Source organism: Bombina bombina, chromosome 2, assembly GCF_027579735.1.
Source record: "Bombina bombina isolate aBomBom1 chromosome 2, aBomBom1.pri, whole genome shotgun sequence".
NCBI lineage: Eukaryota > Metazoa > Chordata > Amphibia > Anura > Bombinatoridae > Bombina > Bombina bombina.
The window spans coordinates 310,464,134-310,536,222 of NC_069500.1; positions in this window are offsets into that span (position 1 = coordinate 310,464,134).

Here is a 72,089-nt window from a genome sequence, read left to right on the forward strand (position 1 = left end):
TGGCTGTTACTATAATATGCAAGCTCACATACATCTGTCATAATCAGGTTTATATTAACAACACCTAAAGGGAGAGGTACAACATATTTTGATTTATATAAACCCTTTATGCAATGTATAAAATGCCTTTAAATACCAATAAATACATTTAGCTCTAAAAAGATAGGTTTTAAAAAAATAATAATAATAAACAAGAAAATGTGTATGTTATTTTTAAAAAGTCAGATCAAAAATATCACTAATAATCACTAAGGGCCAGATTACGAGTGGAGCGCAAATGTTTGCGCACAAGCGATAAGAGGTTTATTGCGGGTGTTTGCACTCATCGGGTTTATCACTCGTATTACAAGTTGAAAGTAAACGAGATTGCCTGAGCACATTCACGATTTATGCTAGAATGATTACCGCAACTTCAGAGCTCTGGTTAAGAATTCATCTTATGAATTAGATTTGAATTCTGCAACTGTATAGTTATAAGTTAAAGTCACTTAGCATTTTCTACAATAGGGGCTTTTGTATTTGGACAACAATTGTGTGTTTTCAATTGGTAGGCAATTAGGAGAGAACCCCACCCTAAGTTTCCAGGATCTATTTAAAGGGTTCTCTATTAGCTCTGCTAATATAGCTCTGTGGATCTCACTAAAATAAGGATCTCATCTATATTAAGGATTGCATTAAGTGCAAGAGTTATTTCATTAGGTATATTTCATATTCCATTGACTTTGTTGATTGTTTTACAAGTTTAATTTAATAGACTTCTTTTTTTAAGCACTTTATTTCATTCTGTTAACTGTTGTTGTTTTAATCTACAGGGAGCAGAATATTCACAAGCATTCATCTTGTGAATTAGATTTGAATTCTGCAACTGTATAGTTATAAGGTAAAGTCACTTAGCATTTTCTACAATAGGGGCTTTTGTATTTGCAAAAACAATTGTGTGTTTTCAATTGGTAGGCAATTAGGAGAGAACCCAGCACATAGCCACTTCAATCACTGCACATAGATATCCCACAAAATGGAAAGCACTCTCCGGTTTTTCAATAAAGTTTTACTTATGCAAAATACATATACACATGAACGTTTTTGGGCATCCGCCCGTCCTCAGACATACATTTAAAAATACTTTACCACCTTTTATGTGCTCCCCACATTATCACCAGTGTAATCCACTCTGCCACATCAGGAAACCCTGCAGAGTACATATGGCGCAACTGCGCATGTGCCAGCTGCGCTACGGAGCGCCATCTGGGCCAACGGAGAAAAATAAGCAAAGATCAAAAACATACTAACATATGAGTTCTTATGTCACAATATGCACAAACATTATGGGAAAACTCATTTAGATAACCACTAATCCTTACATAGGGGGTCAAGGCAATTAGATTGTATGGATAGGAGCCTACATAGTTATGCTGCATCTAGAGCTATAAATGTAATGTGAAGCAAAAAACTGTACATATACATTTTTTTGTACCTCCCAAACCCAGAAGATAAACATCTCATTACTAAATAGTATGGAGGACAAGTCAACTGTCTGCCAGATGCCCACAACTGGAAAAAACATTTGGTTATTCTCATAGATAGGAGCACCCCCTGTTGTTTGCTCTCAACTGAAAAGGCTATAGTTAAAGAATTCAAGAAAGAAATTGATAAATATATATTAAAGACAATTAATTAAATTATCTATCAAGAGAGTATATAATGGTAGAATTTCCCATCACCCCTGTGATCTATACTCTCCCTAAGGTATACAAAGATCTCAATCACCCTCCAGGTCGTCCAATAGTGTCCTCTAGGGGTTCCATATTACAGCCAATCGCTACTTGCTTGGATACCTTACTCCAACCTCTGGTACGCAATATGACATCTTTTATATTGGATTCTATTGAGATCATTCAGCTAACCAAAAACATGCTTGATGTGGAGGAGAATGACATTCTAGTAACTCTAGACGTCACCAGCCTATATACCGTCATTCCTCATGAAGAGGGCTTGGCTGCAATCAAAAGGAAGCTGATGCGATATCCGTATATTGACCCACCATTAGATGTTATCCTGGAACTAACCGAATACTGCCATCTGGACCAACGGAGAAAAAGCAAAGATCAAAAACATATTAACATATGAGTTCTTATGTCACAATATGCACAAACATTATGGGAAAACTCATTTAGATAACCACTAATCCTTACATAGGGGGTCAAGGCAATTAGATCGTATGGATAGGAGCCTACATAGTTATGCTGCATCTAGAGCTATAAATGTAATGTGAAGCAAAAAACTGTACATATACATTATTTGTACCTCCCAAACCCAGAAGATAAACATCTCATTACTAAAAAGTATGGAGGACAAGTCAACTGTCTGCTAGATGCCCACAACTGGAAAAAACATTTGGTTATTCTCACACAGTAAAATGTAAAAATAGGGTAAACTAACTGTCAGGAAAACATAATCCTGAAAAATGAATGGACCTATACTCATAGGTCATAGATAGGAGCACCCCTTGTTGTTTGCTCTCAACTGAAAAGGCTATAGTTAAAGAATTCAAGAAAGAAATTGATAAATACACATTAAAGACAATGAATTAAATTATCTATCAAGAGAGTATATAATGGTAGAATTTCCCATCACCCCTGTGATCTATACTCTCCCTAAGGTACACAAAGATCTCAATCACCGTCCAGGTTGTCCAAGAGTGTCCTCTAGGGGTTCCATATTACAGCCAATCGCTACTTACTTGTATACCTTACTCCAACCTCTGGTACGCAATATGACATCTTTTATATTGGATTCTATTGAGATCATTCAGCTAACCAAAAACATGCTTGATGTGGAGGAGAATGACATTCTAGTAACTCTAGACGTCACCAGCCTATATACTGTCATTCCTCATGAAGAGGGCTTGGCTGCAATCAAAAGGAAGCTGATGCGATATCTGTATATTGACCCACCATTAGATGTTATCCTGGAACTAACTGAATACTGCCTGGAATACAATTATTTCAAATTTGAGAACAGTTACTATCTGCAGGTTTCAGGGACGGTGATGGGGTCAAATGTGGCCCCATTGTATGCCAACCTATATATGGCATGCTTTGAGGAGGAGGACACAATGTTGTTTAAAGATCCAAAAATAAAGTTATTCAAGAGATACATAGACTATCTTTTATTGGTGTGGAGGGGATCTATTGAGAAACTTGAAATTTGGTTCTCTAGATTGAATGAACAGAACCACAACTTGAAATTCAAAATGTCCTGTGATAAAATGAAGATCGATTTCTTGGATCTACGGATCCTAAAGGTGGATAATCAGCTGACTACCACATTGTTTCAGAAACAAACTGATCGCAAGAGGCTACCAGCTGCCATCACCCAAGTTTGAAAAAGGCACTGCCAAGATTACAATTCAAGAGGGTTGTGAGGAATAACATAGACCCGAGTAATAAGAAGTGCCAATTGAAAAAAATGCATCAGAAGTTCCAACAGAGGGGATATGGCTATAAACATCTACAAAATTTGTATAAAGAATCCTTATCTATGACCCAGGAACAAGCCCTGATAAAGAAGACAAGGGAATAAGCGAACAAGAGATTGATATTCTACACGGAATTTACCCCTGATAAAATGGGTTTACCAAGTATTCTAAGAAAGAACTGGAATATTGTGAAATCTGATAAAAATGTACCATTTGGTAATGTTGACAGATGGTAGCGTACAGGAAGGGTAAATCTCTCAGACACCAGTTACTATGAATAGACAACAGACCGAGCTACACCAGCAGAACCTGGTTAGGGTCTGAAAGGAACGGGTGCTATAGATGTAGTGGGTGTGTAACCTGCAGTGGTCTATCACAGAGTAAATACTTTGTACATCCATGCAGTAACAAACGATACACCATCAACTACAGAGTTACATGCACCACTACACATATAGTGTACATGCTTTACTGTCCCTGTGGGAAATTTTACATAGGGAAGACTCAAGACACATAATGTGTCTGATCTCAGGTATATAATCATTGACCATATCCTGGTACCCATCAGAGACGGGAATTACATGACCCATAATTTGTGAGTTTTTATTACAACAATTTAAGTGTTCATGTTTTCCTGACAGTTAGTGTGCCCATCTATTGCATTTTAGTGTATGACATTAACTATAGCCTTTTCAGTTGAGGGCAACTAACAGAGGGTGCTCCTATCTATGACCTATGAGTATAGGTCCATTCATTTTTCAGGATGTATGTTTTCCTGACACTTAGTGTACCCTATTTTTACATTTTACTGTGTGAGAATAGCTAAATGTTTTTTCCATTTGTGGGCATCTGGCAGACAGTTGACTTGTCCTCCATACTATTTAGTAATGAGATGTTCATCTTCTGGGTTTGGGAGGTACAAAAAATGTACGAGAGAGCAAAAGAGAGGGTGGAGAGCATGAAGAGAGGGGGAGAGAGCTAAATATATATATATATATATATATATATATATATATATATATATATATATATATATATATATATATATGTGTGTGTGTGTGTGTGTGTGTGCATTGGAGCCCTTTGCAGTTAAGTAGATGAAAACATGAAAAAACAATATTCATTTTTTAAAAAGGTTTTAATTATGTATTTACTGTAAATATTTCACATTCCAATGTTCCACACATAGCAGAGTATGTTCTAAGTATTTATAAATAGATTTTCCTATATATATATCTTTATATACAATATCTATAATTTTATATAATCATCTATATATATATATAGGTATAAATATATATTATACCAAAAAAAACAGCAGATATGTAGAAATATGTATTTATGAGTAAATACATATTATTGTATGTGAAGAACATTGTAATGTGAAATATTCATATTTTCATGGCGGGTTAGCAGACATGATAATAATCGGGTTTGTGTGAGAGTGGGGCAATTTTTTTTTCTCCATTGATTTTCTCTTGTCGAGGTAGTGCACAAATGAAAACAGTTTAGTCGCAACCTGACAGGCACAAAAAGCTTACTTCTAGCGCAATTAACTCTCGAGTGGGGGCCTTAATTAATGCTCCACTTGTAATCTGGCCCTTAATTTGAAAGTGCAATTTAAGTAGGTTTATGTATTTAGATTAAGCCATAGAAAACATTCATAAATGAATACTTATGACTGGATATACTAGCCAACCTGAAAGCTTCCATGCTCAAACAAATTAATAAATGCTCTGTCTAGCCATCTTATTAATCTGGTCTGTCATCTAGATGAAGTTCAAATAACTAGAAACAGTCCAGCACAACAGACCACAACAGGGTTTCCACACTTGTAATACTCAATACATTATATACCTTGTCAAATGCCCTTGTGGGCGTGGCTATGTGGGGGAGACCACTAGATCTATCAGAGATAGAATTATTGAACACAGGAGTTCAGTTAGGAATAATAATTTAATTGCCCCTGTCTCCTGTCATTTTTCAAAAATGGGACATGCTGTCAATCAGTTACGTTTTCAGATTATTGAATTTGTTCCTAGACCAAGGAGGGGAGGGAATAGAAATTTATTATTAAAACAAAGGGAATGCTTTTGGATTTTTGAACTAGGCACTATGGAACAAGATGGTTTGAACAGGAATTGGGATCTTTCTGTATTCCTATAAATATAAAGACATAAAATAATTTCATCTTTTTGAGTTAAGAGTGTAGGTGCTGACTTGAGAGTACTTCTGGTAAAGTTTTTTGTATTCCCTTTAATTTTAAGGATATAACAAATTAAGCAATATTTGTTTTTGCTATTAGTTTAATATTGAATGCTTGAAATAGTTAATTCTGTAAATATTCTTTACTGCCCTCTTGTGGCAGTAGGGAATATAAGGATACTCTGTATCAGTGTTTTTTATTGCATGATTAAGGGAGGTGTGGTCCCGAAACGTTGCTGTTCTTTATGTGCTAAATAAATATTTGTAAACTACATTTGCTGCCATCCCTCTTTGGACATATCTAGATGAAGTTGTCAGGCTTCTTGCAACAAGAGGTGATCTCCCTAATTCCTGGCCACTAGTCAGTGACACTCAGGTAAAGGAATAACACTGACAATGTAGTAAAATAGTAGTCCAGAATAGGATCCAGGAACAGGGAAAATGGGTATCCAAAGGAGTATCCATATTGATACAAGTATAGAGAATGGAACAGTGCCAACCTTTTAAAGTCCTATGGAGTGTGCAAAGCATTCTCAAGGCTTTATGACCGTAAAGCAGATACATACTCAATGAAGAATCCAGCACCACTCCTTTGCAAGTACTCCCCAGGATCACTTTTTTGAGAGATAAAGAACACACAGATCTTATCCAGATTAAAGCGGTCTGTTTCTTTAAAATGGCAGAAAGACAAACCCTTACTAAGGAATGTGTTCTCTGCTTCAGATAGCTGATGTTTACAAATATTGATTACCAAAGTCTTTGAGTCCTTTTTAACAGACCCTTTAGTGTTATCAGTTCTTATGTCACCTGCTACATTAATTGAATATACTCTGTAAACATTTGCAATAATTATTTCCAGCTCATTGGTATCAGTGGCAAACAGTCCATTTTAAATTTGCATTAAGTGTAGAATTACTCACACACTTCTTCAGCGTTTCCTCAATTGCTTTTGCAAAGTCAACATGCGCAAATTCAGTGTGCACCTCCAAGTCCAATGCGTGCTACCGATGTGCACAGATTTGGCAAGCAACATAATAATAACCATCGGTTATTAATACAGAATGAAGCGCACTAATGTGGTGGACACTACATTCACAGGTGTGTGCAATAGAAGAGTGCTAACTGTAAAAAATATAAAACAAACAATAATACAAATCTCCAATATATATATTAGACTATTGTGTCAATAAAATAGTCTAAGAAAATTGTGGTAAATGTCTGATAATATTACTTGTCCCCTGGCTATGAAGTACTTACTGTTAATCAGTGTACCTACTACTAGCTTGTGGGCTATGTGAGTGCATAAAAAATGGCTACACTTACCTCAGATACACTTACTCTACAAAACATAATGACTGCAGAAGAACTGCTTTCAGTAGAAAGCCCATCCAGTTTTGTGTACGTCACAGCAGAGGGTAAGTGTAAGGAGTATATCGACGACCCAACAGAAGGAGGCTAAGGGACTAGTCCTCACAACACCTGTGGTAGGCTTGTGACTAACTCCTTCATCTGGCGTAATTGTGTCACTTCCCTATAGTCCAATATTCCCTCTGTCTTTTTGTAGCAGCTATCTGAGGGAAATATGGGCCTCAAATAGGTATGAGGACACCTCTCAACAAAAAATCAGAAGCACCTAAATTATTCACCCACCTCCTGAGAAGCAAAGATTATAATGGAATACCAGAGAGGTGGGAGGGATAAAGTACTCTTAGAGCGTTCGGAATCTTTGCCTCCTCCTAGTAGTCAGGAGTTGAATCCCAGGAGTAATGGCTCATGGACTCTCAGCACCTTATGAAAGAAGTTAAAAACTTTAATAAAAGTTAAATAAATAATGATTTAATCAATTCAAGTTTTTAATTATTGTTCATGTTGTCCAGATAATAAAGGTTCTTCCCACCAAGGAAACTACCCTTCTGGGGAACGATCTGATATAGATCATAGTTTGTGGCGCAAGCGAGGGAACCCCCGCCGCCTGTAGTTTCAGCTTGTAACTCGAGCTATCCCATATATGGCGCCGTCAGATGCTAAAGTGCCGTAAGTCGGATAAACCAGCAATGTCCAGAAATCTGCATAAGTACAAATTTCTGGAGTCGCCAGTGACTTACGGCACTTTAGAAACTGCCGACGCCTACAAAACCTGACTAAGTTATGAAATCACCCGTACTGTCTAACACGCCTCCCTCAAATAGCCCGACACGAATACCCCTCTATCCGCTATCCCCCCTCACTCTCCTAATAATAAAAAATGTATTAACCCCTAAACCGCAGCTCCCGGACCCCGCCACCTAATAAAGTTATTAACCCCTAAACCGCCGCTCCCGGACCCCGCCGCCACCTAATAAAGTTATTAATCCCTAAACCGCCGCTCCCGGACCCCGCCGCCACCTAATAAAGTTATTAACCCCTACACCGCCGCTCCCGGACCCCGCCGCCACCTACATTAACTACGCCCTAATGTGAGTTCCTACCCCGCCGCCACCTACATTAACTACCCCCTAATGTGAGCCCCTATACCGCCGCCAGCTATATTACCTACCCCCTAATGTGAGCTCCTACCCCGCCGCCAGCTATATTACCTACCCCCTAATGTGAGTTCCTACCCTGCCGCCACCTACATTAACTACCCCCTAATGTGAGCCTCTTACACCGCCGCCAGCTATATTACCTACAACCTAATGTGAGCTCCTACCACGCTGCCAGCTATATTAAAATTATTAACCCCTAATCTAATCCCCCTACACCGCCGCCAGCTATATTAAATTAATTAACCCCTAATCTTATCCCCCTACACCGCCGCCACCTATATTAAATTAATTAACCCCTAAAATACTAAACTATCCCTACCACTAAACCTAAGTCTAACCCTACAAATAGCCCTGAAAAGGGCTTTTTGCATGGCATTACCCCAAAGTAAACAGCTCTATTGCCAGCCCTTAAAAGGGCTTTTTGCGGGGCATGCCCCAAAGAAATCAGCTCTTTTACCAGCCCTTAAAAGGGCTTTTGGCGGGGGCATTGTCACAAAGAAATCAGCTCTTTTGCCTATAATCTAAATCCCCCTATACCGCCACCACCTATAATAAATGTATTACCCCCTAATCTAATCCCCCTACACCGCCGCCACCTATATTAAATAGATTAACCCCTAATCTGAACCCCCAACACCGCCGCCAGCTATATTAACTATATTAACCCTAATTTTATTAGGGTTAATATAGTTAATATAGTTATTATATTATATATATATTAACTATATTAACCCTAATTATATTAGGGTTAATATAGTTAATATCGTTATTATATTATATATATATATATTAAGTATAATAACCCTATCTAACTAACACCCCTAACTAAATTCTTATTAAATTAAATCTAATTAATATTAATATTATTAATTAAAATATTCCTATTTAAATCTAAATACTTACCTATAAAATAAACCCTAAGATAGCTACAATGTAATTAATAATTACATTGTAGCTATTTTAGGGTTTATATTTATTTTACAGGTAACTTGGTATTTATTTTAACTAGGTACAATAGCTATTAAATAGTTAATAACTATTTAATAGCTACCTAGTTAAAATAATTACCAATTTACCTGTAAAATAAATCCTAACCTAAGTTAAAAATACACCTACACTATCAATAAATTAAATAAACTACAAATATCTAAACTAAAATACAATTAAATAAACTAAACTAAATTACAAAAAAAAACCCACTAAATTACAAAAAATAAAAAAATATTATGAGAATTTTAAGCTAATTACACCTATTCTAAGCCCCCTAATAAAATAACAAAGCCCCCCAAAATAAAAATATTTCCCTACCCTAATCTAAATTAAAAAAAAGTTAACAGCTCTATTACCTTACCAGCCCTTAAAAGGGCTTTTTGCGGGGCATGCCCCAAAGAAATCAGCTCTTTTGCCTGTAAAAAAAACACAATACCACCCCCAACATTACAAGCCACCACCCACATACCCCTACTCTAACCCAAACCCCCCTTAAATAAACCTAACACTACCCCCCTGAAGATCTCCCTACCTTGTCTTCACCCAGCTGGGCCGAACTCTTCATCCGATCCGGGCGATGTCTTCAATCAAGCGGCAGAGAAGAAGTCTTTCATCCGGGCGATGTCTTCATCCAAGCGGCAAAGAAGAAGTCTTCCATCCGGGCGATGTCTTCAATCAAGTGGCAGAGCAGAAGTGTATTGTAATCCTGTAGTGTGGACTTTGAGGGTCTTTGAACTTCATTTATCTATTGTGGAGTATGAATGATCACACTGCTATAGGGCATTAGGTAGCCAGTTTGAATTTTTATTTCAATTTTATTTTTCTGGTTCATCTGTATTTTTTGCAGTGAGCGCCCCCAATTTTTGTTAATTTTTTAGTTGTAACTATTAAACAGAGCTTGAGTATATAAACAAGACAAAACCTAAAAACTATCATTTGTATAAATATCAGTATGTTTGTTTCATTATTAGTACAATAACAAATCTATAAACCATTATCTATTTTCTACTTACTTTCAATTCCTGCTGTGGCCACAGTTAGTCATAACAGTTGTCACCGATGTTATGCTTTGAAGCTATTTATTTATGTGAAGTATGGAGCTGCTTGGATGAAAAGCTAGATTAATGAAGAATGTTGAATATTTTGCACCAGGCACAGTCAAGGGAGGAATTAGGGAGGAAGACTCTGGTAATATTCATAATCAATTGTCAAAGGGACATAAAACACAAAAAGAATATATATTAGAATATGTTCTAATTATCTACAGAGGGGTTAAACACATAGCTCTGGTTTACAAGTGTCTTCATTAAAGTATATTGAGATGTTGATGTTGCCATCAGTTTACATAATTTAGAACACAAAGGAGAGTAGAGCATAATCAGCACAAAATCAGCTACAGAGCAAGTTGAACACATCTGGTGAGCCAATGACAAGAGGCATATGTGTGTAACCATCAATCACCAGTTCCCAGAAGTGCATTGCAGCTCCTGAGCCAATCTAACAGAAGCAAAGTAAAACATCTCTTAAAATTGCATGCTCTTTGATAAACATTGAAGTTTAATTTTGACTTTCGTGCCCCTTTAAGCCTACTTTTCATCCCTCTAAAAAAGCTTAGACAAATAAGTGAAAACTATATGAAACGTTGCAGTCCAGTGAGTGCAAGTTCTAAATTTTGACACTGCTATAAAGAAGATAATAATATTAGAAATGTTAAAGGGGGCATTTGAGTGCAAAAATAAAATGTTCTTTCTTTTTAGATTATTTCCTTAAATTTTTTTTTAATGTTCTCTTCTCCCAAAGGCTCTGATATTCAAAACATCGCCATTTTCAAAGAAAAGAAGGGTGGCCGAGCAGTGCCAGTGAGCGGCAATGTCTCTTCCACAGAATATAGGGATATATCCAAATCAAAGTGCAGCCTACTCCCCCTAGCATGCCCCGCTTACTCCCCCTTAACGCATATAGCTACATCACATCTAAGCTACACTAGCCCTGCTCCACCTCACTACCTCCCACTGACCGCCTACACCTACGTCAGAGCTAACCTACACTCCCCCTGCACCGCCATGTTAATTCCACCTGACCACATACACCTATGTCACGCCTAACCTGCACACTCCTGGAAAGTGGAAAGTCCCTAATACCACCTACACCCCCTACACTTACGTAATGTCTAACCTACACGCCCCTGAAATGCCCCAGCTAACTCCCACACACTGCCTTTTGTCTATTTTGTATACTAAAGTATACAAAATAGTAAACCTCCCCATTATAACTATAGGAGCTATGTCGCTAAAATGATAAATAATGTTTAAATGATGTGTCATAGAGATAAGCTAAATAATGGTGGCCGACCACTGGAGGTCAGGCGATACCTCGCCAACCCCAGTCATCTTTAAAGGGATGCCGATCAAGCAGAGTGCAGGGGAACAAGTCACCCTTTTAGTATGTTGTTGTTGTCTGGAATTTGATGAGGCACCTGTTTGGTGGTGCTACCTTCTGGGAGAATGGGGGACACTTAAATTCTTGTACAGAAATAAGCCCCGGTCAGGCACATCTTAAAGTTTCCCCCATTACTCCTAGAAGAAAACACCCCCAAACAAGTGGTAGTGTCAGGTGCCTCATCAAATTGCACTATGCTGGATCGACACCCCTTTTAAGAAGCACCGAACCAGGGCTCAATTCCTGTCCGGCGCTCAGTTCCAGGAGGGGGGAAAGGTTTTGCCAGCCCTTCCGGCATATTCCACATCTCCTTGACAAAATATGCATTGTCATGTACAATGTAGATTCTTAAAATTATTGTGTATATTTTAAAGGGCATTTATTGTTGGTTGCTGTGTTTATAATTTCAAATATAAATATATATTTAAAAATATATGTTTATGTTTAAAAGAAAAGAAAGCAAGATTAAATATTAAATACCTTTTACTTTCTCTCTCTCTCTCTCTCTCTCTCTCATCTCTCTGCATATAATTTAAACATTAATTATAGTTACATATAACTGTATGCCTGTTATGTAATAATATAATTTAATGCTACTGACTACTATAACATAAATATATATTAACATATATATCTATGTTATCACTAATAAACCCAACAAGCTAACATAAATACATTTTAATTTATATGCAGTACTTAAAATAATATGCAATATACGTGACAATGCATACCATTTAAATATCAACTAGACTACATTATATATACAATGTTTAACATAATATGCATGGTAGTATTATGCATATTATTTTAAGTATTGGATATAAATTAAAATGTAGATATTCTTGCTTGTTGTGTTTATTATTTTAAATATAAATATATTTTTAAAATATATGTTTATGTTATAAAAGACAGTTGCATTATCATGATAGTATTACATAACTGCATGCCTGTTATGTAATAATACAATTTTAATACTAATAACTTTTGTAACATAAATATACATTTAAAAAATATATTTATGTTTACAATAATAAACACAATAAAAAATAAATACATTTTAATTTATACACAATACTTAAAATAATATGTATCATACATGAGAATGCATACTATTTTAAACATTGTAGGTAAATTATAAAATTAATACACTATTAAATGCTAAAATAACCCCCTAAGCTGCCCTAAACTAATCACCAAACCACCCCCCATATAGGTATGGGAGGTGGTTAGGTGATTAAGGCCTACTAAATGCTAACCAACACTAAACTAATCACCTAACCAACCCCCATATATGTATGGGGGGTTGGTTAGGTGATTAAGGCCTACTAAATGCTTACCAACACTAACCTAATCAACAAACCACCCCCCATATAGGTATGGGGGGTGGCTAGGTGATTAAGGCCTACTAAATGCTAACAAACACTAAACTAATCACTTAACCAGCCCCCATATAGGTATGGGGGTGGTTAGGTGATTAAGGCCTACTAAATGCTTACCAACACTAACCTAATCACCTAACCACCCCCATATAGGTATGGGGGTGGTTAGTTGATTATGCCCTAAACCACCACCTCCCAATGCAAAATACAACTACACTACCTAACACCTAACCCCCCCTAAACCCCCTAAGGTATAGAATGTTTTTAAAAAAACATTATACCTAACACTAAAGTTAATTTGCAATAGCCCTTTAAATGGCCTTTTAAAAGGGCATTGCCCAAAAGCAATTATTGCTCTTTTACAGTAAAATAAATTACACCCCCCCTCGACAATAAAATAATCAAGGCTAAGTACTAAAACCACCCTAAAAATGTAAATTTAAAATAAAAAAACTTATTCTTTAAAATAAAAACCCACCCCAAAAAAGTCCTAGACTTCTAGGTAGCTTCTACCGTCAACTATTCCCCACAATCTTCATCCAGGCTGGTGCCCTCTTCATCCTTCTTCATCCCCGCACCCGGGGGTACATCTTCGTAGCGACAGAGATGGACTTCCAGGCGGCCTCTTCCACCGCCTCCACTCCGCGTCTTCTATTGTTAATTATTTAGCTATCTTCCTAAAACCCTTCTCTTTATACGGTTACTGCCGAACACTGAATTTCAGGATGCGCTGAACCCCTTTATATAGAGGTACCGATTCATCCCAATTGGCTGCTTTTTAAAAAATAAGCCAAAAGAAAGAAACTATTTTAGTTTAAAGTCTCATCATCCAACAGAAAATAAATTAAGTATTCTATTGGATGATAAGAATTTAAAATGAAACAATTTCTTGCTATTGGCTGGCTGCCGTGAAGATGGGACCCGGCGCAGGGATGAAGAATGATGAAGAGGGCCTCGGCATGGATAAATATTGCGGAGCGGTGGTGGCAGAAGAGGCTGCTTAGAAGACTGCCTCTGCCACTATCAAGATGGGCCCCTGGCCCTTGGACCATGGATGAAGTGGACCCAATGTCAGATCAATAGGAGCTTGATTTTCGTATGGTGAGTTTAATCTTTGGGTTTAGTTAGAGCTTTTTAGAGGTGGTTTCTTTATTTTAAAGAATAGAATTAGTTATTTTAAATTTAACCTTTTAGGGTTCAGTTTTGTAGTTAGCCTTTATTATTTTAGAGGTGGGAGGTTACTTGTATTGTAGAGGAGGGGTGAAATTAATTTTACTGTAAAAGAGCTATAATCGCTTTAGGGCAATTGGTTTGGGGTGGATTTTATGTTCTATTTGATAAGGATAATGGTGGGTTTTTTATTTTTGATACTGTATTTTGTTATTTTCTGTAACTAGGATTTTTTTTATTTTTCAGTAACTTAGGGGGCTTAGTTTAGAAAGGGGTTAGGTGTTAGGTACAGTAGGGTTGTGGCAGTTTAGGAGTTAAAAGTGTAGGGTACAAGTAGGATAGTGGTGGTATAGGGGTTAATAGATTAGATGGGTACTTGCGGTGGGCTAGTGGCGGTTGAGGGGTTAACAGGATTGATACTTGCAGTGGGTATGTGGCAGCTGAGCGGTTAATAGGATAGATACTTGCAGTTGGTATGTGGCGGTTGAGTGGTTAATAGAGTAGACGGGTACTTGCGGTGGATATGTGGCAGTTTAGATATTTATTAGTGTAGTGTTAAATTGCAATTCTGGGGTACTTTTGTTAAGGGGTACTTATGACTAGTGGTTAGGCACGGCAGCTATATCCCAAGGGATCATTTACTACACATTGTCAATATGGGTGGCAATGGAAAATATTGTAAACGCTTCTCTGCAATGCCGCCTGTTAGCATCTATGTTGGGAGCTTTGAATATTTCGACTGGCTCACTCAAAATAGCAGTAGATTCCTTGGAATATCTCGCTGCTTAATAGCACTTTTGATCATCGGGGCCACAGGCCAATGATCAAAAGTGCTGCGAGGTGGCAATATATTTAAAAGGGATCCGATGTGATGTCAATAATATTCAAAAGTGCAGACATTACTCTTTAAAGGCAGCATTGCCGGGTGTCGATAATGGCAAAATATTCCAAGCAGCATCGGTGCCGACATTGGTGATGTAAAGTAAAGGATCCCCTTTAAATATATAGCAGCAAGCCTAATAAATATAGCTATGTACCCCTAAATAACATAACCCATCACCCCAAACTAACCCTACACTACTTAATTCCTATACTACCAATAGCCCACAGCAATAAACTTCTGAACTTATTAACCCCTATACCACCAATAGCCCACCACAAACAACCCCTACACTACTTAACCCCTATGTGTCAATAGCCCACCGTAATAAACTTCCTAACCTATTAACCCCTATACCGCCAATAGCCCACTGCAAACACCAGCTACACTACTTAACCCCTATACCACCAATAGCTCACCATAATAAATGTCCTAACTTATTAACCCCTATACCTCCAATACCCCAATGCAAAAACCCCTATATACCGCCACAACCCCCAAATGCAAACTACCCCTACACTACTTAACTACCTAACCCCCCAACTCTAAGCTAACACCCCCTAAGTTACAATAAATAACAAAGACTAAATTTACTAAAAAATAACATTACAGAAAAAAACAACACTACCAAAAATAAAAAAGGCCCTCTTTAAAAATAAAATCCCCTAATTAAAAAACCCTAAACTAACACTAAAAGTTACTTTAACAATAGCCCTTTTTGTAGGGCATTGTCCTAAAGTGACTTAGCTCTTGAAAAGGGCATTTGGTTGGGCATTGCCCTTAGAAGGGCATTTGGTAGAGGAGTGCCGTAAAAAAAATCGCTGCTCTTTTGCTGCCCAAAAAAAGAAAAACCTATTCTAAAATAATAATAATAAAAAAAAAAATTCATCTAAAAAAAGGGACTATTCTGAAAAAAATCCTATACTAAAAAAATCCTAATCTAAAAATGTTAGCCCTGTAAAGGGCATTTGGTAGGGCATTACCCTAAAGGGATTTAAGTTCATATAAAAAAAAAATCAAAGCCCTTTTCTAAACAAATCCTAAACAAAAAAACCTAAAAAGGAAAAAACCCTAGGCTTAAAAATAAAAAGCCCACCCCAAAAAAAAATCTTAACTCTAAACCCCAAAGTTTGTAATCACCAACTAGACTCCAATGTTGCTCCAATCTTTCTTCATGGTGGTGGTCCTCTGGGGCTGTCCTCTTCATCTCCATGGAGGTGGTCCTCCTCTTCCATCTTCTGACTGCCATCATCAGTATTCCATCTTCTTCCTTCTTCTTCCATCTTTAATCTTATCCTTATTTTCTTTTTATCTTGCAGAGGTCCTCTTCATGCAGTCTTAAAAGGACATTTGGCTAGGCATTACCCTTGGAAGGGCATTTGGTAGGGCAGTGCAAAGGTCCTCTTCATGCGGTCACCACTGCACACTGAAGCTTCAATGTAAAGTTCCTCTTTATATAGGGGTGCCCCTACATTTCTATTGGCTGATTTTTTAATTCTTAGTCCAATCAAGCAATAGAAAAAGATTTAATTATATTGGCTCATTGGACTAAGAATTAAAAAATCAGCCAATAGAAATGCAAGGGCACCCCTATATAAGGAGGAACCTTGCATTCAAGCTTCAGTTTGCTGCGGTGGCCATATGAAGAGGAGAGGACCTTTGCACTGCCCTACAAAATGCCCTTCTAAGGGCAATGCCTAACCAAATGCCCTTTTCAGGGCAATCTTTTTTTAGCATAGGGTTATTTTTTAGTTTGTTTTTGTTTGTTTTTTAAATTAGACTTTTTTTGCGGATGGGGGTGGGGGGTTACTTTTATTGTAGAACGGGGTTGTAGTTTTTAAGTGAAAAAGAGCTAAATCCTTTTAGGACTATAGTGTTTTATAGAATCTAAATCTTTACACTTATCCTATAATATAAAAGGCCAAGTGTGTTTGTCTGAAGCTGTCATGCGCAGTAGAGACAGCACGAGAACAGTGGGCGGGAGTGGACGTGAAGGCGGGAGAGGTCGTGGTGGGGGTGTGGCCGTGCGGGAGTGGTTGTGGTCGTGAGAGAGAGCGCAAAAGAGGGGGGGGAGAGAACAAAAGAGAGGGGGAGAAAGAGCAATAGAGAGGGGCAGAGAGAGCAAAAGAGAGGGGGAGAGAGAGCAAAAGAGAGGGGAGAGAGAGAAAGAGAGGGGGAGAGAGAGAGCAAAAGAGAGAGGGGAGAGAGAGCAAAAGAGAGGGGGAGAAAGAGAGGGAGCAAAAGAGGGGGGAGAGAGAGAGCAAAAGAGGGGGGGGAAAGCAAAAGAGAGGGGGGAGAGAGAGAGCAAAAGAGAGGGGGGAGAGAGCAAAAGAGAGGGGGGAGAGAGCAAAAGAGAGGGGGAGAGAGCAAAAGAGAGGGGGAGAGAGCAAAAGAGAGGGGAGAGAGAGAGAGAGAGAGAGAGAGAGAGAGGGAGAGAGCAAAAGAGAGGGGAGAGAGAGAGCAAAAGAGAGTGGAGATAGAAAGCAAAAGAGTTGGGGAGAGAGAGAGAGAGAGAGAGAGAGCAAAAGAAAGGGGGAGAGAGAGCAAATGAGAGAGTGGGGAGAGAGAGAAAGAGAGAGGAGGGAGTGAGAGAGAGGGAGAGAGAGAGAGAGAGAGAGAGAGAGAGAGAGAGAGAGAGAGCAAAAAAGAGGGGGGACAGAGAAAGAGCAATAGAGAGTGGAGAGAGAGAGAGCAAAAGAGAGGGGGAAGAGAGAGAGAGCAAAAGTGAGGGGGGAGAGAGAGAGCAAAAGAGAGGGGGAGATAGAGAGAGCAAAAGAGAAGGGGGAGAGAAAGCAAAAGAGGAGAGTGAGCAAAAGAGCGGGGGGAGAGAGAGAGCAAAAGAGAGGGGGAGAGAGAGCAAAAGAGAGGGGGAGAGAGAGCAAAAGAGAGGGTGGAGAAATAGAGCAAAAGAGAGGGGTGAGATAGAGAAAGCAAAAGAGAGGGGGAGAGAGAGAAAGCAAAAGAGAGAGGTAGAGAGAGAGCAAAAGAGAGGGAGAGAGACAGAGTAAAAGAGAGGGGAGAGAGAGAGAGCAGAAGAGAGGGGGGGAGAGAGATAGCAAAAGAGAGGGGGGAGAGAGAGATGGCAAAAGAGAGGGGGAGAGAGAGAGCGAAAGAGAGGGGGAGAGAGAGAGCAAAAGAGAGAGGGGAGAGAGAACAAAAGAGAGGGGGGAGAAAGAGAGGGAGCAAAAGAGGGGGAGAGAGAGAGCAAAAGAGAGGGGGGAGAGAGAAAGCAAAAGAGAGGGGGAGAGAGCAAAAGAGAGGGGGGAGAGAGCAAAAGAGAGGGGGAGAGAGCAAAAGAGAGGGGGAGAGAGCAAAAGAGAGGGGGAGAGAGAGAGGGAGAGAGCAAAAGAGAGGGGAGAGAGAGAGCAAAAGAGAGGGGAGATATAAAGCAAAAGAGTTGGGGAGAGAGAGAGAGAGAGAGAGAGAGAGAGGGGGAGAGAGAGAGCAAAAGAGAGAGGGGAGAGAGAACAAAAGAGAGGGGGGAGAAAGAGAGGGAGCAAAAGAGGGGGAGAGAGAGAGCAAAAGAGAGGGGGGAGAGAGAAAGCAAAAGAGAGGGGGAGAGAGCAAAAGAGAGGGGGGAGAGAGCAAAAGAGAGGGGGAGAGAGCAAAAGAGAGGGGGAGAGAGCAAAAGAGAGGGGGAGAGAGAGAGGGAGAGCGCAAAAGAGAGGGGGGACAGAGAAAGAGCAATAGAGAGTGGAGAGAGAGAGAGCAAAAGAGAGGGGGAAGAGAGAGAGCAAAAGAGAGGGGGGAGATAGAGAGAGCAAAAGAGAAGGGGGGGAGAGAGCAAAAGAGGAGAGTGAGCAAAAGAGCGGGGGGAGAGAGAGAGCAAAAGAGAGGGGGGGAGAGAGAGCAAAAGAGAGGGTGGAGAAATAGAGCAAAAGAGAGGGGGAGATAGAGAAAGCAAAAGAGAGGGGGAGAGAGAGCAAATGAGAGAGTGGGGAGAGAGAGAAAGAGAGAGGAGGGAGTGAGAGAGAGAGAGAGAGAGAGAGAGCAAAAGAGAGGGGGGACAGAGAAAGAGCAATAGAGAGTGGAGAGAGAGAGAGAGCAAAAGAGAGGGGGAAGACAGAGAGCAAAAGAGAGGGGGGAGATAGAGAGAGCAAAAGAGAAGGGGGAGAGAGAGCAAAAGAGGAGAGTGAGCAAAAAGAGCGGGGGGAGAGAGCAAAAGAGAGGGGGGAGAGAGAGAGAGCAAAAGAGAGGGGAGAGAGAGAGAGCAGAAGAGAGGGGGGGAGAGAGATAGCAAAAGAGAGGGGGGAGAGAGAGATGGCAAAAGAGAGGGGGAGAGAGAGAGCGAAAGAGAGGGGGAGAGAGAGAGCAAAAGAGAGAGGGGAGAGAGAACAAAAGAGAGGGGGGAGAAAGAGAGGGAGCAAAAGAGGGGGAGAGAGAGAGCAAAAGAGAGGGGGGAGAGAGAAAGCAAAAGAGAGGGGGAGAGAGCAAAAGAGAGGGGGGAGAGAGCAAAAGAGAGGGGGAGAGAGCAAAAGAGAGGGGGAGAGAGCAAAAGAGAGGGGGGAGAGGGAGAGGGAGAGAGCAAAAGAGAGGGGAGAGAGAGCAAAAGAGAGGGGAGATATAAAGCAAAAGAGTTGGGGAGAGAGAGAGAGAGAGCGCAAAAGAGAGGGGGGACAGAGAAAGAGCAATAGAGAGTGGAGAGAGAGAGAGCAAAAGAGAGGGGGAAGAGAGAGAGCAAAAGAGAGGGGGGAGATAGAGAGAGCAAAAGAGAAGGGGGGGAGAGAGCAAAAGAGGAGAGTGAGCAAAAGAGCGGGGGGAGAGAGAGAGCAAAAGAGAGGGGGGAGAGAGAGCAAAAGAGAGGGTGGAGAAATAGAGCAAAAGAGAGGGGGAGATAGAGAAAGCAAAAGAGAGGGGGAGAGAGAGCAAATGAGAGAGTGGGGAGAGAGAGAAAGAGAGAGGAGGGAGTGAGAGAGAGAGAGAGAGAGAGAGAGCAAAAGAGAGGGGGGACAGAGAAAGAGCAATAGAGAGTGGAGAGAGAGAGAGAGCAAAAGAGAGGGGGAAGAGAGAGAGCAAAAGAGAGGGGGGAGATAGAGAGAGCAAAAGAGAAGGGGGAGAGAGAGGAAAAGAGGAGAGTGAGCAAAAAGAGCGGGGGGAGAGAGCAAAAGAGAGGGGGGAGAGAGAGCAAAAGAGAGGGGGGAGAGAGAGCAAAAGAGTTGGGGAGAGAGAGAGAGAGAGAGAGAGAGGGAGAGAGCAAAAGAGAGGGGAGAGAGAGAGCAAAAGAGAGTGGAGATAGAAAGCAAAAGAGTTGGAGAGAGAGAGAGAGAGAGAGAGAGAGAGCAAAAGAGAGGGGGGACAGAGAAAGAGCAATAGAGAGTGGAGAGAGAGAGAGAGAGCAAAAGAGAGGGGGAAGAGAGAGAGCAAAAGAGAGGGGGAGATAGAGAGAGCAAAAGAGAAGGGGGAGAGAGAGCAAAAGAGGAGAGTGAGCAAAAAGAGCGGGGGGAGAGAGCAAAAGAGAGGGGGGAGAGAGAGCAAAAGAGAGGGTGGAGAAATAGAGCAAAAGAGAGGGGGAGATAGAGAAAGCAAAAGAGAGGGGGAGAGAGAGCAAATGAGAGAGTGGGGAGAGAGAGAAAGAGAGAGGAGGGAGTGAGAGAGAGAGAGAGAGAGAGAGAGAGCAAAAGAGAGGGGGGACAGAGAAAGAGCAATAGAGAGTGGAGAGAGAGAGAGAGCAAAAGAGAGGGGGAAGAGAGAGAGCAAAAGAGAGGGGGGAGATAGAGAGAGCAAAAGAGAAGGGGGGGAGAGAGAGCAAAAGAGGAGAGTGAGCAAAAAGAGCGGGGGGAGAGAGCAAAAGAGAGGGGGGAGAGAGAGAGAGCAAAAGAGAGGGGGGAGAGAGAGCAAAAGAGTTGGGGAGAGAGAGAGAGAGAGAGAGAGAGAGAGAGAGGGAGAGAGCAAAAGAGAGGGGAGAGAGAGAGCAAAAGAGAGTGGAGATAGAAAGCAAAAGAGTTGGGGAGAGAGAGAGAGAGAGAGAGAGAGAGAGAGAGAGAGAGAGAGAGAGAGAGAGAGAGAGAGAGAGAGCAAAAGAAAGGGGGAGAGAGAGCAAATGAGAGAGTGGGGAGAGAGAGAAAGAGAGAGGAGGGAGTGAGAGAGAGGGAGAGAGAGAGAGAGAGAGAGAGAGAGAGAGAGAGAGAGAGAGAGAGAGAGAGCAAAAGAGAGGGGGGACAGAGAAAGAGCAATAGAGAGTGGAGAGAGAGAGAGCAAAAGAGAGGGGGAAGAGAGAGAGAGCAAAAGTGAGGGGGGAGAGAGAGAGCAAAAGAGAGGGGGGAGAGAGCAAAAGAGAGGGGGAGAGAGCAAAAGAGAGGGGGAGAGAGCAAAAGAGAGGGGGAGAGAGCAAAAGAGAGGGGAGAGAGAGAGAGAGAGAGAGAGAGAGAGAGAGAGAGAGAGAGAGAGGGAGAGAGCAAAAGAGAGGGGAGAGAGAGAGAGCAAAAGAGAGTGGAGATAGAAAGCAAAAGAGTTGGGGAGAGAGAGAGAGAGAGAGAGAGAGAGAGAGAGAGAGAGAGCAAAAGAAAGGGGGAGAGAGAGCAAATGAGAGAGTGGGGAGAGAGAGAAAGAGAGAGGAGGGAGTGAGAGAGAGGGAGAGAGAGAGAGAGAGAGAGAGAGAGAGAGAGAGAGAGAGAGAGAGAGAGAGAGAGAGAGAGAGAGAGAGAGAGAGCAAAAAAGAGGGGGGACAGAGAAAGAGCAATAGAGAGTGGAGAGAGAGAGAGCACAAGAGAGGGGGAAGAGATAGAGAGCAAAAGTGAGGGGGGAGAGAGAGAGCAAAAGAGAGGGGGGAGATAGAGAGAGCAAAAGAGAAGGGGGAGAGAAAGCAAAAGAGGAGAGTGAGCAAAAGAGCGGGGGAGAGAGAGAGCAAAAGAGAGGGGGAGAGAGAGCAAAAGAGAGGGGGAGAGAGAGCAAAAGAGAGGGTGGAGAAATAGAGCAAAAGAGAGGGGTGAGATAGAGAAAGCAAAAGAGAGGGGGAGAGAGAGAAAGCAAAAGAGAGAGGTAGAGAGAGAGCAAAAGAGAGGGAGAGAGACAGAGTAAAAGAGAGGGGAGAGAGAGAGAGCAGAAGAGAGGGGGGGAGAGAGATAGCAAAAGAGAGGGGGGAGAGAGAGATGGCAAAAGAGAGGGGGAGAGAGAGAGCGAAAGAGAGGGGGAGAGAGAGAGCAAAAGAGAGAGGGGAGAGAGAACAAAAGAGAGGGGGGAGAAAGAGAGGGAGCAAAAGAGGGGGAGAGAGAGAGCAAAAGAGAGGGGGGAGAGAGAAAGCAAAAGAGAGGGGGAGAGAGCAAAAGAGAGGGGGGGAGAGAGCAAAAGAGAGGGGGAGAGAGCAAAAGAGAGGGGGAGAGAGCAAAAGAGAGGGGGGAGAGGGAGAGGGAGAGAGCAAAAGAGAGGGGAGAGAGAGAGCAAAAGAGAGGGGAGATATAAAGCAAAAGAGTTGGGGAGAGAGAGAGAGAGAGAGAGAGAGCGCAAAAGAGAGGGGGGGACAGAGAAAGAGCAATAGAGAGTGGAGAGAGAGAGAGCAAAAGAGAGGGGGAAGAGAGAGAGCAAAAGAGAGGGGGGAGATAGAGAGAGCAAAAGAGAAGGGGGGGGGGAGAGCAAAAGAGGAGAGTGAGCAAAAGAGCGGGGGGAGAGAGAGAGCAAAAGAGAGGGGGGAGAGAGAGCAAAAGAGAGGGTGGAGAAATAGAGCAAAAGAGAGGGGGAGATAGAGAAAGCAAAAGAGAGGGGGAGAGAGAGCAAATGAGAGAGTGGGGAGAGAGAGAAAGAGAGAGGAGGGAGTGAGAGAGAGAGAGAGAGAGAGAGAGAGAGAGAGAGAGCAAAAGAGAGGGGGGACAGAGAAAGAGCAATAGAGAGTGGAGAGAGAGAGAGAGCAAAAGAGAGGGGGAAGAGAGAGAGCAAAAGAGAGGGGGGAGATAGAGAGAGCAAAAGAGAAGGGGGAGAGAAAGCAAAAGAGGAGAGTGAGCAAAAGAGCGGGGGAGAGAGAGAGCAAAAGAGAGGGGGAGAGAGAGCAAAAGAGAGGGGGAGAGAGAGCAAAAGAGAGGGTGGAGAAATAGAGCAAAAGAGAGGGGTGAGATAGAGAAAGCAAAAGAGAGGGGGAGAGAGAGAAAGCAAAAGAGAGAGGTAGAGAGAGAGCAAAAGAGAGGGAGAGAGACAGAGTAAAAGAGAGGGGAGAGAGAGAGAGCAGAAGAGAGGGGGGGAGAGAGATAGCAAAAGAGAGGGGGGAGAGAGAGATGGCAAAAGAGAGGGGGAGAGAGAGAGCGAAAGAGAGGGGGAGAGAGAGAGCAAAAGAGAGAGGGGAGAGAGAACAAAAGAGAGGGGGGAGAAAGAGAGGGAGCAAAAGAGGGGGAGAGAGAGAGCAAAAGAGAGGGGGGAGAGAGAAGCAAAAGAGAGGGGGAGAGAGCAAAAGAGAGGGGGAGAGAGAGCAAAAGAGAGGGGGAGAGAGCAAAAGAGAGGGGGAGAGAGCAAAAGAGAGGGGGAGAGAGAGAGGGAGAGAGCAAAAGAGAGGGGAGAGAGAGAGCAAAAGAGAGGGGAGATATAAAGCAAAAGAGTTGGGGAGAGAGAGAGAGAGAGAGAGTGCAAAAGAGAGGGGGGACAGAGAAAGAGCAATAGAGAGTGGAGAGAGAGAGAGAAAAAGAGAGGGGGAAGAGAGAGAGCAAAAGAGAGGGGGGAGATAGAGAGAGCAAAAGAGAAGGGGGGGAGAGAGCAAAAGAGGAGAGTGAGCAAAAGAGCGGGGGAGAGAGAGAGCAAAAGAGAGGGGGGAGAGAGAGCAAAAGAGAGGGGGAGATAGAGAAAGCAAAAGAGAGGGGGAGAGAGAGCAAATGAGAGAGTGGGGAGAGAGAGAAAGAGAGAGGAGGGAGTGAGAGAGAGAGAGAGAGAGAGAGAGAGAGAGAGAGAGAGAGAGAGAGAGAGCAAAAGAGAGGGGGGACAGAGAAAGAGCAATAGAGAGTGGAGAGAGAGAGAGAGCAAAAGAGAGGGGGAAGAGAGAGAGCAAAAGAGAGGGGGGAGATAGAGAGAGCAAAAGAGAAGGGGGAGAGAGAGCAAAAGAGGAGAGTGAGCAAAGGAGCGGGGGGAGAGAGCAAAAGAGAGGGGGGAGAGAGAGAGAGCAAAAGAGAGGGGGGAGAGAGAGCAAAAGAGTTGGGGAGAGAGAGAGAGAGAGAGAGAGGGAGAGGGAGAGAGCAAAGGAGAGGGGAGAGAGAGAGCAAAAGAGAGTGGAGATAGAAAGCAAAAGAGTTGGGGAGAGAGAGAGAGAGAGAGAGAGAGAGAGAGAGAGAGAGAGAGAGAGAGAGCAAAAGAAAGGGGGAGAGAGAGCAAATGAGAGAGTGGGGAGAGAGAGAAAGAGAGAGGAGGGAGTGAGAGAGAGGGAGAGAGAGAGAGAGAGAGAGAGAGAGAGAGAGAGAGAGAGAGAGAGAGAGCAAAAGAGAGGGGGGACAGAGAAAGAGCAATAGAGAGTGGAGAGAGAGAGAGAGCAAAAGAGAGGGGGAAGAGAGAGAGAGCAAAAGTGAGGGGGGAGAGAGAGAGCAAAAGAGAGGGGGGAGATAGAGAGAGCAAAAGAGAAGGGGGAGAGAAAGCAAAAGAGGAGAGTGAGCAAAAGAGCGGGGGGAGAGAGAGAGCAAAAGAGAGGGGGAGAGAGAGCAAAAGAGAGGGGGAGAGAGAGCAAAAGAGAGGGTGGAGAAATAGAGCAAAAGAGAGGGGTGAGCTAGAGAAAGCAAAAGAGAGGGGGAGAGAGAGAAAGCAAAAGAGAGGGGTAGAGAGAGAGCAAAAGAGAGGGAGAGAGACAGAGTAAAAGAGAGGGGAGAGAGAGAGAGAGCAGAAGAGAGGGGGGAGAGAGATAGCAAAAGAGAGGGGGGAGAGAGAGATAGCAAAAGAGAGGGGGAGAGAGAGAGCGAAAGAGAGGGGGAGAGAGAGAGCAAAAGAGAGAGGGGAGAGAGAGCAAAAGAGAGGGGGGAGAAAGAGAGGGAGCAAAAGAGGGGGAGAGAGAGAGCAAAAGAGAGGGGGGGAGAGAGAAAAAGAGAGGGGGGAGAGAGCAAAAGAGAGGGGGAGAGAGCAAAAGAGAGGGGGGGAGAGCAAAAGAGAGGGGGGAGAGAGAGAGGGAGAGAGCAAAAGAGAGGGGAGAGAGAGAGCAAAAGAGAGGGGAGATAGAAAGCAAAAGAGTTGGGGAGAGAGAGAGAGAGAGAGAGAGAGAGAGAGCAAAAGAGAGGGGGGACAGAGAAAGAGCAATAGAGAGTGGAGAGAGAGAGAGCAAAAGAGAGGGGGAAGAGAGAGAGCAAAAGAGAGGGGGGAGATAGAGAGAGCAAAAGAGAAGGGGGGGAGAGAGCAAAAGAGGAGAGTGAGCAAAAGAGCGGGGGGAGAGAGAGAGCAAAAGAGAGGGGGGAGAGAGAGCAAAAGAGAGGGTGGAGAAATAGAGCAAAAGAGAGGGGGGAGATAGAGAAAGCAAAAGAGCAGGGGAGAGAGAGCAAATGAGAGAGTGGGGAGAGAGAGAAAGAGAGAGGAGGGAGTGAGAGAGAGAGAGAGAGAGAGAGAGAGAGAGAGAGAGAGAGAGAGAGCAAAAGAGAGGGGGGACAGAGAAAGAGCAATAGAGAGTGGAGAGAGAGAGAGAGCAAAAGAGAGGGGGAAGAGAGAGAGCAAAAGAGAGGGGGGAGATAGAGAGAGCAAAAGAGAAGGGGGAGAGAGAGCAAAAGAGGAGAGTGAGCAAAAGAGCGTGGGGAGAGAGCAAAAGAGAGGGGGGAGAGAGAGAGAGCAAAAGAGAGGGGGGAGAGAGAGCAAAAGAGAGGGGGGAGAAATAGAGCAAAAGAGAGGGGGGAGATAGAGAAAGCAAAAGAGAGGGGGAGAGAGAGAAAGCAAAAGAGAGGGGTAGAGAGAGAGCAAAAGAGAGGGAGAGAGACAGAGCAAAAGAGAGGGGAGAGAGAGAGAGCAGAAGAGAGGGGGGAGAGAGATAGCAAAAGAGAGGGGGGAGAGAGAGATAGCAAAAGAGAGGGGGGAGAGAGAGAGCAAAAGAGAGGGGGGAGAGAGAGACCAAAAGAGAGGGGAGAGAGAGCAAAAGAGAGAGGGGAGAGAGAGACCAAAAGAGAGGGGAGAGAGAGCAAAAGAGAGAGGGGAGAGCGAGCAAAAGAGAGGGGGAGAGAGAGCAAAAGAGAGAGGGGATAGAGAGTGAGAGAGAGGGGGAGAGAGAGAAAAAAGAGAGGGGGGAGAGAAAGCAAAAGAGAGGGGGGAGAGAGAGAAAAAGAGAGGGGGAGAGAGAGAGCAAAGAGAGGGGGAAAGAGAGAGCAAAAGAGAGGTGGAGATAGATAGAGCAAAAGAGAGGGGGAGAGAGAGAGCAAAAGAGAGGGGGAGAGAGAGCAAAAGAGAGGGGAGAGAGAGAGAGAGAGAAAAAGAGGGGGAGAGAGAGAGAAAAAGAGAGGGGGGAGAAAAAGCAAAAGAGAGGGGGGGAGAGAGAGCAAAGAGAGGGGGAAAGAGAGGGGGAAAGAGAGAGCAAAAGAGTGGTGGAGATAGATAGAGAGAGCAAAAGAGAGGGGGAGAGAGAGAGAGCAAAAGAGAGGGGGAGAGAGAGAGCAAAAGAGAGGGGAGAGAGAGACAGAGCAAAAGAGAGGGGGAGAAAGAGAGAGAGAAAAAGAGGGGGAGAGAGAGAGAAAAAGAGAGGGGGGAGAGAGAGCAAGGAGTGGGACCTCTGTACTGCAAAAAAAATGGCCCCTGTACACATGCTTTAGGACTAGCATTTTCAATATTTAAACAACTAATATATTTGTAAAAAAAAAAAATACTTCTACCTATTATTCTAAGGCTAATCTTTGCTATGAATACATCCTGTTTAGCATGTATTTACTGTTTAACATCCCATTAAGTGAGAGACACTTTCGGCTAGATTGCGAGTTTTGCATTAAAGGGACACTCAATCAAAATGAAACTTTCATTATTCAGATAGAGCATGCCATTTTAAACAACTTTCCAATTTACTTCTATTAACAAAATGTGCACAGTCTTTTTATAGTTCAATTTTTGAGTCACCAGCTCCTACTGAGCATGTGCAAGAATAAGTGTGTATGCATTTGTGAATGGCTGATGTCTGTCACATGGTACATGTATGCATTTGTGGTTTGCTGATGGCTGTCACATGGTACAGGGGAGTGGAAAAAGACAACTTTTAAAATTGTCAGAAAAAAAATCTACTACTCATTTGAAGATCAGACTAAGTGCTATTGCATTGTCTTGTTATCTTGCATTTTTTGATTATGTAAATCTACTGTGTTGACTGGTCCTTTAAGCTGAAAAAGCAGCGTTAACAGGTCCTAATGCTGCTTTTTTCACTACAGCTGCTATTACGAGTCTTGCAGGTATAGTTGTACCGCACACTTGTTTGGCCTTACCGCAAACCGACTTACGTAAACTTCGTAAACCCTTTTTTCTATGGGACTTCCATAGTGCTGGTATTACGAGTCTGTCCTGGGAGGCCAAAAAGTAAGCAGTACAGCCTCTACCGTCAAGATTCCTAACGCATTCTAAAGTCAGTAGTTATGAGTTTTTCACTACAACGCCGTAGCATAAAACTCATAACTAAAGTGCTAAAAAGTACACTAACACCTATAAACGACCTATTAACCCCTAAACCAATGCCCTCACGCATCGCAAACACTATCTAACCTAAGTTACACTAACACCTAACACTACACTACAATTAAATAAATTACCTACATTAAATACAATTAAATAAATTAAATTAAATTAGCTAAATCACAAAAAAACAACAACACTAAATTACAGAAAATAAAAAACAAATTACAGATCTTTAAACTAATTAGGCCTAATCTAATAGCATATCAAAATAAAAAAAGCGCCCCCAAAATAAAAAAAAACCCTAGCCTAAACTAAACTACCAATAGCCCTTAAAAGGGCCTTTTGCGGGTCATTGCCCCAAAGAAATCAGCTCCTTTTCCTTTAAAAAAAATACAAACCCCCCCAACAGTAAAATCTACCACCCACACAACCAACCCAAAACCAAAATACTAACTAAAAAACCTAAGCTCCCCATTGCCATGAAAAGGGCATTTGGATGGGCATTGCCCTTAAAATGGAATTTAGCTATATTGCAGGCCCAAAGCCCTAACCTAAAAAATAAACCCACCCAATACACCCTTAAAAAAATCCTAACACTAATCCCCGAAGATTCACTTACCGGTAGAAGTCTTCATCCAAGTGGCAAGATGTCCTCAACGAAGCCAGCAGAAGTGGTCCTCCAGACGGGCAGAAGTCTCAATCCAGGCGGCATCTTCTATCTTCATCCTTCCGGCACGGAACAGGTCCATCTTCAAGACATCCGACATGGAGCATCCTCTTCTAACGAAGTCTTCTTGCAGAATAAATATCTCTTTAAGTGACGTCATCCAAGATGGCGTCCCTTAGATTCCGATTGGCTGATAGAATTCTATCAACCAATCGGAATTAAGGTAGAAAAAATCCTATTGGCTGATTGGATCAGCCAATAGGATTGAGCTCGCATTCCATTGGCTGATTGGAACAGCCAATAGAATGCAAGCTCAATCCTATTAGCTGATCCAATCATCCAATAGGATTGAAGTTCAATCCTATTGGCTGATCCAATCAGCCAATAAGATTTTTTCTACCTTAATTCCGATTGGCTGATAGAATTCTATCAGCCAATCGGAATCTAAGGGATGCCATATTGGATGACGTCACTTAAAGAGATATTCATTCAGCAAGAAGACTTTGTTGGAAGAGGATGCTCCGCATCGGATGTCTTGAAGATGGACCCGCTCCACGCCGGAAGGATGAAGATAGAAGATGCCGTCTGGATGAAGACTTCTGCCCATCTGGAGGACCACTTCTGCTGGCTTCGTTGAGGACATCTTGCCGCTTGGATGAAGAATTCTCCCGGTAAGTGAATCTTCAGGGGTTAGTGTTAGGATTTTTTTAAGGGTGTTATTTTAGCTAGGTAGTTATTAAATAGTTAATAACTATTTAATAACTATTCTACATAGTTACAATAAATATAAACTTGCCTGTAAAATAAAAATAAACCCTAAGCTAGCTACAATGTAACTATTAGTTATATTGTAGCTAGCTTAGTGTTAATTTTATAGGTAAGTAGTTTTAAATAGGAATAATGTAGTTAATGATAGAAATTTTATTTAGATGTATTTAAATTATATTTCAATTAGGGGTGTTAGGGATAGACTTAGGTTTAGGGGTTAATACATTTAATATAGTGGCAGCGACGTTGGGGGCGGCAGATTAGGGGTTAATAAGTGTAGGTAGGATGCGGTGACATTGGTGGCGGCAGATTAGGGGTTAATAAATATAATGTAGGTGTCTGCGATGTTGGGGGCAGCAGATTAGCGGTTAATATATATAATGTAGGTGGCGGCGGTGTCCGGAGTGGCAGATTAGGGGTTAATAAGTATAATGCAGGTGTCAGCGATGTCGGGGGCGGCAGATTAGGGGTTAAGATTAGGGGTGTAGACTCGGGGTTCATGCTAGGGTGTTAGGTGTAAACATAACTTTTATTTCCCCATAGGAATAAATGGGGCTGTTTTACTGAGATTTACGCTGCTTTTGGCAGATGTTAGGCTTTTTCTCAGCCGGCTCTCCCCATTGATGTCTATGGGGAAATCATGCACGAGCACGTACGACCAGCTCACCACTGACTTAAGCAGCGCTGGTATTGGAGTGCGGTAAGGAGCACAAGTTTGCTCTACGCTCACTTCTTGCCTTTTAACGCCAGGTTTGTAAAAACCCGTAATACCAGCGCTGTATGTACGTGAGGTGAGAACAAACTGCTCGTTAGCACCGCACAGCTCATAACGCAAAACTCGTAATCTGGCCGTTTGTTTTTATTAGCTATTTTTGAACTTCATATAAACATAAATTTGAAACAAATATATTCTCTTGCCTTGTCAATAATCCTACTATTTCTAATTTCAGAATTTAAAAATGGTTTGTTTTTTTCACTATGAACTACTTTTTATGTACTAAGAATTTTGTCTGGAAATGAAATCAAAATTCAAAACTAATCTTAAGATAATTAGTCACAATACACATTTCCCTGGTTTAAAGGGGCAGTAACCACCTTGAGATTGTTATATAAATTGTTTAGTTATGTATAATGAAGCAACTTTGCAATAAATATTCATTATTTATTATGCACCTTTTCATGTAATTTAGCTCTGGAAATTGAGCAATTTCTAATTCTCAGAACTCTAAATGCACCCTGCTGCCTTCTCAAAGCTTACTTTGCTACGTATTTTCACCTTATTGGCATTAAGATAGATTACAAGTGGCACGCTATTTAAAGCTTTCACTTGATCGTCAGCTTCGCTAGCATTTTGCGCACATCGGGTAGCGTGCGCATTACAAGTTGACTGTAAAAAGTAAACAGCTAACCAAAGGACATCGCGATATCGCAACTGCTTTAATAAAAATAAAATAAAAATTATGTAAAGATCATAGGAAAGTAAAATATGTAACGCGATTTGTGTTTTGCGCTTTAGGTCTAACGTAGTGTCAAGTTAGTGCATATTAAGAATTACAAATCTCAAAGCGTGTTTTTAAAATATTAAACATAAAATATTACAAAAAAATAATAATTATTAAAACTTATTCTACATACTGTAATATATATATATATATATATATATATATATATATATATATATATATATATAGTGAAGATTGGATTAGCCGTATTAGTCCAGTAGATAAGATGCTCAAATACCAGAGTATTCAGGTATAAAGCAATACTGATCAATCTTATATAGAAACACACTACACACAACAGATGGAAGGGAGGGAGGGGGTGAGAGGGGTGTCATAAATAGCAGAGGATGTGTCTGAAGGAGAATATAGCTGAGAATAGTTAGAAAGAGTAAATAAACAAAGGAGAGTAAAATAAGCAAGATGAGAGGAAAAACAAAAGGAAAATGGGGGGGCATGGCATGCATGCACGAATAGAGCTACAATAATGAATGAAAAAAAATGGATATAATAAAGGTGAAACGAGAATGTAGAGAAAAAGAAACAAATATAAGATAATAAGATGAGAGATTATAAAAAGTTTTTGCTAGTGTGTGAGAAAGCCAGAGTCTACATTAAGTCCTTCATTTCTGGTGTTGAAATGTGTGATCATTTTCATTTCAAACATCTTTCATTCATGAGAGTTTTTGAAATTCCCTTTAAGAACTTTAATCCTGAGGTTTAGGATGGAGTGTCTCTGTGAAGTGATGACCAACAGGGGTACAATATTCATTTTCCTTGTGGTTTTTGATCGAGTGTCTGTGTAGATTCATTCTGAGATGCAGCTTTAGGCCAGTTTCTCGAATGTAGCAACCTCTGTCAAACACTGTACACTGTATCATGTACACTACCATAGCAGATGGGCACGAATAAGATCCTTTAATATTGTATGATGTGTTATTGTGTCTGGCTGTGTTGTTGTCACATATATGTTGACATAGTTTGCAGAGGGATTTGTTGCATTGTGCAGTGCCATTCTGTGTATGCTTCTGTTCTGTGGTTAATTTCCTGCGGATCAATCTCTGTCTCAGGTTAGGCGGTTGTTTGAATGCTAGTATGGGGGGTTCAGGAAATATTTTTTTTTTTTCTCCTCCAGACACATCCTCTGCTATTTATGACACCCCTCTCACCCCCCTCCCTTCCATCTGTTGTGTGTTGTGTGTTTCTATATCAGATTGACCAGTATTGCTTAAGACCTGAGGAAGGGAGGAAGACTGTCGAAAGCTTGTCTTTGAAATATTATGTTAGTCCAATAAAAAACATAATTTATGTAATAACTTACCTGATAAATTCATTTCTTTCATATTAGTCCATGAGCTAGTGACGTATGGGATATACATTCCTACCAGGAGGGGCAAAGTTTCCCAAACCTCAAAATGCCTATAAATACACCCCTCACCACACCCACAATTCAGTTTAACGAATAGCCAAGAAGTGGGGTGATAAAAAAGTGCGAAAGCATATAAAATAAGGAATTGGAATAATTGTGCTTTATACAAAATCATAACCACCACAAAAAAAGGGCGGGCCTCATGGACTCTTGCTAATATGAAAGAAATGAATTTATCAGGTAAGTTCTTACATAAATTATGTTTTCTTTCATGTAATTAGCAAGAGTCCATGAGCTAGTGACGTATGGGATAATGATTACCCAAGATGTGGATCTTTCCACACAAGAGTCACTAGAGAGGGAGGGATAAAATAAAGACAGCCAATTCCTGCTGAAAATAATCCACACCCAAAATAAAGTTTAATGAAAAACATAAGCAGAAGATTCAATCTGAAACCGCTGCCTGAAGTACTTTTCTACCAAAAACTGCTTCAGAAGAAGAAAATACATCAAAATGGTAGAATTTAGTAAAAGTATGCAAAGAGGACCAAGTTGCTGCTTTGCAAATCTGATCAACCGAAGCTTCATTCCTAAACGCCCAGGAAGTAGAAACTGACCTAGTAGAATGAGCTGTAATCCTCTGAGGCGGAGTTTTACCCGACTCAACATAGGCAAGATGAATTAAAGATTTCAACCAAGATGCCAAAGAAATGGCAGAAGCTTTCTGGCCTTTTCTAGCACCGGAAAAAATAACAAATAGACTAGAAGTCTTTCGGAAAGACTTAGTAGCTTCAACATAATATTTCAAAGCTCTAACAACATCCAAAGAATGCAACGATTTCTCCTTAGAATTCTTAGGATTAGGACATAATGAAGGAACCACAATTTCTCTACTAATGTTGTTGGAATTCACAACTTTAGGTAAAAATTCAAAAGAAGTTCGCAACACCGCCTTATCCTGATGAAAAATCAGAAAAGGAGACTCACAAGAAAGAGCAGATAATTCAGAAACTCTTCTGGCAGAAAAGATGGGCAAAAGGAACAAAACTTTCCAAGAAAGTAATTTAATGTCCAATGAATGCATAGGTTCAAACGGAGGAGCTTGAAGAGCTCCCAGAACCAAATTCAAACTCCAAGGAGGAGAAATTGACTTAATGACAGGTTTTATACGAACCAAAGCTTGTACAAAACAATGAATATCAGGAAGAATAGCAATCTTTCTGTGAAAAAGAACAGAAAGAGCAGAGATTTGACCTTTCAAGGAACTTGCGGACAAACCCTTATCTAAACCATCCTGAAGAAACTGTAAAATTCTCGGTATTCTAAAAGAATGCCAAGAAAAATGATGAGAAAGACACCAAGAAATATGTCTTCCAGACTCTATAATATATCTCTCTAGATACAGATTTACGAGCCTGTAACATAGTATTAATCACAGAGTCAGAGAAACCTCTTTGACCAAGAATCAAGCGTTCAATCTCCATACCTTTAAATTTAAGGATTTCAGATCCTGATGGAAAAAAGGACCTTGTGACAGAAGGTCTGGTCTTAACGGAAGAGTCCACGGTTGGCAAGAGGCCATCCGGACAAGATCCGCATACCAAAACCTGTGAGGCCATGTCGGAGCTACCAGCAGAACAAACGAGCATTCCTTCAGAATCTTGGAGATTACTCTTGGAAGAAGAACTAGAGGCGGAAAGATATAAGCAGGATGATACTTCCAAGGAAGTGATAATGCATCCACTGCCTCTGCCTGAGGATCCCGGGATCTGGACAGATACCTGGGAAGTTTCTTGTTTAGATGAGACGCCATCAGATCTATTTCTGGAAGTTCCCACATTTGAACAATCTGAAGAAATACCTCTGGGTGAAGAGACCATTCGCCCGGATGCAACGTTTGGCGACTGAGATAATCCGCTTCCCAATTGTCTATACCTGGGATATGAACCGCAGAGATTAGACAGGAGCTGGATTCCGCCCAAACCAAAATTCGAGATACTTCTTTCATAGCCAGAGGACTGTGAGTCCCTCCTTGATGATTGATGTATGCCACAGTTGTGACATTGTCTGTCTGAAAACAAATGAATGATTCTCTCTTCAGAAAAGGCCAAAACTGAAGAGCTCTGAAAATTGCACGGAGTTCCAAAATATTGATCGGTAATCTCACCTCCTGAGATTCCCAAACTCCTTGTGCCGTCAGAGATCCCCACACAGCTCCCCAACCTGTGAGACTTGCATCTGTTGAAATTACATTCCAGGTCGGAAGCACAAAAGAAGCCCCCTGAATTAAACGATGGTGATCTGTCCACCACGTTAGAGAGTGTCGAACAATCGGTTTTAAAGATATTAATTGAGATATCTTTGTGTAATCCTTGCACCATTGATTCAGCATACAGAGCTGAAGAGGTCTCATGTGAAAACGAGCAAAGGGGATCGCGTCCGATGCAGCAGTCATAAGACCTAGAATTTCCATGCATAAGGCTACCGAAGGGAATGATTGTGACTGAAGGTTTCGACAAGCTGAAATCAATTTTAGACGTCTCTTGTCTGTTAAAGACAGAGTCATGGACACTGAATCTATCTGGAAACCCAGAAAAGTTACCTTTGTCTGAGGAATCAATGAACTTTTTGGTAAATTGATCCTCCAACCATGATCTTGAAGAAACAACACAAGTCGATTCGTATGAGATTCTGCTAAATGTAAAGACTGAGCAAGTACCAAGATATCGTCCAAATAAGGAAATACCACAATACCCTGTTCTCTGATTACAGACAGAAGGGCACCGAGAACCTTTGTAAAAATTCTTGGAGCTGTAGCTAGGCCAAACGGCAGAGCCACAAACTGGTAATGCTTGTCCAGAAAAGAGAATCTCAGGAACTGATAATGATCTGGATGAATCGGAATATGCAGATATGCATCCTGTAAATCTATTGTGGACATATAATGCCCTTGCTGAACAAAAGGCAAGATAGTCCTTATAGTTACCATCTTGAACGTTGGTATCCTTACATAACGATTCAATATTTTTAGATCCAGAACTGGTCTGAAGGAATTCTCCTTCTTTGGTACAATGAAGAGATTTGAATAAAACCCCATCCCCTGTTCCGGAACTGGAACTGGCATAATTACTCCAGCCAACTCTAGATCTGAAACACAATTCAGAAATGCTTGAGCTTTCACTGGATTTACTGGGACACGGGAAAGAAAAAATCTCTTTGCAGGAGGTCTCATCTTGAAACCAATTCTGTACCCTTCTGAAACAATGTTTTGAATCCAAAGATTGTGAACAGAATTGATCCAAATTTCTTTGAAAAAACGTAACCTGCCCCCTACCAGCTGAGCTGGAATGAGGGCCGCACCTTCATGTGGACTTAGAAGCAGGCTTTGCCTTTCTAGCAGGCTTGGATTTATTCCAGACCGGAGATGGTTTCCAAACTGAAACTGCTCCTGAGGATGAAGGATTAGGCTTTTGTTCTTTGTTGAAGCGAAAGGAACGAAAACGATTATTAGCCCTGTTTTTACCCTTAGATTTTTTATCCTGTGGTAAAAAAGTTCCTTTCCCACCAGTAACAGTTGAGATAATAGAATCCAACTGAGAACCAAATAATTTGTTACCCTGGAAAGAAATGGAAAGTAGAGTTGATTTAGAAGCCATATCAGCATTCCAAGTCTTAAGCCATAAAGCTCTTCTAGCTAAAATAGCTAGAGACATAAACCTGACATCAACTCTGATAATATCAAAAATTGCATCACAGATAAAATTATTAGCATGCTGAAGAAGAATAATAATATCATGAGAATCATGATCTGTTACTTGTTGCGCTAAAGTTTCCAACCAAAAAGTTGAAGCTGCAGCAACATCAGCCAATGATATAGCAGGTCTAAGAAGATTACCTGAACACAGATAAGCTTTTCTTAGAAAGGATTCAATTTTCCTATCTAAAGGATCCTTGAACGAAGTACCATCTGACGTAGGAATAGTAGTACGTTTAGCAAGGGTAGAAATAGCCCCATCAACTTTAGGGATTTTGTCCCAAAATTCTAATCTGTCAGACGGCACAGGATATAATTGCTTAAAACGTTTAGAAGGAGTAAATGAATTACAAAATTTATCCCATTCTTTGGAAATTTCTTCAGAAATAGCATTAGGAACAGGAAAAACTTCTGGAATAACCACAGGAGATTTAAATACCTTATCTAAACGTTTAGAATTAGTATCAAGAGGACCAGAATCCTCTATTTCTAAAGCAATTTGTACTTCTTTAAGTAAAGAACGAATAAATTCCATTTTAAATAAATATGAAGATTTATCAGCATCAATCTCTGAGACAGAATCCTCTGAACCGGAAGAGTCATCAGAATCAGAATGATGATGTTCATTTAAAAATTCATCTGTAGGGAGAGAAGTTTTAAAAGATTTTTTACGTTTACTAGAAGGAGAAATAACAGACATAGCCTTCTTTATGGATTCAGAAACAAAATCTCTTATGTTATCAGGAACATTCTGCACCTTAGATGTTGAAGGAACTGCAACAGGCAATGGTACTTTACTAAAGGAAATATTATCTGCATTAACAAGTTTGTCATGACAATTAATACAAACAACAGCCGGAGGAATAGCTACCAAAAGTTTACAGCAGATACACTTAGCTTTGGTAGATCCAGCACTAGACAGCGATTTTCCTGTAGTATCTTCTGACTCAGATGCAACGTGAGACATCTTGCAATATGTAAGAGAAAAAACAACATATAAAGCAAAATTGATCAAATTCCTTAAATGACAGTTTCAGGAATGGGAAAAAATGCCAAAGAACAAGCTTCTAGCAACCAGAAGCAATGAAAAAAATGAGACTGAAATAATGTGGAGACAAAAGCGACGCCCATATCTTTTAGCGCCAAATCAGACGCCCACATTATTTGGCGCCTAAATGCTTTTGGCGCCAAAAATGACGCCACATCTGGAACGCCGACATTTTTGTCGCAAAATAACGTCAAAAAATGACGCAACTTCCGGTGACACGTATGACGCCGGAAACGGAAAATATTTTTTTGTGCCAAAAAAGTCCGCGCCAAGAATGACGCAATAAAATGAAGCATTTTCAGCCCCCGCGAGCCTAACAGCCCAAAGGGAAAAAAGAGTCAAATTTTTGAAGGTAAGAAAAAATTGATTAATTCAAGTGCATTATCCCAAATATGAAACTGACTGTCTGAAAAATAAGGAATGTTGAACATTCTGAGTCAAGGCAAATAAATGTTTGAATACATATATTTAGAACTTTAAAAACAAAGTGCCCAACCATAGCTTAGAGTGTCACAGAAAATAAGATTTACTTACCCCAGGACACTCATCTACATGTTTGTAGAAAGCCAAACCAGTACTGAAACGAGAATCAGCAGAGGTAATGGTATATATAAGAGTATATCGTCGATCTGAAAAGGGAGGTAAGAGATGAATCTCTACGACCGATAACAGAGAACCTATGAAATAGACCCCGTAGAAGGAGATCACTGCATTCAAATAGGCAATACTCTCCTCACATCCCTCTGACATTCACTGCACGCTGAGAGGAAAACCGGGCTCCAACTTGCTGCGGAGCGCATATCAACGTAGAATCTAGCACAAACTTACTTCACCACCTCCATCGGAGGCAAAGTTTGTAAAACTGAATTGTGGGTGTGGTGAGGGGTGTATTTATAGGCATTTTGAGGTTTGGGAAACTTTGCCCCTCCTGGTAGGAATGTATATCCCATACGTCACTAGCTCATGGACTCTTGCTAATTACATGAAAGAAAAGGTATCACTGCATACTGCAATACTCTGGTATTTGAGCATCTTATATATATATATATATACTGTATATATATATATATATATATATATATATATATATATATACTGTATCTTCTATGGATTATTTAGAATTTTTTACACTATCTATATTAATTTTATAATTGTTATTATTAATTTTTTTAATATTTTATATTTATTGTTTCAATAACACACTTTGAGATTTGTAATTCTTCATGTATGTTAACCCAATATTTCGTCAGACCTAAAGCTCAAAAAACACAAATAAGTTACACATATTTTGCATTCCAATTTTCTTCACAAATTAATTTGTATTAATAAATATATACAGTATATTCTATATATATATATATGATAATGTTAATGTAATATACTGTATATATATATATAAAAATATATATATATATATACATACCTATATATCTACAGTAAAAAATATACAATATAAGTATATACAGATATAGATAGTTATATATATTTACAATACAAACAACATATTCCTGTATGTAAAGAACATTGGAATGTGAAATATGTACAGTATATTTACAGTAAAACACAAATACTTAAATACATATATACACATATATAAATATATATATATATATATATATATATATATATATATCCATAAATACACATATTTAGACATGTATATGTATGTATATATACATTATAGCCCTTTGCAGTCAAACACCTGGTCATATACCATATAGCTTTTAACTCTTATAACTTTTTTTTATATTTATGTGACTAATTTTCTGAGATAGTGTTTATATGATAGTAATGATAATTTTGAATATATTTATGTTGTGTTTACTGTAACATTTTTAACACACTACCCTCTATGCAAAGTTTTCAATTGCGCTTACCCAACGATTGTAAAATGCGATTGCACTTTCGCGATTACATTTACTTTCAACTTGTAATATGAGCACTATTTCCATTGCACACATAAATCCAAAAAAGACTGTATCGCTTGTGCGCAACAGTTAGCGTGACGCTTGTAATCAAGTTTATTATCAGATAACAACTGCATAACACTGCATTCAATACTGACTTTATAACAGTGGCTACACTTGTTGTCTGTGGACTAAAGTTCAGATTGGCCCCTACATATAATTCAAATGTTGGGTGGAGTTTGGCTGTTAAAAAATAATTACAGTAAAAAGGACGTTAATTTATTTTAAAAACTTTAACGATATGCTCTTCTATAGCAAACAAGCAAACATGTGTTGACATTAAAAGGTATTTACTGTCTCTTTAAGGCAATTCTTTTTTAAAGGATTTGAAAACAAATACAGGTGCCAAGAGGCTATACAATAACATCGGGTGTGGTGAAGGACTCAAAGCATCAGTAAAAGAATGTTGGCCTTAGTAGAAGTTGTTGCAATGATGCCAGATAGGATAGGATTACCTTGGAGGTTGAATTTAATTAAAATGTAAAATAAAGTTTTAGCCAACAATATGATCTAGGTTTAAAACATTTAGGGATAGATTACAAATGGAGGGCTAATTTATCACGCAACTGCAAACGTTTACAAGTGCACGATAAATAACCAGCCATTACAAGTGGCGACTAGTGCTCAGAAAATTAACCAGAGCTCAGATCTCTGGTTAATTTTCTAAATATCTCCCAATTGCCACCAAAATAAAGTAGCGTGTTTTGGTTTTACAAAAAAAAAGGATATTCATATTTAAAAATAATAACTGGTAAAAGTAGGTATAAGGGGTTAAAATTGGGGGGTGTTAGAAAACAAACTGCACTGAAAAGTACATTTATATTGCGGTCTAGGGGGACTGTGTTATTTCTGTAAATATATACAGTATGTATATGCTTATATACATATATATTTATGTCTTAATATGTGTATATACACATATTAACACATAAATATATATATATTCATATACATATATATTTGCTGCCGACCGCTGCGCTAGTTCTTATGCCGTGTCTCCTGGCATGAGAACGAGGCTCCCATTGGAGCCTATGAAAGCACGCTCTCATAAGCACAATGCTTCCGTGCAATGTGAACGTGAGGTTGTGTTGTAATTGCATCTTACTTGTAATATTAGCGCACATTTGTGTGCACTGGTATTACTCAAATTGTAATCTAGCCCTTTATAAGGTTGCAACTTGATTTGTAAGAATCATAACACCAAACATTAAAGGGACACTAAACCCAAAAAAATTCTCTTATGATTAAAGTAGAGAATACAATTTTAAACAACATTCCAATTTGCTTGTATTATCTAATTTGCTTCATTACTTAGATATCCTTTGTTGAAGAAATAGCAATTCACATGTGTGAGCCAATCACACGAGGCATCTATGTGCAGCAACCAATCAGCAGCCACTGAGCCTATCTAGATATGCTTTTCAGCAAAGTATATCAAGAGAATTAAGCTAATTAGATAATAGAAGTAAACTAGAAAGTTGTTTAAAACTGTATTCTCTTTCTAAATCATGAAAGACAAAAATTGGGTTTCATGTCCCTTTAATATAACCATGTTGTGATCTCATAGACAGGTGGAACAACTTCATCAGTAGTTTATCAGTAGTTTTCTGAGAAAAGTAAATCAGCTGAGTATTCAGAAGAATTTCAGCTTTTGATTAACATGGACACATACATTGCAGATGTAAGGATTGGCTTAAATAATGACATTACATCCTTAGTTCATCAAAGCATTCCCATAGACAACAATCGTTGTTTATGAGCTAAGAATGGTACACATCACTATATGCATCTATTTGATGTTTGTCCAGCTTTAAGCTTGCTTTGTCCTGTATGACTACAAAACTGATTTCTAAATGAATTAATTTGCATAAAATTCTTGATTTTCATTTCCCCCAACCAACATACTGGGCTTTGATGCGAAGTTGCTGAAAATAACCAAACAATTTTCATAAAGTCTTTAGGAGTTACCTTTACTGTGGAAGTTCATACCATGCAAAGGTATCAGCTGATCCTGCTTGTCAAAGTAAGTCTATCTCAACTGCAGCAACATGGCACTTTCATTTCTAAGGGGGCAGGTCCTGAATGTAAAGCCTTGTTTGCATTAAAAAGGAGAGTTATTGGAACTGTATCAGCCTTTCATGAGCCTAAAGTTCCTCTTCTTAAGAAGTGTGTAGGTGGTTTGTGTCAAGGTAAAGGATAGCAACAAGCACAGATCTGGGATGTTCACCCCTCTTCCCTTATTTGTCACTAATAAAGCAATGATTTAACATCTTTGTGCGAGTCACAATTAGTGGTGGCTCTATGGGGGTGCTGGGGGGTGCTATGCAACCCTGTTGAGCTGCAAAGGGCAGTGCATGTACTGCTAAGTGGCTCCTTTATCTTACTGAGCATTCCTTGCATAGCTTCCCTGTCCTCTCTGCATCTTGGTGCAGGTGAAAGTGGTTGCATAGATGTGGGGAAAAGGTCCTGCCCAGCTCCCCGTACTAACAAGCTGCCTGAGAAAATAAGACTAAGCCTGGGGACAAGTTTTCTCTTCAGTCTTCCCTCCTTTATTAATAGAGAAAGTATTTGAGGATTCAAAGCACAGGGTTTGCCCAGATAAGCAATTTATTAACCTCACACCTCAGCCATCAGCATGGGAGGGCCTACCACATGCTCAGAAGTAATGTCCTTAAGAGAAAATTATTTAACTATAAATGTCTCAGGGAACTTTTCAATGGCAGCTGCAGACTGCTCAGCAACAGAAAGCAACACCTACTCAGCAAAGGGCCCTGTTACCCTCCACCCAGATAACTCATTAGTAATAATATACATCTGTATAATTATTTTTAGCATAGATTTACAGTGTAGATAAGATGGTTCTGCAATGTGAACTAATAAAAGGCTATTTTGCATTAGGGTTGTACACATTCTGCACACTCCTATGTATAGACTGGTTGCTATAGGCCCCCCTCGGCACTTGGGTCCTGGTGGCACTGCACCTGCTGCATCAATGGTAGTTCTGTCCCTGATTAAGTGGCAAAGCATGGTGGTCGTAAAGGAAGGCGTGCTGTGTTTTTTTTTTTTTTTTTTTTTTTTTATTATTATTATTATTTATTCGAAATGGCAGTTATCTCATTTCTTGTTTCTTTTTTTTATGGATTTGCCGTTACAATTTATTGTAAAAACTCTTAAAGTCCTAAGGGGTTTCCAAAGCGGAAGTGAACCAAAATGCTTAAGTCCACACACATCTCTAAATATGATCATCTCAACAGAACTTGCAGTGATTTGACCAAAACTTTGCTATGCTATTGCTTCAGACAATGCTGATATTTTTTTAATGCACCCTTTTAAATGTCTTATTTTTAAATTAAAAATGCAGTTGAGGTTGAAATCACACAACAACATCAAAACGCTATTAAACTTTTTGATAAACTTTGTTAGCTCCTCAAAATGTACGTTCTAGAGCGGGTTCTGGATACAATGTTGTTATTCTTAAAGGGACACAAAACACACTTTATAAACATAGTCATGGGTGCTGCCATTTTGAAACCTAGGTTACACTGCAGGAATCTAAAGAAAAGTTACTGCACATGTACAAATACATTAGCACTAGAATTCAGTGACAGCTGGAATTCAGCATGGCCCATGACCCAGATCTAGAGGGAGGCAGGGAATAACCTTAATACTATGCTTATAAAATGTATTTTGTGCTCAATGTCCCTTTAACTTTTATAGCAACAAGCATAAAGCAATTAACTTCTTTGAATCCTTGAAAATAGAGTAACAATTGCATTTTAATAGTGCTTTTCTATCCACCTGAAGAGATTAAAACTAGGCAAAGTTTAGAGCTCTGCTTTTTTTATACAGCAAACTTTATTAAATGTTATCAGATAATTACAAATACAATATACATACAAACAATTTAATAGTTAAAAGGGACAGTAAACCCCACAATGTTGTTTCATGATTTGGATAGAACATACAATTTTAAACAACTTTTCAATTAACTTCTATTATCAAATTTGCTTCTTGTTATCTTTTGCTGAAGGATCAGCATTGCACTACTGTCAGCTAGCTGAACACATCTAGTTAGCCAATCACTAGAGACAAATGTGTGCAGGCACCAATCAGAAGCTAGCTCCCACTAGTGTAGGATATGTGAGTATTCTTTTTCAACAAGGGATACAAAGAGATTGAAGCACATTTGAAAATAGAAGTTAATTTAAAGGTATCTTAAAATGACATGTTCTATCTGACTCATGCAAGATTCATTTTGATTTTCCTATCCTTTTAAGAATATCATATCAAATGCCATTTTCTGTTGTCCTTAACAAAATATATTTTTCTTTCTTTATTATTAAAGGGACAGTCAACCCAAAAATTACTTTAACTTATTTAGATTAGTTGAATAACGATCTTTACAGTAAACTGTAGCCAAATTTTCATCTAAATAAACTTTGACAGAAAATATACTTACTGATCTCATCTAGCCTTTTTAAAATGGCCGCCTTACCCCTCCTTCTCTGACGTCTCCCAAAAGCTTGCACTAACAGGATCCTTTCCTTTCTTCTCGTCCCTGTGCGCTCCTGCAATTTCAGCTCTCTAGCAGCTGTTCATACCCGGCACTCACTGCCTCTCATCTCATCCATGCTGTGCGCTGTGTGTTACAGAGAATGAGAGGCAGTGAGTGCCGGGCAGGCGGCGATGTTATGGTCTGTGCCCCTGTTTTAAGATTGCTTACTCCAATGAGATTATAGAGAAATATTTTATAAAAGCAGCTTCCGTTTGCCCCAACATTGAGATGCATGTGAATAAGTCCCGCCTTGTATGCCTAACTACTGCTTGTCTTTGCCGAGCCTCTCACCTCTCCTTTATTGCCCTGAAGTGCCCCCTCTCACCCTTTCTGTTATTCATAGACCGTAAACCTTCCTGGGCCGGATACGCTCGCTCTGTCATTCCTCCATACTTCTGGATAAGCTAGTTCTACAACACAACATTTTAACCTACTTTTTGTTTACCGCTTGCTTTAAATATGGTAGTCAGTTTTAGCAGTTTTGGAATAACAAAGTAAGTGTTATGGCTGCTGGCTTGATGAGCTGTCAATACTAATGAAATTCTGTGTGCTGTAATGGGATTAACAGCAGATCTACAAATAAAATTATAATTGCACCAAGTCACCAACCTCTGAATTCTGTTGGGCTGCTGTCATCAGATTTTTCTGTCTCGTTGTGATCACGGTTTCTCCCTAACTGAGCCTGAGCGCTATCTTGCTGCCCTGGCTGCTGTCTTTGATCTCAATGAGCAATTTCACAACCTATGTTTCTACTCTGGATTTAGTGACAAAAGCTGTAGTGACGGAAACATGGTGAGAATAATGTGCACCAAATCCAGAGTAGAAACATAGGTTGTGAAATCGCTCGCCCTCCCGCATCGCAAACACTATTTAAATATTTTTTAGAACAATTGGGATAAGATTCACTAGAAAGAAATGCTTATATAGCACTCTCTGCCCAGACTGATGGTAGAGGCAAGTAATTCTGTGTTAAAATATATCTTTTAATAATTTACCTTAAAAGATGGGTGAGCACAAACATTTAAAATCACTCTATCTCTAGTTGCTGTTGGTGACCTGTGAGACCTATTAATTTTATGTCTGGCCTTCGTTATATAGGTGAATTAATCGGTACTCACTAGTTTATGTCACCTTAGGATTAGGGTAATAGGTGCCTGGTAGCTGGTGTTTGTAAATATTACCAATCTCTATTAATGAGAATATGTGAATTACTCTCTTGAATTCTTAGGGTGAAATTGAGTGCAGATAGTTTCCAGATTTCAAGGAGTGTTAGCTTTTACAAGCACAATGTATTGCGGGTTTCACAAAGCGTGTACAGTGCTCTTATATTGCATGAGCTGCGTATATTATTTTGGATTTGACAATATTGCAATTGCTATACCTAAATTCAGTGTGAATACACTAATTTATGGATGTAAATCTCAAATGTATCTAACAGGTGTGGTTTTCTATTCAATAGTCATGCAGTTTTTAATTATCCTTGTTAAGTATTATACTTCATATGTTCCTGTAATTTTGGTAACTTTCCAATACTCTTGCTATCCTATAGTGTTAATGTACCAGTTATTTGGCCACTCCTGGATCTGAATAGAATTAAATTTAAGTATGACAATAACTCTTGTCAGGTTTTGAGTATTAGTAAATGATTTGTTTTATCACTGTTAGACGTAGTAACAATGTATGTTATATTTGTGTTACACTTTCTAGGGAATCTTATCCCAATTGTTCTAAAAAGTTCTGTATCAAATGCTAGCACCACTCCTCACAAGAAATAATATATTGATACTGAAATAAAAAGTATCTCAAGCAATCTAGAATTTTGAGGAGCTTGCCTTTATAGTGCCCTTGTTATTCTTTGTGTGTGAACTATTTAAATATTATTAACCCCTAATCTGCCATCCGCTCACATCGCCCATACTATACTAAAGTTATTAACCCCTACACTGCCATCTGTATAATAAATCTATTAACCCCTAAACTGTAAGCCCCCTACAACAAAATATACTAAAGTAAACTATTAACCTCTAAACCGAAAGCCCCCACATCACAATAAACTAAATTAAACTAGTAACCCCTAAACCTAACCATAACCCTAATTTTAGATTAAAATTACAATTTCCCTAGTTTAAATAAAATTAAAACTTACCTGTCAAATTAAAAAAACCAAGTTTCAACTAACAATTAAACTTATATAATTATTAAACTAAAATTAAACTAACTACCAATGAACAGTCGCACTTTATGGAGCTCTCTAAACTTGACTCAACAATTTGCCATATACTCAGGAAGATCAGTGCCACTCTACCCCATAATTGGGTTATTAACCTGCAGAATTATACAGATTACTCAGACTGTTTCTCCCGGACCTTCAGAGACCTGATTTAGCCCATTGGGAGTGTTAGCGGCAAACCGCACACAAATTCCTAAACCCCCCCGGCCGCCCGGGTTACAGCAGCTTCAACCCTAGTATAAACTTAAGCTCAAGCTACTTATAGCCTACTTGAAAGATGGAAGAGGACCAGTACCCTACGATACAAATGCTCCTTGTACAGTTGGATCTGCAGATGCAAAATTGCTTCTAAGATCTCTTACATGTGATCTGTGACCCATGTGGGAAGTGAGAGACAGATGCTACTGGAATGGAGTAGGAGGGGGAACCGGCTGCATGTCGTGTAGAAGAACTGAACATGCTTGATCCTCACATTTACAGCATTTTCTGCCCCACAGCATTTGAAAGGCACTCAGATATGCTTGAGATGGCTCCGGTTCCTGCTGCGAGGCGGCCGATCGTGGAGGATCCGGAGATTACTACGGCAACATGTGGTGCTACAGGGCCTCTCCCCATACCTAAGCCATACGCAGAGCATAACCCAACCGCCATACTTAGCCTACTTGTGGACACTGTCAGAACCGTAACTGCCACATACAAAGAGACCCTCTCTTTGGAAAGACGCTTTCAGAGCCTCAGTGAAGTCCTTACATTTCATTATCATAGCGCTGTACCAACGGACCTGAGCATTGCAGCAAGTGCAGAAAAGACTCTGGGACACTTGCTTCTGTTCCCCCCTAGTTTCATAGCTGATGGGGTGGGTTGAAAATCTGAATGTACTGATGTAGTCTGTCTCCCTCTTTCCCCCCTCGATGTCACCCCCTCCTTTTTATTGTTTTAGCTTGTATATACTCTTCTGGTTGCAGTCTGACATAGATTTCACCTGGGTATTTATCCTTTTGCCTATCATCTTTGTTGTCTCATTCCTCTTATGTGAAACTCTAATTCTATTGGATGATAAATCAGCCAATAGAATGAGAGCTGCTTAAATCCTATTGGCTGATTTGAACAGCCAATAGGATTTAAGCAGCTCTCATTCGATCAAGATAGAAGATGTCGTCTGCATGAAGATAGAAAAGGCCGACTGGATGAAGACTTCTCGCCGCTTGGATAAGGACTTCACCGCCTGGATGAAGATTGAAGAGGCCGTCTGTATGAAGACTTCTCGCCGCCTGGATGAGGACTTATCCGCTGGGATGAAGATCATTCAAGCAGTACTTCAAAAACTGTAAGTGAATCATCGGGGGTGAGTGTTAGGGTTTGTTGGGTGTTTTTTTTTTTTAGTTTAGGGTTTGGGCATGTAGCAATGGGTAGCTTAGGTTTTGTAAATTGTTTTTTTTTATTTTGTGGTTTGGGGGGGTAGGGGTTTATAATTTTAGTGGGTGTTTGTAATTTTTTTTTCATAAACAGAGCTGATTTCTTTAGGGCAATGCCCTACAAAAAGCCCTTTTAAGGGCAATTAGTAGTTTATTATAGATTAGGTGTTTTATTTTTTTTATTTTCTAAATGGGTATTAGAATAGGAGTATTTTTTATTATTTTTGATAATTTGTTTGTTATTTTGTATATTGTAGCTAGCTTAGGTTTTATTTCACAGGTAAGTATTTAGTTTTAAATAGGTATTAGAGGCCAGAGGTTTAGGGGTTAATAACTTTATTTAGTTGCGGCGATGTTTGGGAGCGGCAGAATAGGGGTTAATAACTTTAATATAGTGACGGCGATGTTGGAGTGCAGCGGAATAGGGGTTAATAACTTGAGTATAGTGGCAGCGATATCGGGAGCGGCAGATTAGGGGTTAATACCTTTATTTAGGTGGCGGCGATATCGGGAGAGGCGGATTAGGGGTTAATAACTGTAGGCAGGTGTCGGCGATGTCGGGGGCAGCAGATTAAGGGTGCTTAGACCTGGGGTTTATGTCAAGATGTTCAGTTTAAACGTGACTTTTATTTTCCACATAGACATCAATGGGGCTGCGTTACGGAACTTTTCTTTCTGCGATCGCAGGTGTTAGACTTTTTTCTGACCTGCTCTCCCCATTGAGAAAGCGCGCACAAGCACGCCAAAACAGCGTTTGTTTTTGGTGCAGTATGGAGCCTAAAACCACGATATCGCCTACACAAGCCGGGTTTTTTAAAACTTGTAATGGCAGCGCTATAGGGGATTAAATAATGTCACTTTTGTTGCGTTCGTTAATTTCCCTATAGCGCTCAAAACTCATAATCTAGGCATAAGTTTTTAAAAGGTTTTATACTGGATTTTTATATCCGTATCTGTGCGTATTATTCTTTATAGAAGTATCTATAAGTTGATGAAAAAAGGTAAAATCATATTTACACAATATTCACTTTTAATAAAGATTTTTTACTGGGTATTTATTGTAGATATTTCACATTCCAATGTTCTGTACAAAGTATTTATAAATAGATATTTATATATATATATAGCTACAGTATACCTATATATAATCATCTACATACAGTGGGGCCTAGTTATCAAGCCGTCAACCTCAAATACGCTGGAATTCAGCAGCGTATTTGTGGCGAGGCTGATTCGCCTTAGTTATCAAAGGCTAGAGACCGGCAAAAGTAGAATTTTGTGATCGAAACAGCGAGCTCAATCTGATTGGCTGATTGGATCAGCCAATCGGATTGAACTTGAATCTGATTGGCTGATTCAATCAGCCAATCAGATTTTTCCTACCTTAATTCCGATTGGCTGATAGAATCCTATCAGCCAATCGGAATTGAAGGGACGCCATCTTGGATGACGTCCCTTAAAGGAGCCTTCATTCGTCGGTAGTCCGTCGGTAAAGAAGGATGTTCCGCGTCGGCGGGATGAAGATTTAAGACCCGGCTTGGAAGATGACATCGCCCGGATAGAAGACTTCTTCAGCGCCTCTTGGAAGATGACATCGCCCGGATGGAAGACTTTTTCAGCGCCGCTTGGAGGATCACTTCATCGGATGGAAGATTTCTTCAGCGCCGCTTGGAGGATCACTTCTGCCGGTCCGGGTCTCCTCTTCAGTTCCATCGGTGGCTCGGCTGAGTGAAGACGACTAAAGGTAGGATGATCTTCAGGGGATTAGTGTTAGGTTATTTTAAGGGGGGTTTGGGTTAGATTAGGGGTATGTGGGTGGTGGGTTTTAATGTTGGGGGGGGTTGTATTTTTCTTTTACAGGCAAAAGAGCTGAATTCTTTGGGGCATGCCCCACAAATGGCCCTTTTAAGGGCTGGTAAGGTAAAAGAGCTTTGAACTTTTTTAATTTAGAATAGGGTAGGGCATTTTTTTATTTTGGGGGGTTTGTTATTTTATTAGGGGGCTTAGATTAGGTGTAAGTAGCTTAAAATTGTTGTAATATTTTTAAAATGTTTGTAACCTATTTTTTTTATTTTTTGTAACTTAGCTTTTTTTATTTTTTGTACTTTAGTTAATTTATGTAATTGTATTTAATTGTAGTTATTTGTAGGTAATTTATTTAATTTATTTAATGATAGTGTAGTGTTAGGTTTAATTGTAACTTAGGTTAGGATTTATTTTACAGGTAATTTTGTATTTATTTTAGCTAGGTAGTTATTAAATAGTTAATAACAATTTAATAACTATTCTAACTAGCTAAAATAAATACAAAGTTACCTGTAAAATAAAAATAAATCCTAAGATAGCTACAATATAATTATTATTTATATTGTAGCTATATTAGGGTTTATTTTAAAGGTAAGTATTTAGTTTTAAATAGGAATAATTTATTAAAGTATAGTGTAGTGTTAGGTGTAATTGTAACTTAGGTTAGTTTTTATTTTACAGGTAAATTTCTCTTTATTTTAGCTAGGTAGCTATTAAATAGTTAATAACTATTTAATAGCTATTGTACCTAGTTAAAATAAATTGAAATTTGCCTGTAAAATAAAAATAAATCCTAAGATAGCTACAATATAATTATTATTTATATTGTAGCTATATTAGGGTTTATTTTAAAGGTAAGTATTTAGTTTTAAATAGGATTAATTTAGTTCATAATAGAAATATTATTTAGATTTATTTAATTAATATTTAAGTTAGGGGGGTGTTAGGGTTAGTGTTAGACTTAGGTTTAGGGGTTGATAAATGTATTACAGTGGCAGCGGTGTAGTGGGGGGCAGGATAGGGGTTAATAAATTTATTATAGGTGGCGACGGTGTAGGGGGGGCAGGATAGGGGTTAATAGGTATAATGTAGGTGGCAGCGGTGTCTGGGAGCGGCGGTTTAGGGGTTAATACATTTATCAGAGTTGTGGCAGGGTCTAGGAGCGGCGGTTTAGGGGTTAATACATTTATCAGAGTTGCGGCAGGGTCTAGGAGTGGCGGTTTAGTGGTTAATAACTTTATTTAGTTGTGGGGGGCTCCAGGGGCGCCGGTATAGGGGGTAGAACAGTGTAGTTAGTGTGAGTGCTTAGTGACAGGCTAGCAATAAAGCTGGGAAAAAGCCGAAGAGCAGCGAGATCGGATGAGTGATAACTCTCACAGTCCGCTGCTCATCACCCCGCGGCTTTTTGACAACTTTATTTGATAACTTAGGCGAAATTTTTCAGGTCCACGGCGGTGATGTGAGGCGAGCTTAGACGGGCGTATTGGGCCGGCGAAGGCAGGAAAGTTGACACGTTGATAACTACCCCCCAGTATCTCACAAAAGTGAGTACAACCCTCACATTTTTGTAAATATTTTATTATATCTTTTCATATGACAACACTGAAGAAATGACACTTTGTTACAATGTAAAGTAGTGAGTGTACAGCCTGTATAACAGTGTAAATTTTCTGTCCCCTCAAAATAACTCATCACACAGCCATTTTGTCTAAACCGTTGGCAACAAAAGTGAGTACCCCCCTAAGTGGATATGTCCAAATTGGGCCAAATTAGCCATTTTCCCACCCCAATGTCATGTGACTCGTTGTTGTTACAAGGTCTCAGGTGTGAATGGGAAGTAGTTGTGTTACATTTGGTGTTATTACTCTCACACTCTCTCATACTGGTCACTGGAAGTTCAACATAGCACCTCATGGCAAAGAACTCTCTGAGGATCTGAAAAAAAGAATTGTTGCTTTACATAAAGATGGTCTAGGCTATAAGAAGATTTCCAAGACCCTGAAACTGAGCTGCAGCAGGGTGAGCAAGACCATACAGCAGTTTCACAGGACAGGTTACATTCAGAACAGCCCTTGCAATGGTCGACCAAAGAAGTTGAGTGCACGTACTCAGCGTCATATCAAGAGGTTGTCTTTGGGAAATAGACGTATGAGTGCTGCCAGCATTGCTGCAGAGTTCGAAGGGGTGGGGGTTAGTCTTTCAGTGCTCATACCATACGCGTACACTGCATCGAATTGGTCTGCATGGCTGTCAGACCAGAAGGAAGCCTCTTCTAAAGATTATGCACAAGAAAGTTTGCAAACAGTTTCCTGAAGACAAGTAGAATAAGGACATGGATTACTGGAACCATGTCCTGTGGTCCGATGAGACCAAGATAAAGTTATTTGGTTCAGATGGTGTCAAGCGTGTGTGGCGGCAACCAACGGACCTGAGCATTGCGGCAAGTGCAGAAAAGACTCTGGGACACTTGCTTCTGTTCCCCCCTAGTTTCATAGCTGATGGGGTGGGTTGAAAATCTGAATGTACTGATGTAGTCTGTCTCCCTCTTTCCCCCCTCGATGTCACCCCCTCCTTTTTATTGTTTTAGCTTGTATATACTCTTCTGGTTGCAGTCTGACATAGATTTCACCTGGGTATTTATCCTTTTGCCTATCATCTTTGTTGTCTCATTCCTCTTATGTGAAGCTCTAATTCTATTGGATGATGAATCAGCCAATAGAATGAGAGCTGCTTAAATCCTATTGGCTGATTTGAACAGCCAATAGGATTTAAACAGCTCTCATTCGATCAAGATAGAAGATGCCGTCTGCATGAAGATAGAAGAGGCCGACTGGATGAAGACTTATCGCCGCTTGGATAAGGACTTTACCGCCGGGACGAAGATTGAAGAGGCTGTCTGTATGAAGACTTCTCGCCGCCTGGATGAGGACTTCTCCGCTGGGATGAAGATCATTCAAGCGGTACTTCAAAAACTGTAAGTGAATCATCGGGGGTGAGTGTTAAGGTTTTTTGGGTGTTTTTTTTTTTAGTTTAGGGTTTGAGCATGTAGCAATGGGTAGCTTAGGTTTTTTAAATTGTTTTTTTTATTTTGTGGGTTTGTGGGGGGTAGGGTGTTATAATTTTAGTGGGTGTTTTTTTTTTCATAAACAGAGCTGATTTCTTTAGGGCAATGCCCTACAAAAAACCCTTTTAAGTAGTTTATTATAGATTAGGTTTTTTATTTTTTTTTATTTTTTAAATGGGTATTAGAATAGGAGTATTTTTTATTATTTTTGATAATTTGTTTGTTATTTTGTGTAATGTATTTTTTTAGGGGGTGTTTGTTTGTTTTTTGTAGCAAAAGAACTGTTTAACTTAGGGCAATGCCCTACAAAAGGCCCTTTTAAGGGCCCTTGGTAGTTTATTCTAGATTAGGCTTTTTTATTTGGTGTGGGGTTTTTTTTGTTTTTTTTAAAGGGTATTAGAATAGGAATAATTTTATTTTTTTGGATAATTTTGTTTGTTTTTTTAGTAGTTTATTTTTTGTAATGGTAGGGTTTTTATTTTTTGTAATTTTAGGTTTTAGTATAAGGTAGCTTAGGTTTTATTTCACAGGTAATTTTGTATTTATTTTAACTAGGTAGTTATTAAATAGTTAATAACTATTTACTAACTAGTCTACATAGTTAAAATAAATACAAACTTACCTGTGAAATAAAAATAAAACCTAAGCTAGCTACAATATAACTATTAGTTATATTGTAGCTAGCTTAGGTTTTATTTCACAGGTAAGTATATAGTTTTAAATAGGTATTATTTAGTTAATAATTGTAAGTTTAATTTAGATCTATTTTAATTATGTTAGGGTTAGGTTTAGGGTTAGGTTTAGCGGTTAATAGTTTAATTTAGGTTGCTGCGATGTTGGGGGCTGGCGGTTTGGGGGTTAATAGGTTTATTTAGTAGTAGTGATGTGGGAGGCCAGAGGTTTAGGGGTTAATAACTTTATTTAGTTGCGGCGATGTCGGGGAGCAGCAGAATAGGGGTTAATAACTTTAATATAGTGGCGGCGATGTTGGGGTGCAGCGGAATAGGGGTTAATAACTTTAGTATAGTGGCAGCGATATCGGGAGCGGCAGATTAGGGGTTAATACCTTTATTTAGGTGGCGGCGATATTGGGAGAGGCAGATTAGGGGTTAATAACTGTAGGCAGGCGTCGGCGATGTCGGGGGCAGCAGATTAGGGGTGCTTAGACCTGGGATTTATGTCAGGATGTTCAGTTTAAACGTAACTTTTATTTTCCCCATAGACATCAATGGGGCTGCGTTACGGAACTTTTCTATCCGCGATCGCAGGTGTTAGACTTTTTTCAGACCTTCTCTCCCTATTGAGAAAGCATGCACAAGCACGCCAAAACAGCGTTTGTTTTTGGTGCGGTATGGAGCCTAAAACCACCATATCGCCTACACAAGCCGGGTTTTTTAAAACTTGTAATGGCAGCGCTATAGGGGATTAAATAATGTCACTTTTGTTGCGTTCATTAATTTCCCTATAGCGCTCAAAACTCATAATCTAGGCATCAGTTTTTAAAAGGTTTTATACTGGATTTTTATATCCGTATCTGTACTAATAGAAGTATCTATAAGTTGATGAAAAAAGGTAAAATCATATTTACACAATATTCACTTTTAATAAAGATTTTTTACTGGGTATTTATTGTAGATATTTCACATTCCAATGTTCTGTACAAAGTATTTATAAATAGATATTTATATATATATATATATATATATAGCTACAGTATACCTATATATAATCATGTACATACAGTATCTCACAAAAGTGAGTACAACCCTCACATTTTTGTAAATATTTTATTATATCTTTTCATGTGACAACACTAAAGAAATGACACTTTGTTACAATGTAAAGTAGTTAGTGTACAGCCTGTATAACAGTGTAAATTTACTGTCCCTTCAAAATAACTCATCACACAGCCATTATTGTCTAAACCGTTGGCAACAAAAGTGAGTACCCCCTAAGTGGATATGTCCAAATTGGGCCAAATTAGCCATTTTCCCACCCCAATGTCATGTGACTCGTTGGTGTTACAAGGTCTCAGGTGTGAATGGGGAGTAGTTGTGTTACATTTGGTGTTATTACTCTCACACTCTCTCATACTGGTCACTGGAAGTTCAACATGGCACCTCATGGCAAAGAACTCTCTGAGGATCTGAAAAAAAGAATTGTTGCTTTACATAAAGATTGTCTAGGCTATAAGAAGATTGCCAAGACCCTGAAAGTGAGCTGCAGCAGGGTGAGCAAGACCATACAGCAGTTTCACAGGACAGGTTACATTAAGAACAGCCCTTGCAATGGTCGACCAAAGAAGTTGAGTGCACGTACTCAGCGTCATATCAAGAGGTTGTCTTTGGGGAAAAGACGTATGAGTGCTGCCAGGGGTGGGGGTTAGTCTGTCAGTGTTCAGACCATACGCGTACACTGCATCGAATTGGTCTGCATGGCTGTCAGACCAGAAGGAAGCCTCTTCTAAAGATTATGCACAAGAAAGTTTGCAAACAGTTTCCTAAAGACAAGCAGACTAAGGACATGGATTACTGGAACCATGTCCTGTGGTCCGATGAGACCAAGATAAAGTTATTTGGTTCAGATGGTGTCAAGCGTGTGTGGCGGCAACCAGGTGAGGAGTACAAAGACAAGTGTGTCTTGCCTACAGTCAAGCATGGTGGTGGGAGTGTCATGGTCTGGGCCTGCATGAGTGCTGCCGGCACTGGGGAGCTACAGTTCATTGAGGGAACCATGAATGCCAACATGTACTGTGACATATTGAAGCAGAGCATGATCCTCTCCCTTCGGAGACTGGGCCACAGGGCAGTATTCCAACATGATAAAGACCCCAAACACACCTTCAAGACAACCAATGCCTTGCTAAAGAAGCTAAGTGTAAAGGTGATGGACTGGCTAAGCATGTCTCCAGACCTAAACCCTATTGAGCATCTGTGGGGAATCTTCAAACGGTAGGTGGGGGAGTGCAAGGGCTCTAACATCCACCAGCTCTGTGATGTTGCCATGGAGGAGTGGAAGAGGACTCCAGTGGCAACCTATGAAGCTCTGGTGAACTCCATGCCAGGGGCATATTATGGCCTAGGGCTGACAAGGCACTGGCCTAGGGCGGCAGATTGGAGGTGGCAGCACTTTCTTTCTACAGGCTCTTTTGAGAGCGGAAGAGTAGAGGGCTTAATTAAGCAACCATATGGGAAAACAATCAGCGGGGTTGCTGGGAGGCAAGGCGGCACTAACACAAGCTAATTTCTAAAATCCACATCAATAACATAACTCTTTTATAACAGCGGACACTCTCCCACTCGAAAGCTATTTCCTGCGTGTCTCTCAGCCTTATGCTGTATAGATCAGGCAAAAGACACAGGTCAGTGTAACTCCACCTGTACAGTGTTTAACAGCCTTCTCCACAAATGTTTACTATACATCTCCAGCATGGTAAGCTTGGAGACGACTGGTGTCCAATACTGTGTGCGCGCACTTTCGTCTCCATAACAACATGTCACAAGTGGTGGAAGAGTTAGCTGATGATTGTGAGCTGATAAGAGAAACGGGATTCGTTGTAACTGAGTTCAGGACCGGAATGAGGTAAAAATAATGTGCAGATACCGGGATGATAGCCAACACTTTCACTATAGCTGCGCATTAATAGCCTTCGAGAGAAATATTAATTGCTAATTATTTTAACAAAAGGAGTGGAAAGCTAAACTCTTTACTAACTCCGTTGTCAGACATGCCAAACTCAGTTGTATTTACTCACTAAATAGTTATTTGAAAACCTGGACACTGAAGTGAAAACAGTGCCCACAGTGTAAAGTGGTGACATCTGGGAACTGAGGGGTGAGTACCTGAGTATGCACAAAGTGTATATACATGTATATACTGGTACTTGTAGATAGCAGCACATACATTCTCTTAGAGCAAATGTTTCTGTAATACCTATTTATAAGCAGTTTACTTTACCATGATACCATTACAAGAAAGTGAAAATTTAGTATGAATGTGTGAGATGTGCAATGGTGCATAGTGCCCAGAAACTGAAGGTTGACATGTGTTAGCAGTATTACAATATGGTGTGTGGTGTGAGAGCAGTATCACAATATGGTGTGTGATGTGGTGTGAGAGCAGTATCACAATATGATGTGTGGTGTGAGAGCAGTATCACAATATGGTGTGTGGTGTGTGAGAGCAGTATCACTATATGGTGTGTGATGTGAGGTGTGAGAGCAGTATCACAATATTGTGTGTGATGTGGTGTGAGAGCAGTATCACAATATGATGCGTGGTGTGAAAGCAGTATCACAATATGGTGAGTGGTGTGTGAGAGCAGTATCACTATATGGTGTGTGATGTGAGGTGTGAGAGCAGTATCACAATAGGGTGTGATGTGTGAGAGCAGTATCACAATATGGTGTGAGGTGTGAGAGCAGTATCACAATATGGTGTGTGGTGGGTGAGAGCAGTATCACTATATGGTGTGTGATGTGAGGTGTGAGAGCAGTATCACAATAGGGTCTGATGTGTGAGAGCAGTATCACAATATGGTGTGAGGTGTGAGAGCAGTATCACAATATGGTGTGTGATGTGAGGTGTGAGAGCAGTATCACAATATGGTGTGTGGTGTGAGAGCAGTATCACAATATGGTGTATGATGTGAGGTGTCAACGGTTTATAAGAAACAATGTAACTAGGGAGTGCAGTGTGGATTGTGAATGTATAAATCTATGATAAGTAGGCTGACCATATTGCCGCTTTAAAAAGGGACACATATGAAAAATACATATGTCAGGGCTGTTTAAAGAATTGGTTTTGTATAAGAACCCTCACATATGTATTTTTCATATGTGTTCCTTCTTAAAGCGGCAATATGGTCAGCCTAATGATAAGTGATGTAAGGTTAAAATATTGTGACCAAAAAAGACCTTGAACTTAGGGAGGGAGGGAGGGAGGGAGGGGCAGCAGAATTTTGAGAGCCTAGGGCAGCACAAAACCTAAATACATCACTGCTCCAAGCCCAAGAGGGTTGAGGCAGTGCTGGAAAATAATGGTGGCCACACAAAATATTGACACTTTGGGCCCAATTTGGACATTTCCACTTAGGGGTGTACTCACTTTTGTTGCCAACGGTTTGGACATTAATGGCTGTGTGTTGAGTTCTTTTGAGGGGACAGCAAATGTACACTGTTATACAGGCTGAACACTCACTACTTTACATTGTAGCAAAGTGTCATTTCTTCAGTGTTGTCACAAAAAAATATATAATAAAATATTTACAAAAATGTGAGGGGTGTACTCACTTTTATGAGATACTATATATACGTATAGATATATATTGTACCAAACATCAGATAAATGTAGAAATATTTATTTATGAATCAATAGAAGATATTATTTTATGTGAAGAACATTGGCATGTGAAATATTCATATTTTCATGTCAGGTTAGCGCACTTGAGAATATGAGATCGTGGCTGCCCGCAAGTAGGATGTTAGTTTTTTTTCCACATTTTTTTACTCCATTGCGAGCGCAATGTTGTAAGCTGGGCTTTTTTACACGTGTCTGCTTAGTGCGAGAGCGATAACTTTTTTCTTTCAACTTGTAATACACAAAGTAATACGCAAAAAGCTTACTTCTAGCGCAGTTAACACTCAAGCGGGATCATTACATAGCACTCCACTTGCAATCTGGCCTTGTCTGTGAGTGAGCGGGTGACAGTGGGCAGGTACATTTTAGTATGGGACCACACACAGTGAGTGAGCACAGCCCTCCCCTTCCCGTGGGGGTTAACTAGTGCATCATTGACAGCTGTGCTAGTGGTTGTGACCAGAGGCAGATGATCAAGAGCTAGTACAGCTATGACAGTATCTAAACAATTAAGGATCTGGTAAATCTATTTTTACCATTCACTTGTAACATCAATTTGCTCGCTAATTTTAGCACGGACCAGCGATATTGCTATAGCAGCCCATGCTATTATTAGCACTCCACTTGTAATCTGGGACATTGTTTGTTCAGCTTTATCCCCGGGGCTGCAGAAACTAGTGCAGAGGGCCACATGTAACTCTCAGGCTGCCAGTTGGCCACCCCTTTTATAAATTCTTAGAAGAATTGTGAATTGTAATGTGTGCTGAATATCAGTAATTAAAGTAAGTAAAATACTTCTTTACATTGATAAACATAATAATTCAAAAGAAATAAAGTGCAAATAGTTTTATAATTCGTTTTATAATTAGAATTTAAGAAAATCTGGTCTACATATATTGTCCTATCCTCCATTAATTTTTCATGTGTTTTCATAAATCTATACTATAATCGCATTTGTATCACGTTCATCGCCATCGGCAGTTGCGCACGCATCCTCAAAGGAATGTTGGCAGGGTGAGGCAGCCAAGAATTCACCTGGATGCAGCGAAGACAAACGGAGCATTGCAAAAGAAATAAACCTAACCGCCCACAATAAGTATTAAAAAATAAAAAACTAACCGCTCGCAATAAGTATTAACAAAAAATAAATAAACCGCTCGCAATAAGTATTAAAAAAAAACTAACCGCCTGTAATAAGTATTAAAAAAAAAACTAACCGCCCGATTTTCAAAATCAGCCAATAGGATGACAGCTACTGAAATCGTATTGGCTGATTTGAACAGCCAATAGGATTTCAGTAGCTCAAATCCTATTGGCTGGTTTGAACAGCCAATAGGAATGCAAGGTACCTCAAATTGATTGCGGTACCTTGCATTCAATATTCAGGATACGACGGACATCGGATGAAGAGGAGCCGCCATGCCGCCCAGAAACAACGACCTCCACGAGGACCACCACCGACACCAAGGACCGCCGACACCGCCGCAGATGACCACCGCCGAGGATCAGCACATCTAGGAAGACCACTCCAGACCTTCGTTCCGTGCTGCCTTCGCTGTGGATGAAGATGATGGACCCGCCTGGAAGAAGACCTTCTCCGCCGGACTTCTGAAACCATGAGTACCTATTTGGGGCTTTAGTGATAGTTGGGTTTTTTTTGGGGGGGGGTGTTTTTTTTGTTTGTTTTTTTAGATTAGGGTTTATTGGGCAATTTGCAAAAGAGCTGAATGCCCTTTTAAGGGTAATGCGCATACAAATGCCCCTTTATGGGCAATGGGTATCTTAGGTTTATTAGTGTTCGTTTTTTTATTTTGTTTTTTTTTTTACTGTTAGGGGGGGACTTTATTTAGGGCAATGCCCTACAAAAAGCCCTTTTAAGGGCTATTCATAGTTTATTCTTAGATTAGGGTTTTTTTTATTTTAGGGTGGCTTTTTTATTTTTATAGGGATTAGGTTTAATTTTTTTATTTTGGACAGTGTTGTTTATTTTTTTTCTGTGTTTTTCCTTTTTTATTTTTTGTAGCTTGGGGGGCTTACATCTTTCACACATAGACTGCCCTCTGGGCAGGCTTATCAACTAGCTCACTATAATCCAGTATTTGTTTTCATAAATTTATAGCAGTATCTACTTGTATATAATTGCCTCAAACAGGTTGATTCTTGCCTTAGAGATAAAGTTGCATTCCATTAGCTCCTAGGACTTAGAAGAGCCCTCCCATATGCATGTAATTCGCTCTTCATATTCATAACACTCACAGATTTGTTTCTTATTATTAGAGCACATAATTATGTTCTAAGACTGTTCAGATAAAGATACATAAGATCATTTGTCAGTTTTCAGCACTAACAAACAAGATAGATAGATCATAATCAAAACAAGATAGAGTTTGCGTGGGAAAGACTTTTGTAGTTCCAGTGTAGGCAGTTTGATAGAAGATTCTAGTACTGTGCTAATAAAAATGTAGATCAAGAAGAGACTGTGGCCCATGACAAAAGCTGGAATTTTTTACAGGCAGCAGAAACAATGCAGCAGAGTGTAGGAATGAGTGATTTCTTAGAGAGCATCATTAAAATCCCCAACCCTTCCCCACGAAATCAGCATCATCAACATGGAAGCCAGGGTAGTATTAGATATTGTATTCCAAGCAGTTCCTGCATGACTCACTTATGAAGCTGCATACTGCCCATCCCATCTTTTGTTAAGGTGGATTTTTTTCCCTAAACAGACTAAAACAAATAATATTGTACTGAAGCAGAGTTGACGTCAATATAATGAGTTAAACTGATTAGACAAAAGTGATTTTTATAAGATTGTAAGCTGTTTGTGTGTAATTTTATAAGAAGGTACCATTCAATTATATTATTACAAAAATCAATGGCAAAATGTCTAAAATATGCATACAAACGCAGAATATTTTTATGCTCATTTAGGGCTATATTACAAATGGCGCACTAATGATAGCGTCGGACGTGATAGGCAGTATCACTGGACTGTGCTAACATTAGCGCGCAACTTGATATTACAAGTCCATAGTAAATCAGATTTACCAGAGAAGGTTTAGCGCAAACAACATCACTCTAATTTAACCATTACTTTCAATGGATATCGTGACTGCACTAAATAGCATTGATATTACAAGCTGAAAGTTATGGGTTGCGAAACCCAAATAGCACTAGAAGAATTAGCACGACTTAAGACCTGAAGTAAAGTGTAAGGGGCTGATTTATCAATGTTTGTCCGACATGATACGCTATAGCATATCATGTCCAACAGACATCGCTGAATGCCGACAGCATACGCTGTCTGCATTTAACATTGCACAAGCATTACTGGTGAAATGCTTGTGCAATGCCGCCCCCAGCAGATTCGCTGCCAATCAGCCGCTAGCAGGGGGTGTCAATCAACCCGATCATACAGGATCGTGCGGATTGCAGACCGCAGCCTTAGAGGCGGCGGACCAGTTATGGAGCAGTGGTCTTAAAACTGCTGCTTTATAACGGCTGTTTCTGGCTCGTGTGGAAACAGGGGCATCAGGGGCCATTCGATCCTTGATAAATTGGCCCTAAGGGTTAAAAAATGTCTCACAAAATGTCTCATCTAAAACATATTAAAATAAAATATAGTTTAATATTGATAAAATGGTTTTAAAAGGGTTAAAAAAGGGTATATAGCAAGGTGTCTACACTACAGTTAGGCTATTAGCCTTCATATTTATTGATATACAAAGAAATATTTAATATTTTTAATGGTTGTTATTATATATAGAGCGCCGCCAACAGATTCCGCAGCTCTAAAGACAAGGGTCTAATATGCAAGGTAATCTAAAAAAGCAGTTGGGCCCATAGTCATGCTAAGGGGTTCAAGGGGAGGAAAAAGGGAGGAGATGAAATGAGATAAGAAATGTTAGCGTATATTGTATGCATCCCTGAACAGTAGAGTCTTTAAGGAGTTCTTAAAAGTTTGAAAACTAGGGGAGAGTCTTGTGGAACAATAATTGATAATACCTGATGTGATTTTATCATTTTCAAATGGTTGATTTTTGATGTGCTGTATATTATGTTATTGCATATTATGTAAATACATACATTAGATGATACATTATGATTGGCTGTGCATGTTGGGGGAGGAGCATTTACAGGCTACTTACGATTATGTATAAATATGTGTATGTCTGTGTGTACATGTGTATTTATGTTTATATAGGTGTAAATATTTATGTTCACATACACATATAAACACTAATATATGTATGTATATATATATATATATATATATATATATATATATATATATATATAGTGTAGATAAGAGAAAGCAAATCAATAATTTTTTTATTCATAGTGATGTTTCGGGGCATATGCCCCTTCCTTAGACTTCAGCTTCCTGAGAGTGCTGGTTTGCACCCAGGGCTGTGCATGTTGCAGGGTCATAGGATGTGTACCCGGTCCGATCTGAGAGTGCTGACCCCACCCATGTTTTGTTTATGTTTGGGGAGATTACATAAGCCTGTGCACCCTCCATTTTTTCACAGTTGCTTTTTTTCACAGTTGTTTGATTGTGAGCCTGCATTGTGTGGCTGTTTAGGGACCCAGGTTTTTTTGGAAGAGACCTTGATGAGGTACCTGGGCTTTTCCCATTTGGCCAGATGCGGTAACTAACTCTTCCATTGCTGCTTTTTATCTTAGTTGAGAGCTTATGAGTGAGTGCTGGACATTTTCTGTGTGTTATATATATATATATATATATATATATATATATAAATAATAAATAGCCAGCAGTCCAGCACTCCAACCAATCAGATGGAATCTGAGCCCGGGTGCAATCTCATAGAAGGACACTCACAGGGCTTTCTTAAATAATAATCAAATCTTTATTTCCAATTCATAAAAGCATAAATCACAAGTCGACGTTTAGGCCCTAGAATAGGCCTTTCTCAAGACTATGGCCCCTAGTTATTAAGCCGTCAACCTCAAATACGCTGGAATTCCGCAGCGTATTTGTGGCGAGGCTGATTCACCTTAGTTATCAAGCCCTGCTGCACGGCAAAAGTAGAATTTAGTGACGTAAGCTTAGATCCGCCGGACTCAGTCCGACACAGATCGATTCTTACGTCACTCCAGATGTTCCGAGTTCGGCACAATCTGACCACTTTTGCTAGTTATGACTAGCATGTATGCTCTGCACTTTTCCGGCCCAGCGTACCTGGTTTTCAATCCGCCGCCCTGGGGGCGGCGGATCCCATAGGAATCAATGGGAGTCTGACCATAGCGAAAGTTCATGTTCGCTGCTGCCCGACATCCCATTGATTCCTATGGGAGATGTCTGCACCTAACACCCTAACATGTACCCCGAGTCTAAACACCCCTAATCTGTCCCCCCCTACACCGCCGCAACTAAATAAATGTATTACCCCCTAAACCGCCGCTCCCAGAGCCCACCGCCACTCTAATAAACTGATTAACCCCTAAACCGCCGCTCCCAGACTCCGCCGCCACTATAATAAATATGTTAACCCCTAAACTGCCACTCCCGGACCTCGCCACAACTATAATAAATGTATTAACCCCTAAACCGCCGCTCCCGGAGCCCACCGCCACCTACATTATACCTAGTAACCCCTATCCTGCCCCCCTATACCGCCGCCACTTTAATAAATTTATTAACCCCTATCCTGCCGATCCCGGACCCCTCCGCCACCTATATTAAATTTATTAACCCCTATCCTGCCCCCCCACACCGTCGCCACCTATAATAAATTTATTAACCCCTATCCTGCCCCCCCCTACACCGCCGCCACTATAATAAAATTTTTAACCCCTAAACCTAAGTCTAACCCTAACCCTAACACCCCCTAACTTAAATATTAATTAAATCCATCTAAATATTATAACTCTTATTAACTAAATTAATCCTATTTAAAACTAAATACTTACCTATAAAATAAACCCTAATATAGCTACAATATAAATAATAATTATATTGTAGCTATCTTAGGATTTATTTTTATTTTACAGGCAAATTTCAATTTATTTTAACTAGGTACAATAGCTATTAAATAGTTATTAACTATTTAATAGCTACCTAGTTAAAATAAAGACAAATTTACCTGTAAACTAAATCCTAACCTAAGTTACAATTACACCTAACACTACACTATCATTAACTAAATTATTCCTATTTAAAACTAAATACTTACCTGTAAAATAAACCCTAAGATAGCTACAATGTAATTAATAATTACATTGTAGCTATTTTAGGATTTATATTTATTTTACAGGTAACTTTGTATTTATTTTAGTTAGTTAGAATAGTTATTAACTATTTAATAACTACCTAGCTAAAAGAAATACAAAATTACCTGTAAAATAAATGCTAACCTAAGTTAAAATTAAACCTAACACTACACTATAATTAAATTTATTAAATAAATTAGCTACAAATAGCTACAATTAAATGCAATGAAATAAACTAACTAAAAAGTACAAAAAAATAAAAAAAAATAAGTTAAAAAAAAAAAAAGTTACAAACATTTTAAAAATATTACAACAATTTTAAGCTACTTACATCTAATCTAAGCCCCCTAATAAAATAACAAAGCCACCAAAAATAAAAAATGCCCTACCCTATTCTAAATTACGAAAGTTAACGGCTCTATTACCTTACTAGCCCTTAAAAGGGCCTTTTGCGGGGTCATGCCCCAAAGTATTCAGCTCTTTTGCCTGTAAAAAAAAAAATACAACCCTCCCAACGTTAAAATCCACCACCCACACACCCCTACTCTAACCCAAACCCCCCTTAAATAAACCTAACACTACCCCCCTGAAGATCATCCTACCTTTAGCCGTCTTCAGCCAGCCGACCACGGATGGAACAGAAGAGGACATCCACAGCGGCCGAAGTCATCATCCAAGGGGCGCTGAAGAAGTCTTCCATCTGATTGAAGTCATCATCCAAGGGGCGCTGAAGAGGTCTTCCATCCGATTGAAGTCTTCATCCAGGCGGCGTCTTCAATTTTCATCCATCCGGAGCGGAGCCATCTTCAGACGAGCCGACGCGGAGCCATCTTCTTCCACCGACGACTTCCCGACGAATGACGGTTCCTTTAAGTGACGTCATCCAAGATGGCGTCCCTCGAATTCCGATTGGCTGATAGGATTCTATCAGCCAATCGGAATTAAGGTAGGAAAAATCTGATTGGCTGATTGAATCAGCCAATCAGATTGAAGTTCAATCCGATTGGCTGATCCAATCAGCCAATCAGATTGAGCTCGCATTCTATTGGCTGTTCCGATCAAACCACTAAAACCAACACAAATAAATTGTGAAATAAAATCTATAGAAGATTGCTAATATTTATTACACAGGGAATTGTACTGCTTACCAGACTGGATACATTGACATAACTATCACAGTATATACATATACAGTATAAGCCTGTGTTTTGCTAATTGTTCTCACATGATACTGGGGGCAGGAAAATTATAGGAAGCTTTGAAATCTATCAGAAAAAAAAAATCTATTGCTCATTTGCATTAGCATAGTTGATTATGCAATTCTACTGTATTTAATGATCATTTAAAGACATTAAAGGGACATATACATATGTTCTAAGCATTTTGTTATTGCATTATTGCTTGCACATAACTATGTGCAGAGGAGTTAAAGAAATAGTTACATGAAGATGAAAATTAAATTGTCATCACTCAAATGAAGCATACAATCTTATAAGATCTGTCAATTTATTTCCATTATCAAAATGACTCTGTTCACTACCTTAATGATTGCCACCAGACTAGTAAACTCACCATTTGTCCCTAGACCGTAAAGACAAATTGTGTATATACATGTGTAAACTATACAAATATTGACAGGGGCAGTGGCTCACTACATATGTTGAGTCTTGCAGTAAGTATAGTTAAGTTATTAGCATGATTAAGGGTGAAAAACCCGAAACGTTGCTTTTTTGCTGCTGTGTGCCTATATGCTTTGTGTAAGCTAAAAGTTTAATAAATGACATAAAGACAAGAAAAAAAAGTTTCCTCATGATTTGGTGCTGTGGACTTTTGTTGCTGTGCTTGCAGGAAGTATACATGCTCACATTTTTATAATCACATATTTTTCAGAACATAAACACTCTTGACCTTTATTTATAGTCACATTTACTGAAGAACAAACACATCTCTTGTCTTAACATAATATGTTATATATTGTATGTATACTGTATATATATGTTAGATATGTTAAGAATATAAGACACTTGGCCTATTTATTTCAGCTAAACTGTGAGACAGAACAGCAGAACTGAAATATAGCAATGGGTAAAAAATAGCAGAGAGAGGACTAAATAGGAGAAAGTGCAAATACAAGACACTTCCTATCCTTCCTTTTTTGCTTTCATTATTCTGATATTTCATACAATTTTAAACAACTTTCCATTTTACTTATTTTACCAAATTTGCTTCATTCTCTTGGTATTCTTTGTTGAAGGAGTAGTAATGCACTACTGGAAGCTAGCCAATGACAGCATATATGTGCGGCCACCAATAAGCAGTTTCTTAGCCTATCTAGGCATGATTTTCAACAAAGGATATAAAGAGAACTTAACTAATTAGACAATATAAATACAATGGAAAGTTATTCAAAATTGCATGCTCTATCTGAATTATGATGCAATTTGAAGCAACTTTCAAATTTTACTCCTGTTATCAATTTTTCTTCGCTCTTGGTATCTTTATTTGAAAAAGCAGGAATGTAAGCTTACGAGCCGGCTCATCTTTGTTTCAGCACCTGGGTTACAGCTTGATGATTGGAGCTATCCAGGGTGCTCAACCAAAAATAGGCTTGAAGCTTACCTTCCTGCTTTTTCAAATAAAAAAATAGGAGTAAATTAGAAAGTTGATTAAAATTGCCTGCTCTAGCTGAATCATGAAAGAACAAAGTTGGTTTCAGTGTCCCTTTATCATGTGCTCTAGTAATCCATAAAGAGACATTAAACATTAAATATTTTATAAGCAAAGTATTGAGGTTATTCCCCTCTCCCGTTAGTAATGGGCTTTGCCATGTTGAAAACTAGCTTTCATTGCATTCAAGTGCGGAAGTGTTTGCACGTGTACAGCAACTCTCTTTCACGTACCTGCGTGAAACCCAAGTTTTAAAATGGTGGCATCCGTAATAGAACCCTGGACTACAACCAGCTTTGCCCAATAAAAATGTCTCTTAAAATCTCAGAAAAAGAGCAACAGGTTACAAAATTACTGTTTGTAGATGAAATGAAGATATCTGTTTATATGCAGACGTCTCTTTTTGTGTAGATTTGTTTCACAAACAGAAATTGTTAGCAGTTTTTGCTTTGGTTTTCTTGGTTTAGCAACTTTGTAGAACATGTGATGTGATGTACAGTAGGCATGTTTTGGAACCATACACTAATGCACTCTTACTTTGTAACTGAATGTTATGAAAGCCCCTATGGTTTTAAGGCAACCAGACTGTGTGACAACACCTTGAAAAGAAACAGATTGCAATTTGAAGCTAATGGATTGAGCCTTATATCTATGCAACAATTAAAGGGACATGAAACCCAACTTTTTTCTTTCATGATTCAGATAGAAAATAAAACTTTAAATGGCATTCCAATTTACTTCTGTTATCTAATTTGCTTCAATCTTTAGATATACTTTGTTAAAGAATTAGCAAAGCACATGGATGAGCCAATCACACAAGACATATGTGTGCAGCCACCAATCAGCAGCGACTGAGCCTATCCAGCTAAACAGAAAATTGGCTTAAAACTTCTGAAACAAAGGGAAGATGTGGTAATAAAAAATTCGGACAAGGGAGGCTCCATTGTGATTATGGATAGAAGCTCCTACGTCCAAGAGGCATTGAGAACACTCAATGATGAGGAGGTGTACCTAGTGCTACGGGGGAACCCGGTTTTGACTTTCCAAAGAGAGATGAGGAGTTTGCTGGACGACGGGCTGGAGCTTGGGGTAATAGATCCAGATACCTTTGAGTATTTGATGGTGGAGGAGCCGGTTACCCCAATATTCCACCATTTGCCGAAGGTGCATAAGACCTTGGAGGATGTCAAAGGACGCCCAATAGTGTCTGGTATAGGTTCTCTATTTGAGAACCTGTCCAACTGGATAGAGTCTCTGCTCCAGCCCGTCGTTTGGAAACTGCCATCATTTCTAAGGGATACTAAGCACTTGTTAAATTTAACAGAAGACTTAGTCTGGGAATCTAATTACAACAGGCTCACCATAGATGTGGTGGGCCTTTACTCAGCTATCCCCCACAAGGAAGGCCTAGAAGCTGTTAAATATATGTTGGACAGCTTCAGCGATTATGACACCAACCTCAAAAGTTTCATCCTGCGGACTCTCCTTTTCTTATTAACTCATAACTATTTTGAGTTGAATGGTTTGTTTTATCTGCAGAGGCGTGGGACAACCATGGGTGCAAAATTTGCCCCGGCCTTTGCAAACATCTATATGGGTTGGTGGGAGCTGTCCCACGTCTATGCAGATGACAATCCTTTTAGAAACTCAATTGTAGCATACAAATGCTACATTGATGATTTGATAATGGCTTGGTCAGGCACGGAAGCAGAAAGTGTATCCTTTATGGAATACCTAAATTGCAATAGAGCTGGCTTGCAGTTTACTTATGCTTTTGACACTAAAAAAGTACCATATCTAGATGTTGAATTGGAAGGGGACATAGCAGAAGGAGCAGTAATATCAACTTTATATGTAAAGCCAATTACTGCTAATGCATTTCTCCATGCAAGGAGCTGTCATCCACGCCATATGAATTATGGAGTGGCAAAGGGACAGTTCATAAGGTTGAAACGCAACTGTTCCAGAGAAGCAGACTACCAAACAGAAAGCAAGTTGCTATGGAAAAAAATTAAGGCTAGGGGTTACTCTAATGGGCCTCTGCGAAAGGCCTATTTTGATGTACAAAAAATCTCTAGGGCAGATTTACTAAAGCCAAAAACATCAGGTACTATTAAAAGATCAAGCGAGATAACATTGGTGACAAACTATTCTAATCAATATAGGGAGGTTTGTGAGATTATCAAGAGAAATTTGACAATCTTAAGGGCAGATGAAGCACTGAAAGATGTGATAGATAAAGGTTGCCAATTTGTTTCAAAAAGAAACCTAACAATTGGCAACATCGTCTCACCCACTGCACTCAAAAAAACACAGAAGGAAAGCAGCTGGCTTAGCTGTAAAGGGCATTACAAGTGTACATCACATGGCTGTACTGTATGTGGTTATACTACAAGCAGTAAGGTTTTCCAATCATGCTACACGCAACAAGTTTTTGACTGTAACTTCTGTACCAACTGTCGCTCTGAATTTGCGATTTATGCAATCACCTGTACATATTGTCAGAAACAGTATATAGGGTGCACGACAAGAGAGACACGTGAACGGATACGGGAACATCTAAACGACATTGAGAAAGGGAGGACAGCAACTGGGGCATCCAAGCACTTTATCCATGAGCATGGAGGTAGTGCCAAAACATTTGCCTGGATGATTATAGATATCATTAAAAATAAACCGAGAGGAGGTAGTAGAGTAAAGGAGTTATATAAGAAGGAAGCCTTTTGGATCTTTAAATTGAACACACGTATGCCGAAAGGTTTAAATATTGAGACCGATCTGATTAATCATTGGCAATAAATAATTGAGAATCCAATGTACAAAAGGAGGTATACTGTTCAATTTAAGTTTTCCAACTGTGGCTTTAGCTTTAGCTATAAGTGGCGACATTAAACATATATGAATATTGCACTAAAGGCATTATCATACTAAACATGATGGGTTAACTATCAAGAGGAATTAGAAGGTTACCTCATTTTGCACCTTGCCTATTAATCCTCCCTCTTATTTCCACAACTAAAATGAATAACTTAAAATATCATCTACTAGTAATAACAATAGCAATAGGGATCATATGTGTATATACACAGAAGTGCACACCAGATTGAGTTATGTGATACTATGATAACATGGTGACACATTTAATTAGAGTAAAAAGCCATAGATTAGAATGGGCATTATTAAATACAAATAAATGATGCATTAAAGTTTTTTCTAACAGTGATTAAGGCGAATAATCTAATGCTAATGAAATTGTGCATATGTGTTTTCCTACACAAATTATGAAATAGTCTATCAAACAGTCTTTTCTAAATGAAAAATATATATATATATTTTAATGAAATTGTGCTTATATGTCTTTCTACACAATACTATGAAATAGTTTATCAAACAGGTTTTTTTCTAAATGGGGAAAAAAATATTTTTCAGGAACCAGGTGAGCACTAGTAAGCTATTAGCGTCCTCTGACGAATAGGGTAATAGAATTAGGAATATCTAGCACAGATAACCAATCAATGAAGAGGGAGTGAAATAAAAGTCACCAATTGACTTTGACAAGTAGAGTCTATGATTAAGGCTAACTAAAGCCGTAAAATGTTAGACACGTCTATCAGATCTGTGCTGTGATTTTAACAACAAGCTGTGTTTTAAGAAGGAGTAATAAAGAACATTCTAAAGTTTTATACCTGTGCCAGTTTTTCTTGGTGTTTGCTGCAATACGGCATAGGAGAGTGCCGTCCGGTCAGGTTCTAGTAAAACTTTTTGCTACCAATCCCCAGTGGTATCTGGGTCATCCCACAGGACTTCCAAAGTGGACCGCCAGGACCGGTGACACCCCAATCAAAGGAGGAACCCTCCAGACCGAACGGAGACAACAGAAGCAGAGAGGAAGTCACATGACCAGATAGGCCGGGTGACGTCAGACGCCGCACACTGGTGAGGGGAGCAGAGGCTGAGTAGTCGAATAGTCAGCACTTTCAAACCGAAAACTGGAGTAGGTGAGCCGTGAAGAGCCGCCAGGAGCCGCCAAAGATTGCTGCACGCTAACTTCTGCATTCGGCAGTGGGCAGATTGTTGATCCGGAGAGGAACCGTAGAGGACGGGGTGTCACTGAGAGCGGTAAGACTACTTTTGCTCACTACATAGTGTTTTTTCTGGCATATCATTTTCTATATAAAGGAAATTAGATAATATAAGTAAATTAGAAAGTAGTTTAAAATTTCATGCTCTTTCTAAATCATAAAACAAAAAAATTGGGTTTCATGTCCCTTTAATCTCCCTGTAAAATGTTTAATTAAGGAAAACATTGCAATCTATTTTTATTATTTATTTTGCCTGATTTTACTCTAAAACACCTTTAAAAAGGTGTTGCTTGTTCCACTTCCTTCAGTGAAGCTAGAGTATCTTCATTATACTTAAATGGACATACAAGTCAATATTAAGCATTCATGATTCAGATAAAGCATGCAATTTTTAGAGACTTTGCATTTTACTTCTATCATCAAATGTGCTTTTTCTTCTTGGTATAAGTGTGCCCTAGTCACAGGGAGGGGGCGCTAATGAGATGACAAATTAACAATATATATAGGTGGAAATGCAAAACCTAGTTCAAATAAGATGACAAATTAACTATATATACAGTGGGGCAAAAAAGTATTTAGTCAGCCACCAATTGTGCAAGTTCTTCCACTTAAGAAGATGAGAGAGGCCTGTAATTTTCATCATAGGTATACCTCAACTATGAGAGACAAAATGTGCAAACAAATCCAGACAATCACATTGTCTGATTTGTAAAGAATGTATTTGCTTATTATGATGGAAAATAAGTATTTGGTCACCTACAAACAAGCAAGATTTCTGGCTCTCACAGACCTGTATCTTCTTCTTTAACCCCTTAATGACCACAGCACTTTTCCATTTTCTGTCCGTTTGGGACCAAGGCTATTTTTACATTTTTGCGGTGTTTGTGTTTAGCTGTAATTTTCTTCTTACTCATTTACTGTACCCACACATATTATATACCGTTTTTCTCGCCACTAAATGGACTTTCTAAAGATACCATTATTTTCATCATATCTTATAATTTACTATAAAAAAAAATATAAAATATGAGGAAAAATTGAAAAAAACACACTTTTTCTAACTTTGACCCCCAAAATCTGTTACATATCTACAACCACCAAAAAACACCCATGCTAAATAGTTTCAAAATTTTGTCCTGAGTTTAGAAATACCCAATGTTTACATGTTCTTTGCTTTTTTTGCAAGTTATAGGGCCATAAATACAAGTAGCACTTTGCTATTTCCAAACCACTTTTTTCCAAAATTAGCGCTAGTTACATTAGAACACTAATATCTTTCAGGAATCCCTGAATATCCCTTGACATGTATATATTTTTTTTTTAGTAGACATCCCAAAGTATTGATCTAGGACAATTTTGGTATATTTCATACCACCATTTCACCGCCAAATGCGATCAAATACAAAAAATCGTTCACTTTTTCACAAATTTTTTCACAAACTTGGTTTCTCACTGAAATTATTTACAAACAACTTGTGCAATTATGGCATAAATGGTTGTAAATTCTTCTCTGGGATCCCCTTTGTTCAGAAATAGCAGACATATATGGCTTTGGCATTGCTTTTTGGTAATTAGAAGGCCGCTAAATGCCACTGCGCACCACAAGTGTATTATGCCCAGCAGTTAAGGGGTTAATTAGGGAGCTTTTAGGGAGCTTGTAGGGTTAATTTTAGCTTTAGTGTAGTATAGTAGACAACCCCAAGTATTGATCTAGGCACATTTTGGTATATTTCATGCCACCATTTCACCGCCAAATGCGATCAAATTGAAAAAAAAGTTAAATTTTTCACAATTTTAGGTTTCTCACTGAAATAATTTACAAACAGCTTGTGCAATTATGGCACAAATGGTTGTAAATACTTGTCTGGGATCCCCTTTGTTCAGAAATAGCAGACATATATGACTTTGGCGTTGCTTTCTGGTAATTAGAAGGCCGCTAAATCCTGCTGCGCCTCACACGTGTATTATGGCTAGCAGTGAAGGGGTTAATTAGGGAGTTTGTAGGGAGCTTGCAGGGTTAA